A 72,089-nucleotide genomic window follows, 5' to 3' on the forward strand; every position below is an offset into this window, starting at 1 on the left:
TCAGGCCAAGCGCAAGCTTAAGTGCGTAGCTGGTTCTGGGTCTCGGAAGAATGGTTATCTAGTCACCACTGACACTGGTGGGAGCTTTGCTGAGGATGTCACTGGGACCAGGATCTCAGGGATGCTGTTGAGAAGGGGTAGAAGCAAAGCACGAATGAGCTCTACTCCAGCATTATGCTTATACTACTAAGACTGCGCTCACAGAGTAAGCTAGGAGCTGCAAACACAATCTTTCACCCTAGCAATATTTTATACCTTAACACATTAACTGTCAAGGTTAAAGAGATATGAAATACATATTAAAAGCCTAAGCAAATGCACTCAATGAGAGGGCAGATCCATGTTTCAAGAAGACTTTGGTTTTATAAACCAATTTAACCCAGGTCTATTAAGAGCTTTTCCTGGTGAAAGAGTGAGAGTATTTTCTCTGCTATAATCATATCAGCCTGTATTCTGGGTTAATGGAGATGAATATTACTGCCAGATTTTGTTCTTTCCCTGCATCTAATCTAATGCCAGATGGTTCTGAATGGGTATTAAATCCCCCATGTGCATGACCTCCCCAAGGTTTTTATCATTAGAACCTTAAAATAATTCAAGGAGAGCTTTCCCAAAGCCTGATCATAAACCTCCTAATGAGGGACTGAAGTCACAAAAAAAATCCTCTTGTTAATTCCTGTTTGGTGTTTTTCCCCCTTTATGACAAATAAGCAAGAATTCACAGTAACAGAGATGCTTTTAAACTGTTTCAGTGGAAAACACATAAAAAATGAGCATTCACGTTAACAGTTCAGGTTCCCAGTAGGGTCTGGAGACGTAGAAACTGTTCAGCCATCTTCAGCTTAATACAGGGCCCAGTAACGTCACCATCCCTCAAGGCAAGCAGAAGTTACTCTGTCAGTAAGCAACTGTTTTATTCACAGTGTAACATAACACCTAGTGTCAGAATAAACATGATCCAGTGTCAGAGGAGTGGATGAAATGGGACCTTATCTACACAAAAGTACAAGGACTTACTTGCATTAACATCATCTTTACACTAACTGGAGTTCAGCAACAGCTAAATTCCCAAAGGTTGTCCTAAGAATTTTCTGCCCCTCCTTTGCACAGAGTGAAGGGTACATTTTAATGATTTTATGTTTGGTTTTCTACTCGCTGTTTACTGCACTGCACCATGTCTTACTTGCTTCCTGTTACTTGAGCATATAGGGCAGAATTGTTCATAGAGTCATGGGTTTTCTGTACTTCTCATTATTGGGTCATCCAAAAGCAACGTAAGTATTCTTGCAGCTAGATCACATGTTGTGAGAATAGGGAGGGGTGAGAAATAATCAGAATAAAGTAAAAGAGTTTTACTAATTTTGGGGTAACAAAACTGCCCAGAAAACTTGTCTCTCAGAGGCCTTTATACTGTGTATGCAAAACACAACTCTCATTAATGTCTATTGCAACAGGGAATATGCGATATTTGCAAAAAAAAGCAATCCTTGGCAAAATCCACATAAGTAGATATCTCAAAAGAGTTTAGTTCAGGTAACTGAGGAAATTGAATCCAGTTCATCAGGAAAATATTCAAATACATGAGGCCTTAATTGTGGGACAATCCTGCCCTGACCTGAAGTCCTAGACTCACCTCCCATCATATAGGAAAAAGAATATGACAGATAACATATTTATTCCAAGATCTGGAACTAGAGCACAGCCACCCAGAGTGGCAGGAGACCTATAGAAATAAATAAGCAAACCAAAAAAAAGTCAAACCCTGCCTCAGTACCCAGCAGTACCTTATCACATCACCAAGGCTTGTATCATTGTGCAACACATAATTTCCCAAACCAGAGACACGCACTCGCACTTAGCATCATATCTGCAGGCATACAGACAGTGTGTGTACAGACACCTGCCCCATATCGTATCAGAGAAGCAGATGGTCTCAGAAAGGTTAGGGAGAGACAGGGACCCTTTGTCAGAACTCAGAGCAGGACCAGGAGCACTGAGCTCCAACCAGGCACTGGAGAAAACAACATCCAGATAGGCAACAAGTCAGTTCATTAAACTTGTGAATATAAGTCTGCCCCTTCTTATTTGAAAGCCCAGATGTCCCACCCTCATCCCAAACTCACCTCTTATCTAACCTTGTCTTCGTCACCCTAACTCCAACCCTGACTCATATCCACCGTTCATGTCCTTGTAGACCTCCACACCATGTCTCCAACAATCTCTCCATCTCACTGCTTGCTTTATTTATCTCCACAAGTTCCTTATCAGTGTCATTAGCAGCTTGTTAGCTCCCAGCATCTCCCTGACTCCCCTACTGCAACCTGAGCCCCCTTTACCTTGCTCTGCTCCCTGTCTACCCATTCCTCATTCTCCTTCTGTCCACTGTCTTCATTTTGTAGCTCCACTAAGGACAACTTCATGCCAGCCATACCCACCTCAAGCTAGCATCTGATCTGGAGGAGGTATCTGGACAAGTAAATTGTTTATGTGGTGGAATACTGGTAAAGACAGAGGAAAAACCCTTTCTGAAATACAAAAATGTCAGAACAGGGAATGGAGCACAAGCAAACTCAGCAACAGATTGTGGTACTTGCCCCCATCACCACTTTGTGTCATTTCCCTTCCAAGCACCCTGGCCATGCCCCAGCGGCAGCACTGTGGGCTGCTCAGGACCAGCAGGGAAAAGGCAAAAACGGGTACAGAAGAAACTAATGGCACTGTGCTGAGTTCTTCATCCTGCAACGAGTGAAATCCTGCCTTGACTGTAATGTTTTACAGCCTCATGCAAGTTATTTGTCATCCCAGGCCAAAAAAAAAAAAAAAAAAAGGGGGTTGATGGTTTCTGTCCATTCCTTAGATGCCACATTTAAAATGAACAAAGGAGCAATGCTGCCACCAGCCCTTACCAGAGAGGGACCTGACTGGGCAGGGAGGACAGGCTGCTCTTTCTGGGTAAACCCGACATTCGGCTGAGGCTCGGGCTGGGGTATGGGCTGTGGGGCCCCAGGATGCTCCGTCTCTGGGGATAAGGAGTATTTCTGGTATGTCGGCCTGGCACCTCCACCGCCCCCAGCGCAAGGAGGGGGGCAGCGGGGGTGAGAAGGCTTTGCTCCGCAGCACTTTCGAGACAAAGCGATTTTACTAAAAAAGGAACTTGGAGCACTTCGGTCTGCTGAGGGCTGCAGAGGCCGTGCCGGCTCTGTCTGCATCCCCGTCGCAGTCCCTGGTGCTCGGGAGGAGGAGGAGGCAGCGGGAGGAAAATAGCAACAGGCGCCCTGCTTTGCAATAGCGGCTCGGCAGCCCCCGGCGGGCTCGGGGCCAGCCACAAGTGACCCCGGGGATGTTGGGCGGCCCACAGCAGGGTCGGGAGAAGCAAATGTGGGGCTAAACCTGGGGTTTGGTGGCTGGACTTGATGAGGAGCAGCAGCCGACTGTGGGAAATCACTTCCTCTGCTTTGTTCCCCTTCCCCCTCCCGCTGCCGACTGCCACTGTACGTTCTTTGGGGTATGAACCCTCTGATGTTATGCATCTGCAACCCAACCACACGCGGGACCCCACGCTCGCCACTACGGGGGTACTACCACGGGTAACAGCACTTACAAAAATGACATTCTGGCTACATGGAAAATATTAGCAAATTGTAACATTTCCCTCTATAGCTGTGCTGCAGACAGCGTTTCCAGATCGCCATAAAACATGCTTTCTTTTTCTTTCTGTCCCTCAGAGCAACTTGACAAGTTTTGTGCTTTTTTTCTTCATATGCAGGTTTATTTTATGTCACCGAGCACTGGCAAGGACAGAGAGACTTTTAAATTGCAGTAATCTGAATTCTAGAAATAACAAGCTACAAAGGTCCATGATTAAATGCGGGGCGCGCGGTATCTGCAAAAACAAGTACTCTGTGTTCTTTAAAAGATCGTTTGGATAATAGTGACATAACCTGAGTACCCGGTCGTGGTCCAATTTAATCAGCAAATATGCCTCTGGAGCAGAACCATCTAACTTAGGAAAAGAAACAGAAATACAGTCACCACCAGTAGGAGAAATTAATGCATTCCACTTAGACAAAGATTAATTGTTATGAATCACTCCAAAAATACATTTGCCCCAAGTGGGAGTACACACTATTCATCAAGTTGCTTTCAAATAATCATTAAACATCTTAAGACAGAAGACAATTTCGTTGACCCAGAATAAACACTACTAAAAGTTACAAAATGAGGACCACCTTTTTTTAAAGACTGGAGCATTCTGACCAAGAGTGGTTGCCTGAAATTGGGACAGGCAGAACGTCTGCTAGAAGAACCGTGTTTAGGTGCAGAGGACTCTGCTAGTTCCAGTAGAATTTTGCATGTTAGAGTTTTCACATCATTGTTGATTTTTCCATATAATTTTTATCCTAAATTCACTTAATTAAATTTATATTTGCTACTAATTTTGTCCTGTTATGCACCTCAGATGTAGTGTCAATGGCATCTCAAAGGGTCATAAAGCAGATTTAAAGCCAAAAGTCACCACAGTTGCATGTTTTGAGGAAAAATGAACATTTCAGGAAGAGCATGAGTAGCTGTCATAGTAAGGTCTCCCTCTGCACAGGGGTTCTCCTATTAAAAATGCTTCAGAAAGATGAAGATTCTTTTTGTTTTGGTGGGACAAGTATGTGTTGAAACAGACTGTTTTTTTTTTTAACAGCAGGTTTCACTCCCCTGCATCACCAGTCACTCACATTTGATTTTCCGTTTGCCTCTGGGTAGTCCCTGGTAGACAGGTCCTGATGGCAATGCTCTGGTATAGCATTGGTTTGGGTAAGACAATGTGCAAGAACAAGAACTTAGTCAAAATAATATTACTTTGTCATTTACAAGGACAAAAGAAAAAGTGCAAAATTAAAGGCCAGCAGGAAGCAACTCTGTTACCAACTGTAGAATATTATTTTTTTTATTAAATTAATGTATACAGTTTCTCCTGTGAAACATTCCCCAAATCATCACTCCATATTCATAGATCTGCACTCCTGGTGGGATAGGAATGAGAAAATGTTTCCATTTGCTTTGCAGGGCCAGAGTGAGGTGCAAAGCAGGCAAATATCATCCATTATTTAATCAGCAGAACCACAGATGTTGTTGAGGTTGACTTCACTGCTACCTTTATCTGAGAGACTAAGAGATGGCCTTCTAGTTACAATATTTTTATCAGTCTTCCTTTTCTCCAGTATTAAAGACTCTTATAACTTAAGGCTCGGTCCTCATCCAGTCCAAGCAGTGCTGATAGGCAGTGCATCCACTGATACTTTTTCCATTACAAAATAATGTTGTACCCAAACATACTTTGTTTGACACCAATAAATCAGTGCAGCTCTTTTAATCATACCCGAGACTGAACTAGGCCAATTCTTTTTTTAAAAGCTTATAAAATTTGGTGACTTTTCAAAGAAAACTTTTTTTTTTTTTTTTTTTTTTTTAAAGTGGCACAGTCCAGCACTCCCTGTTCCTGGCAGCAGCTCAGAAGTACTCTGAGAAATGTATCTCTTGTGGCAGTTCTGACCCAAATGAAATCAAGAAATCTTGGAAATCTCATGGGAGATGGATTTTTGTGAATTTTCCAATTTAAACAGGTGGAGATAAACCAAGATAAGTGTCTGAGACAGATCTGCAACATGTGGAAGGTTCATCTATAACTAGAAATGTCTGCCTTTATTTTTATGGCCTTACCTTTTTCTTGAGATATGCCTGCAGGCACTTGATTAACAGTGAAGGGAGTTATGTAAATGAATGAATGGGGAAAATAGATGTAGTAGAAAGAAGCCTTCATTCTTAACTCTGACAAATGCTAGCTCTCCAAAGGAAAGATTATTTTAATTGGCCAGCTAGTGCCTCAGGATGGGTTTGAAATGACAAGGAGAGTATCTTCAAAAGCCCAGCAATTCTGATGCTTTTCTCAGGCAGCAACAATGATGAAAAAAAAATATCGTAATCCTTATTTCTGTTACTCAGATATTTCAAATGTGTTGCTTCAAATCAGCTCTTAAGTTCTTCTACCATATTCATATAGCAGAAGGAGAAACAGACAACATCTTTATCTTCGGAACAGCTTTCTCAAGTCACACCACAGTTTACTTTATGACTCCAATATACTCTGTATTTCTTTTACTCCATTTCTTCATTACCACCTCAACATTAGCAAGTGTTGCTAAGTAACAGTCTACAGGCCCCTATAATTTTGCTACATGACTGCACTATAACCATGCGTTAATACTTCACAAAGGCAGTAACTATCAGCAATAACCACTCTATTACTTCAAGGGAAGCCACGGTACTTCCTCATTATGGTTGTATATGCTTCCAAATTGCACCAGTCACCAGGATAATTCACCATTGCTGGAGGCTGAGATGAATAAATTCCCTGTTGGATTTGCAGAAATATTGATGCTTCTCTCACGTAATGGATGTGTGCAATGAGTTTATCTGTGACTCCTTTCCCTTGCATATTAACCAGCAAGCACATCGGCTCGTGCTGCTGCTGGCTGAATACGTTTGCTGTGGCCATGGTCGCTGTATGGGCGGTACTGGGTGGGAACCTGCTGAGTCAGCAGCGTGGCACTGAGCCAGCCATCAGTTGTCTGGGTCGTAGGCAGCGACGAGACAGCAGGATAACTGGGACATGGTGGAGGTCTCTGGGCAGCCATAAGGGCTCCTGTAAACAGCTTCTCCATGTATGATGCCAAGGTGTCACCACACAGAGTGGCTGGGAAGATGATCTTGGGAGGTTTGGCCCCTCCGAGCTTTGGTGGTGGGTCAACCATTTGAGTGTAGATGGAAAAGAGGTTGGTAAGGCTGAGGAGTCCTGGAGAAGGTCACCTACAGAAACTTCATATCCTAGAAGGTTTAACAGCAATAAGAAGCCACTTACTTGAAGACAGGTGGCACAAAAAGACTTACACCAATAAATATTTTAGCTTAACTTCTGCCGAGAATGATTCACTGGTCTTAATCAGCAAGGACAGAATGAAAATCCACGCCTCAATCAAGAGGTGATGATGATGCTGGAGTAGAATGAAGCAAGATGCTTATGAGCCTGTTTCCAACACACACAGAGTTCAGAGGGAGTTTTCTGCCTGTGTAAAATTTGAGAAGTCAGACATATAATTACTGTGAAAAAAAAAAAAAGAAGAATAATTTTTCATCCTTTTCATTCTGTGGTAAAAGAAATTAAAGGAAAAGCAAATACCTTTAATAATTTCAAAATGTTGCACTTTGTCATCAATCTCAATTTGCCATAACAAGCCTTGCAGGAAGTTCAAAAGCTGCAATGGAACAAAAACAGGCTTCAGGGACACTGGACATTTCAGAAATGTGGTTCAAATTGTGCCAGATAATGTCTGCCTCAGCCTTAATTATATTTCACTATTAAGACTATTCCAAAGTAAAGACTGTATGCGTGCCTGAGCATAGGTATATTTATAAATATACATGCATATGTAGAGAGAACACATGTGTGCATGCTGCTGCATGCATGTTCATACACACACACAAATGTATCTGATAACAAAGGGAAGGGAGTCCTTCAACAGCTATATAAAGCTTTAATTTTATACCTAGTGTTTTCCCTGTTTTGCTGGATTGAAGGCCTAGTATTTACATGCTTCATTATATAAGGTTTTCTCTCCCAAGGAACAGACTGTTTTGCCACGTTCAATAAGGTAATGAAACATAGAATAAATCCTTCTAGTGGAATAATTACATGATAATATACCCGTGTTTTATTTTATCCTCACCATGTACTTCAGTTTCTTTAAATGTATCTTTGTAGCAAGCAAACTAGCCATAAATTAGTAATGATGATATTACAGCTGAATTTAATTTCAAAGTCTCTCAACAAGTTGTTAAGGGTTTCTTGCCTAGGTCACTCCTCAGGAAATTTGAAAACTCTGGTATGATTTATGAATATTGCTGTATTACTACAGCATAAAAGGCTATGGGGAATACAAGCACATAAACCTCTGTTTAATTCCATTCCAATAAAAATTTCATTTCTTATAGCAAAATAAACATGTAAATCAATGTTTAATGATTCTGTTGTTTTATTACGTAACTTATAATTTGCCTTTAAACATCCAAGCCAAATAAAATCTGGGACCCTGATAATTTTTGTTGAGACATAATTAGTTAGCAATTAGACCTATTCTGCAGAGGTTGTTTCCCTGAATAACATTAATAATGAAATGTAAGAGAGGAAAGTCCAGGAACAAAAGGCCTGGCTTCTCCTTCCCTCCATGTACAAATACATTAGCCTTATTATTTGCCAATTTTTCAATGTAAACATTTTTTTTTCTGAAATTTACTCAACTGTCTAAGGGATAATTAGTTCTCTAAAATTACTATACTGTCAGTGTTCAATTTCAGAGACTCTGTTACCCTTGAGACTTGTACAAGTTGCATGGACATACAACTTCTTTTGTTCCTCATTATGTAGTCTATCCCTATATTTGGGAAATAGTCTTAATACCTTTCAGCTAATGGAATGGCAAATGGCCAATAGTGAGGAGAAGAGGTTAAAAGAGTTAAAACTTTGGCCATTTTTGCTGATCAAAATTCTAAACTTGTATTAATTACTGTTGAAGATCCAGCTCTCCTTTAAGAAACTGAAGTCCATGGGACTTGCACAAGTAGGAACATGGTGACATTTTACAGGATCTGGCCATTGCTGTCTGTAAGTACTGTGTCCTTCTGGCTTTTGCAATACCATGCAATGAAAATGTCCCTGGCACTGCTAAACAAGTAACCTCCTAAGCTAGTATAATTTCTAATTTATCATAGATGCATGTACATTAGTTTCTCAGAAATAGCGCACACACTTCTTGATCACTGGGAGGCAGTAATCCCCAAGTTTAACTAGGTTTTCTTTCACACATATTGTTTGACCTTAGGTGAGTCACTTAATCTTTCTTTCTCTTTCTGTTTTGCTGTCTATAAAAGTAGGATAATATTGGCTCACATCACCTGCTGAATAAGGCATTATTAATACAAATAGCTGATGTGAGATTAGTATTTCTAAAGTACTCTGTTGCTGAAAAATGCTGTCATTCCAAAGTGTATGTTACTATAATTATGGTATACAATAGAAATCAGGCAGCTAGGCCTATATTTTTGTGCCAGCCTTTATATCTGCTACTTGACTTCACATGTACATGCCCAATTGAAAAAGAATCTGAAAATTAAAGTGTCCTTGAAACTAGACTAGAAACTTTCAACCAATGGGGAATGTCCACCAAAGACTGTCTGGGGCTACCACTATTCTTCTAGCTGGCTCTCCCCAGTTTTGTTGCTTCATGTGCCAAAATCTGGCTAGTAAATGATGAAGGGACAGCTTTGAGAAAAGGATTGTGGTACATGAGGGTGCAGCGGGGTTTGAAGAGACCCTTCAGAGTTTTTACTCATGATGTCTGGCAAAGCCACACACCTGATGATGGCAGAGCAAGAGGTGACAACCATCCTGCCATCTCCACACACCCGTCATCCCGTGCCTGATAAGGGAACCCAACGTTCTGTGCTGCGGCCTACTTACCAATTAATTAAAATACACAACTACTCCATTTGTCTGGAAATTTACAGAAAAAGGGTGACTATCCCATCTTTTTTCCATCCTCAGAGAAAATAATAATCTGATTTTCAGAGGTGAACACTGCATACCTTATGTCAAAGCCTTGTACAGATCTTAATGCAGTATCTTCTGCCACAGAGCAGGAGGAGCAGGGAGATTTTCAGTACTCCTAAGAGAGCAGCAAGATATTTTTTCTTTTAAAGTATGAGGTCATCACAAAGGGCTGAAATTTTAGAAAGAACGAGATTATACTTCCACTAAATATCTGCTCCCTTGAATCTCCTCCCTCTCTCTTCTGTGTCTCTTTAGCTCTTTCTTCCACCTGGAAAATGCCCTGAACATTTTGGGCACTATCAGGAGCAAGAAACAGCCTGTGTGCCATTCAGTCACAGATGGTCCAAGGCATCTCTGAAAAATAAGTCACTTTGTTCTCACTTTTGGGCACAAAATGGAATAGTGGGTTAAGCAGGCATTTTTTCTATCTTCCCAACTCCACATTTCCTCAGGGAATTCCTCCAGATTTCTCAGCATCCACCCAAGCAATGTCATGGTGCAGCTGTACTGTGTTATACCAACAAACACATGTCTCCACTGCCCTACAAGTTTGTACACCTCTGAGTAGAGGACAGCATTACACAGCTGCTTTGACTAAAGTGTGGGTCAGTTTAACACATGTTATTTCATTATGTAGATGAAAAAACATGGGTTGTTATCTTTCTATAAAATGAACAAGAAAAGTAAAACCAAAATAACAGCCTGGAGATAAATAGCCCTAAAGTTCCAGAAAATGTCAACTCCAAGAAATGTGGTGGGTGTAAAAACCGCAAATTAATCTTTACATTTATATACAGCATCTACGTTTGTTCTGAACAATGCTCAATGGTGAGAGTCAGGAACCCTGTGAACACTGCCTCCCACTGTGGACATGCCTCCCATTCCCAGGGCCAGGCAGGAGACACCCCTTCCCATGGATGTCGCTTCCCACGGACATCCCCACAAAGCCACTGTCTGTTCTGCACGGTCCCAGCAAGAGTTCTACTTCCTCTTTGGAAAGCCCTTTCCAGCAGGATGGAAGTGGTCCTGGCTCCAACAGCTGGGGCTACATCTTTAAGAGATGTGTGAACAGGTACCAGACCAGGTAATTGGGTATGGTGCTACATTTTGCACTGCAGAAATCTGCAGGGAGCTGTGGAAGCCACTGTCTTGCTCCAGATCTAGTCAAGGACTGAGGTTGGCTCATTACCATCAGCCCAGAGTACACAGGATTCACCCAACACAGGGGGTGAGACAGTAATTAATCCTTGTTTCCCATATGTCAGGAGAGGAGGAAAAATGTCAGTTGTGTTGCTAATAATTGCATAATACCATTCATTAAATACCCACTGAAATATGACTTAATTTCCAGATTAAATAAGAAATCAAATGAAACATTTTTCAGAAAACCCTTCTTCAAAATTTGACTCCATGGATTTTTTTTTAATATATATTTTTATTTTTTTCTGAGCAAAAAGACTTTTTTTGGCAAGTTTAAGGAACAAAATACGAAATCTAATGAGCGTGAACACCCTCAGCTCTGCAAAATCTCTGAGGCAGCTGAAGATACTACAGAGGTTATAATACACAAAGTGCTTTAGGGAGGAGAAAGGGCTTTTGATCAGACTGTGTTTTAATATATACAGTCAAAGCAGTGGAAACTATTTTAAAAGAAAGGCTTCATAAATATTTGGTTTTATGCAACTGGTGTAAGACCTCACTGAATCAGTGAGTGGAAATGAAAATTATTATATAAACCTACGTTTTCTATGTCCTATGCTGTTTTTGAAGTGAATCTAGGTGCTATTATATCTTGCAAATATGACAACGAAGTATTAGGACTTAAAATCTTCAATCCTTTCAGAAGACATTATAAAACTCACTTACCCCATGATATTTGTGAAACTAAACAACTGCCCACCTTCACAACTTTCTCAGAGAGGCTGCACTGCAAGCGAGCTTAAATCTCTCTACTAAGACTCAAGCAGTTAGAAAGAACTACTGAATTACTGGCAACATGAGCTAATGTTGAACTAATATGAACTTCATGCAAATTTTTGTGCTTGCCAAAATTGCCAGTTGGGGTGAACTTGTAGTAACAGGCTTGTCGGAGACCTGCCAGGGGAGTCTCTCTGGAAGGATAGAGCTGCAGCTGGAGTTGCCTTTTCTTGAGTTTTCTCTGAAGTTAGGACACACTTGTGCAGCTCAGCTATAAACTTTCAGCTGGAGAGAAGATATAGGGGAACCCAACAGCCCTGAAACAGCTGAATGTTAGGATAATCCCAGAGCAAAGTCAAACCTTCAGTGAAACTGCAACACTAAAAAGTTTACTGAAGCCCAGACTGGGTCTAAGCCTGTCTCGTCTGTGCGGAGGAAGCTGTGAACTCAGGAGAGATGAAAGCATGCAGTTGGCTCATTTTAATGATCGCCTGGGTTGCCCATAGCCAGAAAAGCATCTCCACCCCTGAATAAGAAGACCCACCACCTCCATGGAGCCACACACATGGAGTTCAGCTATCACCAGACAGCAGCTCAGTCCATCCCTCCTTCACTGCCTACTTGACCACTGACACAACAATGAGGCAAGTTTTACAGGGAGAAATGACACCTTAAAACCCTTTAAAGACCAAATTAAAACCCAACTGGAAAAGCTTTATCAGTTACACAACTGAATCCAACATAGCACATTGCAGCCCTCACAAACTTTGTCTCAGCAAAGACAATATTTGGGCTTGTCTTGTTTTCAGCTCTCCCAAGTAAAGAAGCTGTTGTTCCCTTAAGAAAGATCTTCACAGTCCACTGTCAGGAAGATTTCCTTGATATTTTGCCAAGAGTTGGATAACAAATGGCCAATGAAACAAATAACAAGATCAGGCCAGAAAGAAGAGAGGAAATATTTAAAAGGAGGAAAGGGACAAATGAGTCTTCAGAGAGTATGAGCTACAGAGAATGCGCTGACTTTGTGTCTGGTACATTTTGCTTCATTTCCAGTAATTCATGCCCTGTACAATTTCTAGAAACAGATAGATCAAATATTTATAAGAAACACACCAGTGGAGCCAGTGCAGCCAATGAAAAAGTGGATTCAAGCTGAGTGGGAAGAAAAAGACAAGATTTCTAAGTTTTGATAGTCAAAATAGATTGTCACTGGGCTAACATAAAATTTTCCCCTTCTAACATGGTTTGAAAAAAACAAATAGGACCATTTCTTCTGTCCCTCATCTCCATCCAGAGGTTTCCCTCCACTGGAGGGTACACAGACCTCAGCCAACACCTTTGGATCAAGGTCCATATTTCCTTTAAGAGATGAACAACGTCTAGAACATGGACAGAGCTAGCCAAACCTCCAAAGACAAAGTCACCCAGAAGATGCTCTAGAGGCAGGAAGCCTTTCAGCATGCCCACCACAAGGTCTCCCAGTGCAGTGGTGCCATTGTGGCTGTCAGGCACTCCAAGAGAGACAGCGAGTGTATTGTTGGCAGAGACCAGACAGTCCAGACTTTACACTGGAGAGAAATTTGGAGTTCAGAAATAAAAAATCTAGTAGGAGACAGGGGAAAAAAGATGAAGAGGGAACAAAAAGAAAACAATAAAAATGAGAGAATGATCAAAAAACCTATGTTGTGTAAAATTTGCATATAATTAATAATAAAATAATACTCATTTACAGAAATATTATGAACATGGAGTAGCTACTTATTAGCAGCATCTTCCTAGGACCATTTCCCACATCTGTGTTTTCCATTAAGACTGAGTAACAGCCTCTGGAGCACACACTGTTCTGTGTGCATCTACTCAGTGACTGTGAAAACAAAACTGTCTGTTATACAAATATTGGGAAATAATTTTCTAGATAAGTTGTGCATGTATTCACAAGTAAAATATGCAGCCATACCAGTCTGTGAACACAACACACCTAATTTGTATGTGCAAAATAAGAACTCGAGGCAGATCAGTACTTTAGAGGAGACCAACCTCGGAACTGGCAACACCGATCCATTGGAACTGTCACTGTCAAATGACAGTGCAACAGCAACCACCCAAGAAAAGCCATGTCTTAATTTCTGCTTGAGCTGGTCTCACCAGCCTTCCTCAAATCCCTCATCCATGAATTCAGAATATAACTCAGACAAGAATGCTCCTATTCTGACCATCTGATGCACCATTCAGGGAAGCTCAAGTTTTATTAAGCCCTATAAACGATCACATTTCTACTCCCTTCTGACAAAAGTCACCTAGAAAGTTAAAAACTCTATCAGTAGCAGAGAGTTGTTTCCCTAATAAAGTTTTAATGTGATTGACATTTTTGTTGCAATTTTGGTACAAAGGGAAAGACTCAATCTCACACATGCAAATAGAAACTTCAGGTTATAAAAGCTGACAATGAAGAATGGCAAAATTTCTAGTTGTTGCAAACAGGCATTTTATCTTATTAAACCAGTTCACTGTTAACTCAGCAATTCTGTTTATGTACAGTGATTTTTTTTTCTTGGGCTAACAATATCCATATCAATGTGATGGGTGTGGTTCAGATCAAGAACATATGCTGCTAGCTGGAAAATTGCATTTGACCTCTGATTTTTCTTATCTCTTTTCAGGGTTTGTTTTCTCTTAAGTTTAAAGACACTTTCATTAAAAAAATTATTTCCTTTCTTTGTGAGGCTGAATCAAAAGCCACTAAAAACAGTGAGAGTCTTTCCATTAATTTAGTGGGGCTTCACATTAGACTTTCAATTAGAAACAGTAAGTGTAGAAGTATAAAGAAACTAAAGATAAAGGAAAGGGGAGCAGGAGGTGGAAATGTTTCATGAACATTTACAAACCTCTAAGGTTTCATTTGGCTTTATGTTAAGTTTAGGTCAAAGGTTTGGGTCAGCTTTTGTTCTCCTCCATCCCCATTTGCTCTGATCTTTTTTTCCAGAGGGGAAATCTTGACAGATGCGCTGTGAAAAGGGAAAAACTGGCCTGAAAAGCTGGACTCAAGACCTGGTAGAAGCAGAATGATGAGGCAACCGCTTTACAGTTTGTTTTCCCATCACAGAGATTGCAATTCACTCAGATATAGTAGTTTAATGTTTGAGTGAAACTTGCAGATATTTTAGGGAAACATAATTAGAGGTCCACATTATGATTAACACTCCTGCTTGGCATCTCCTGCAACTCACCTCAATGGTGACAAACAGCAAAGTTGAGTTTTAGGACAGTGCCATGCCCTGAGGCAGAAGCATTGACTGGGTTTGCCACTTGTAAATCTACTCACTTGGGGACAGTATTTTGTTGAGCAGTGGCAAAATGCAAAGTCTCCCCCAGGGAGATGGATCACTTGTCATCCAAAGGTTGCAGGGCTCTGGGATGGCAAAACTGCTGTGGCCACCAGCCTTTGCTTTGCATTGACAGGAGAGGGGTGAGGAAGAGAGAAGAGAATTTTGGCACTCAAGACACAGAGATACAAATAAGACAACTCCATAAGGAGAGATAGTATCTTTGGGTTAATTTATTATTGGGTTTTTTTTTAATTTCTATATGATTAGCAGAAAAATCAGAGCAGCTTCCTGGCATGTCTTCTAGCTATCTCAAAAGGTAAGTACAGGTTGAAAACAGTTACTGAATTTAACTGAATTATGTTGATCAACTGGACATTTTAAGAGGAGGCTGGGAATAAAAAGGGTAGCTGGTGCCTGGAGAGGAAAAAAAGATGCTAGTGAGCAGAGGTGATAAAATCACTAGCCCTGGGGGACAGTGGGAGAAACGGGCAACTCTCAGCATGGGAGCACTAAACATGCAAATCCTTCTGCTTCATTCCCAGCTCGCTTCTCCTGCCTTACATCCCATCTATTCCCACCTTGGTCACACCAGAACGAGTATTTGCAAGGCCAGACTCTAACCCAGACCACTGAGAGCTGGATGAACACCAAAACACTGCTTGGACAGGCTTCCTGGATGGCATGTTACACATGCTTTGGCTCAGGTTCATCCTGTTAAATTTGGGCACTTAACCACAGACTAAGTCCCTAATTTCCTGAAAATCCCTCTCCAGTGAGCAGAGGGAGATGGGCACCCCCAGGAGCAATCCCTGCTGCTGGAAACATCATTTTTCTCTCTTGTCACTGCCTGTAGAGGAACCCCAGGACAGGTCACCCTGCTGATCCTGGTGTTGCGTAGGACATGTCTGGTCTCAACTTCCATTCAGAGGCTTTCCCATATCCGTACGGGTGTAGGGGCCATGGTGTGGCCACAGAAGAATAGACACAAAAATAGGTTTCTGACCTAATTCTCACCAGTAGGCAGCAGTGAGAGAGGCTGCTGGAGCTGAGGGGGAGTAGATCAGGTCATAACCATGCAAACCACACGGATGTGTTGGTGAGCCGAGAATGACATTGTTTCTCCAAGCTGGCTTTTCCAGCTTTCCTGTTTAAGCCTTTTCTCTCTCTTCTTCTTGATCCTTGACACACAGACCTGGATGACTTTTCCCTGCCTTCCATTTCTGTTGATGTCATATTTTCTTCTGTGTTTATGTGAAACAACATTATTTGCCATGGTTTTGAAATCAGCTCAGAACATAGTTGCTGTCTCACAATGTCTATTTTGGAAACAACATTTAGGAAACATTTTCAGCCATGAATATTTGAAGATTTTTACATTGAAGGCACTTTCAAGTATAAGATTTTTTGTGTCTCAAAGGAATTGCACTGTAATACTGTGATCCTTTTTATTAATTGTTTTCCCTTCTGATTTAAATTCAGACATATTGTGGATTTATATTTTTACTTTTCATCTATAGCAAGTACTTTCCATGCTAGCAGGCTATCAGTGATTCCTTCAATGAACAATGGAAAATACCTACTCCTTGAAGGATTTTACTCTAGATAATTTTTAAATTTTTTATTTCTAGACTATATTTTTAATTATCAATATTCTCTGGTGTTTCATCTTCCACATAAACTTCTAATGCTTTTAGGACATGTTCTTTTTAGACACCCAAATTATTTCCTTATAAAGGCTAAGCTGGCTTCATGCGACAGGAAGCCCTAAATACCTGAGAGCTTTTAGTCTTGTTTTCTCCTGTGGGATGGTTTACACCAGCTTGGCTGAAGCCCTGTTCCAAGCAGAGGGACCGGATGATGTACACCGCACACATCCAAGCAGTCCCATTGTAATCAGTTAATAAGATGAGATAATTTAAAAGAAAATATTTCCTTTGTCCCATACAAATAACATTTTCATTACTCATTTCAACTGGCTAAACAGCAAAACCAAAGCTTTCTAATAATAAAAAGTGTATGGCCTTAAAGCAAACACTGCCAAAACTAAAGATGCTGGAAATTTTCTTTCTGGGACATGGTGCAAGAGAAATGATGGGGATTTTTATCTTTGGATCACAGATACTTAGGGCCAACTGGGGAACTTTCTTTGAAAAAATTAAAAGTTCCCTCAGAAAAATAATATGTTAACCGTGCTGACTGACTCCCAAAAAAGGAAAACGACTGCAATTTTACACAAGACATCCCATTTGGTCCCTGTTCATGCCTGGGAAGGTGTGTTTTCCTCAGAGTGAGACCATTGCTGCCACATCCTCCCATCTCAGTTTAGCTAAACCCCAAGAGTTTTCTCTCTGTTATGTTGTCAGGATGCTCCTTACGACCCTTCTGTAAACCAACAGGACAGGTCTCAGAAAACTTGGTGAGATAGTTTAAGCTCCATTTGCACAGAGCAATCTCTTTCTGTTACAGGAAATCAAGGAAAGAGGACTCAGCCTTCCCTTTGGTTCACAATCAGAGTTCTCAGGTATCCTATAGATGAGGCTATTTAGGGTAAACTCAAAAGAACCCAGTACACTCTCAAAACAGTTTATGAGCTTGCTTAGCTTTAAAAAGCATGAATGTTGCTACTACTGTCAATGTCATTTGGGCTCAGATTTCTGAAAAAAAAAATTTCTTTTTATTTTTCTTGGGTGTTTTGTTTTTTTTTTTTTTGTTTTTTTTTTGTTTGTTTGTTTTTTTTTTTGTTTGTTTTTTTTTTTTTTTCAATTAAATAAGCACATACCTGTACATATACTCACATTTCTTCAGAGGTTTGGGGAAATTAGATGTAAATGACTGTTGGTGAAACTCAAATGCTGTGTGTTGGTGCCGGTATTCAGAGACAGCTTTCCGGGATTAGATGTCCCCAGCTAACCTCAGCTGTTAAGAATTATTTTGGAGCTTGGCCCTGGCAGGTGAGGGGGAACCATGAGGAGGAGAACAAAAGGGTTTCTCTCTCTTCTGCCCCTGCCTCCTCCCTTTGCAGCGTTGGGCAAATGTGGTTTTAATTCAGAAATACAAATGTCATCTTCAAAGTCAACTCTGGGGAGGAAGGGAGGGAAAAGAGAGTTAAAAAAATTAATCAATTGGATTGCAATTTATCAAGACTTTTTTACTGTGAAATTGAACTGGAAAGTCTTAACATCTGAGCGATGAGCAGTAGGGGAGCTTCAGAGAGGCTGGGAGTGCTGGAGTTAGAATGTAATGAGCTTTCAATGCAAAGGACTTCCCTGTTGTCCCAAACAGCTTCTAATATTTTGTTTTCTTCAAGGCCAGATCTGATGTAAATAAACTCGTGATCCCACGTAGCCAGGAATCTAGGGAAAACAGCTCCACTTTACACTCTATTCTTGGAGCTCCTAAAGCAAGCAAAAGGTGTCACTGAAAACTGTTTGGGACCGTTAAGTAGTAAAGAACCATTTTTTTCCCTATGTTATCAGCCACCTTGTGCTTTTGCAAGTCTCCAGGCTGGGAGTTATTTTTGTTTCCTCCGAGTTATGGCAGCCACAATGCAACCGCTGTGTACGTGCTACAGCTCTGACAGCAGATGTGAATAATGGAAAAGGGCTACGAACACAAGTCGTCACCTGGAGTGCTTGCTGTACTTTCTTAATGTATGTGACATTGACATAATACGCCCTGGGGCATTTTGGATCAGATGGCGTTTGTCTGTTCCACGTGTTGGTTTTATGAACAGCAATCAAGTTGTGAAACACATGTAGGCAGCGTGTGTGGTGGGTGTCTTTCCACCCTGTTCATGGGTGGGAAACACACGGCTGTACTCCCAACAGAAACCCTGTTTTGCCATCAGAGGAGAGGGCTCCTGATCCATAGCAGGGTTTGTGGTGAGCTGTCTGGATGATGCTGCAGGGTGATGGTGTTACACTGTCATTTTATCTGACTGTATAACATATACAGCACCTAGAAACAGCTTTTAAGATACAGAGAAGCCCTACCAGATACATCCCACAGGAGCTGACCTGTGAGCTCGATATGGTCCTCACCAATATAAAAAATTAAAGCCTTACTTTCCAAGCATACAGGCTGGATAGGAGTGTCGCAGCTCATCAGAGGGTGAGCCCAAGCCCCTCTTCCTTAGGCTGTGAGGCAGCAACCAATCAATCAGATACACAGTCCATAGAGCTGTGTCAGTGAATTACCAGCACCGAGAAGTACATCTCCCCCTCCCACAGCCCCCATCCTTCAGAAGAAAAAGTCCATTTCTGTAGGGACAGGAAGCAGAATTAATTCCACTGTGATTTCCTCCTCTAACTCCTTCTCCCTGACACCCCATTCCAGCTTTCATCCTCCTATCTGGGCTATTTAGTCTAGAGCAGTGAAGATGAAGAGGAGACGTGATAACAGTCTTCAATTATGTAAAAGGATTATACAAAGAGGAAGGCAATAAATTGTTATCCACATCCACAGGCAGAGCACAAAAAATAATGGGTTTAAATGCAGCAAGGGAGAACTAAGTTCAGCACTAGAATAACTTCCCTGCTGCAAGGGTCATTAGGCACTGGAGGAGATGGCCCAGGGAGCCTGAGGGATCTCCGCTGCTGGCGGGGTTAAAGAAACACATTAGGCAAACATGTGTCAGGAGCGGTTTGTGTGGGGGTGGATGAGATGACCTCCTCAGGTCCCTTCTAGCCCTATTTTCTTCTATACCATAGTGATAACCATCCCAGCCTTGCTCCTTGGCAGACAGCCACAGCAGAACTCTACTCCGCTTGTGGTTTTTGGTATAGGATGACAATTGTCTGGCAGCAGCACACTTGTCTCAAGGAACTGATGAAGCCAGAAGATAGGATGATCTCTCCAGTCATCACACAGCAAGCACAGCAGGACCCAGAAGATTACTCTGCCCGCTCCTAGATCACTTCATCGTCTCTTAAACAGTCAGCAAGAACAACTCAAGCATCCTAAGAGCTCCCCATCTCTGCAGAGGACACGGGCTCACACTCACAAACACACACTATGACTCTAAAGCAGGGGCACCTCAGCAGCCTCCCCCAAAACATAGGAGTATCCCCACAAGCAATACACTTGAAGAGAGTTACTTTGCCCAGTGCAACAATACTAGACACCTTGGACTGAGCTTGCATCTGCAACTGGTACAGCCTGGTCTTGCACAGCCCTTACAAGAAGCAGCATCCCCTGAGGTGCTCTACTCTGAAATGCACTTCTCTCGAAATTTCACTGAAAGTGTGACTGATCATATGTTTACATAAGGATATTCTTAAGTGCTTTGCTGGACTGGGGCCTTACCCAGCTACATTTCAGGCTCTTGGATATCAGTAGGGATTGATTAACCTCTCTGCATGACCTGGGCATTGAAAGCATACATGTGTCCAAATGAGGATATTTTACTGAATATAATTTTACTCTGTGTTTTAGATATCCTAGGAAGAAAAAATGGTCAATAACAACAAAACCAGAAAATGGTCACCCTTTCTAACCATCAAAAAGGTGTGAGTGAACCATAACAGATGTAATTTGTATCATTACTGCTGATGAAGTTGGTAACCTTTAGCAAGGAGACATGGATCAATAGCTACTTGAGAAGATGCAGCTGCAGATATCTAAATGGGCATGAACTAGGAAGTGAGGTGTAAAAAGTAATGGCAGATTATTTAAAACAGATGAAAGCTGTGAGGTAGGCTTGTGACCTTGAAAGAAACAGATAAGTAAAAAAGTAGAGAAGGGCACCAGTGATTTATATACTTGCCCTGCACAAATATTACAATGCTTATTGAAGGGTGTAGTAAATTATGAACAAAGTAGAGCTGTATTAGATTAATGACAGGGGAATTTATATAGGAAAGTTGACGTCTTTGGAACATAGACAAGATAAATTAGTTTTATATTAACTCTTTTGTTTCCAGGCTTGAACATTTATTTTTCTGCCATGGAGTAATTTGACTTATGCTTGGTAATTACACATCGGTTTCCAGATCTTTGTAACACCCGTAGAACTCAAGGTATGGAAAGCAATGGGACACCAGGAGGGGGTACCCATGGAGATGGAGAAGCGAAGTGCTAAACGTTGGCTGTTCACCAAGGACTTCTTTCTGCCACTGTAGAAACAGGTGGGAGTTCTGGGATTGACCAAGAGGCTCCCAAACTTTATGGTGATTACTGTAGTAATGTCTAGACCTCTCAGTCTTGGATCATATCATGCTAGTGTCTGTAAAAAAGACAAAAGAAGACAACCATCTCCCACAAGTTTTGAATCTAGCAAAGCAGGGAAGAGCTTAGTAGGACAACAAAGGACCACAACATGAAATGGTTTGCACATGGTTATACAAAAAGGTGGGCCAGGACCTCCAAATCCATCTTCCACCTGAATGTCTAATCTAGACTAAAGGGAAGGATGTTTCTGTCTGCAAAAGCAAACATTTTGAACTGCCTTAAGGGATTCTGTTAAGGAAAACAAAAGGAGAAGAAATAAAGTCTACCTTAAGCAGTTTTCAATATATGTAGTTATGTTTGCAAAATGCATGTATTAATCCCAGCCTGTTTATATCAGTGAGAAAGACAGATCAGCCATCACAGTATTCATAATTACATACGGAAATATACTTATAATCGTATAAAGTCCCAGCAGTGACTCCAACAACTTCTTGGACCACTGCCATCCATAAAAGAGCTAAATCTACAGGGAAAATGTTCTGGGGCACAGTTTGCACCAGTTAATCAGGTCATGGTCAGCTGCATTACTGGGACACACCAGTTTGCTGATCATTAAGGTCTGTGATTGACTTTTGCTGCAGAATGAGTGAGTGGCAACGCTCTCCTCCAGCCCTGAGGTTGCACCTAGTGAAATCAGTGGCTGAATTCTTACCTCCATCACCAGCGTAAGGCCCGAGGAATTGGCACCATACGGCGCAATGCTCATTATTCACCACTTGCCATGTACAGATGACCTGAAAATCTGACCCACAGCCCAGTGAACCCCCTTTGGATTTCTCTGTGCTCCGGATCAAGCCCCAAGAGAACAATTAAAATGAATGAGCTCAAATAAAAATGATTTTTTGCGAGTGTATTTCTGATCACTTTTGCATGCTGTTCTTTGCTCCCTGTAACAGCCCTTGCCCAGGTGTAATGTGGCCAAAGAAAGTTTTAGCTTAGAGAGGATTGCAGTTTAATATCCGTACTCAAAAGAGCTGCTTACAGTGGAAAAATAAGTTGGCTAAGAAATCAAGTATATTCAACAGAATCACCACCCACAGAGAATAAATTTTTCAGGTAGGATAGTGTAGGTACAGCTATTATGGAAACATGAATCTTCAGCTCCTTTACATTATTATGGTTTTCCTGCCTTGTAAGATTTGTTGGAAAAAGTGGAATATGCTAATGATCCTCTCTAATTTGTCTCCCTTGAAGTTTTGTGTGAGCAGAGTAACACATTCTGTTTGAACTCCTTAATTCCTATATAATTATTTTTAGTTACATTCTCTTTAACCCTGTATGGGCAGCTAATGAATTAAAAAAAATATATAGTCTCCTTGAATTACCTACTGTAATTTCTCACCAGTGTTAACTTGAATTTAGTTGGCAGCTACACTCTTAAAAATCATCATTAAAACCCTTCCTAATCCGTGTGTGATCTGGACAAAGAGTTTTCCCCTGTGCCCTTCTGCCTCCATGTCACTCAAGATCTCATCCTATGCCATCCAAGGCTCTAGTATCTAAAGACTGGAGTATTTCAGCTCTTCCATCTGCAAGAAACAAAGGACAAGTACGTATTTATTGGTCCACAACCGTTGCTGTCCTGTGATGAGCTAACTACACATATGCAGGGAAAGCAGTCCCATGAGACTTGGGGTGGACAACTTGAATTAGACTGGAAAGGCAAAAGCTGCGATGGGGCCTGCCGCTTCTGCACAGCCGTGACACTGTCTGCAAACACACTCTTTTGCCATGAGAAAGTGCGAAAAAGGAGGCCTGAGAAAAAGGAGGACAACTCCCTTCATCCCACACTCTGTCCTTCCCCTGCTCCACCTCCATGAGAAATGGAAACTGATGGCTGCCCAGCTTCACCCTCACACCTGCAAAACCTTCCAATGGCCTCATTTCCTCTCTCCTCCGCATCCTCCCACAGAAATGGGTCTATCTGTTAAACAGACATAACAATACTGACTTTTTTTGGTGAAATATTTTAAGATGGCCTGTGTCTGTGTATGAAAATGGGGGATTAGTTTTCCTTAAAAATCTGCATTTTCTGAAGATTATAGGAAAACATTTTTAAAGGAAATCCATAATTTTGTTTTGGAAATTTTTGCCCTTACAGTCTTTTCTTCCTTGCAGAAAAGTTTCATCCAGATTTCTTCATGGGACTTTCAATATGTACATTCATGTTCTGACTTAAATAAGAAAAAGAATCAAAACCCATAAATGTTAATAGAAACAAAATTTTTTGTCCTGATTGTGAAAAAAACTATCATGATAATACAACAGTGAAACATAAAGCTAAAAAAATGCGAATATGGAAAAAACTTTGCCATTTGAATCCATCACTGTGAAATAAAGTAGTCAATACCACCTTAACAAAAAAACATTAAAAATATCTCAGCAACACCTGCCTGTGAAATGCTTGATTTTTATGAAATTGTTCCCTACAGAAAATTGTCCCATAGAACTTTTTAACTCTACTTAATCAGCAGAAGAAAAAAAAAAAAAGAAAGAAAGAAAAAAAAAAAGATGATTCTCATTTCCTTTTCTAAATGAAAAATGTCCATTTCATGAGGGAAAGGTCAGCTGTTAGGCAGAGTGCTGATGCACTTAAAAGAACTTAAAATCTGCACGTGGACTTTCTCACATCCCAAATATTCCTCTCCTTCAGCCTGATGGAGAATTTCTGTTTAAAAATATGGTTTTGTTCTTTGTCCCACTATTACTCTGAATGTTATATCTTTCTTAGAATTTACTCTTTCTGAAACATTTTCTGGATTATATACAATAAATACTGTTTTATGTCATAATCACAGCTAAACAGTTATAGAAGTGTTAAATAGCTACTGTGACATGTCTAATAAATAGCCATCTAACCACATTATAAATAACCTCAAATTCAGTCCAATAAATATTGCAATAAATTTGGTTTTGTCAGTACATCTGTATAAATATCAGTAATAAGATAGACAAGAAGGGCTAACCATACTAAAGATCTTTGATTTTGGAAAAAGTCCATGTGCAATACTTCATTCCCCTTAGGGGAAAAAATAAAATTATTCAGCAGATAATATAGCTTGGGGAAAGGGAGAATTCTTGAAGAAACTTTGATTTATTTAGACTAGAAAAAATGAGACATGCAAAGCAGGGCATGTTTAACTGAATGTCTGTGCAAGTTGCGCAATCTTTGCACGAATTAAAAAGCAGTAACTTTCCATCTATTAATTAGCTCCTATTGCCAATACCATTGCCAGCAGCTGGAAACACTTACTGAACAAGACAGACAGATAGGTACCTTTTTCTTCTGGACTGCAATCCTGCATTGTCTGCCAAAACTTCTGAAAAATATTCCAAATATTTGGCTGACTATTTAGTAGCCTTATCAATACCCGTCGCATCAGTGTTCCCTCACCTACCACTCACTTTTTGCCATCCTTTGGATGACAGAATCCAAGAATATCTCAGCTGGAAGGGGCTGGCGTGGCCCTGGCAGGAAGGAAAGATCTGTCCCCACCTCCCACGCCTGATGCTGAGCCCGTGCGTGCACCACGCGGCCGACGGCCAAGCCTCAACCAGTGCCACAGGCACCCCGTGCCACAGCAGCGGGAGACAGGTTGTTCATCCGTGCTCTGCTACGCAGAAAAACATTTTGCACTTCCACTGCTCAAGTTTGGACACCTTTAGGGATCCTCCCTGGCTTTGCTTTCCCATTAAGCAAAATACCATTCACTCGTTGAGAGTGGCAATGACAATACCTGACAAAGTTCTGTGTTTATTTCAGTCTGTTTAGTTTAGCTTTTTTTTAGTATTATTTCTGTTTATAAACTTAGCCAAAAAAAAAAAAAAACCCAAAAAAATCTGCTCAGAGGAAGCTTTCCATACCACTGTTCATTCCCTATTTATATCCTCCTGGAGCTCTGGGATCAGAAGATATTTCTACCAGTTTCCCCCCATGTCAGTCCGCTCATAGAAAAAAAGACAAGTTATACAATAGCTCTACTGTTACACAAAGGATGTGCATAAGCATCTGCATAATCTAATATTTTCCAGAATAATGGGTCATGTATTCCACACTGGTCTCTAACTGCTCAGTTCTAGTAAGGACTGTGGAGGCACACAGTTAAATTATGAGAAAAAGGGAACATTTCTTCCACATTCAACTTCAGTTATCAGCAATGCATATTTGATGGTATTAAAGGTTGCCCATAGGAACTGAAATTCTGGGCAAAGCACTGTAGATGTGAAAACACTGATTTTCCAGGAGTCTACGGACCACGTCAGGATGAGAATCATAGGTGCTTACATTGAAAACACAGTTCCTTTGTCTCCTGTTTCTTGGGACAACACCACACGGTGAGCCTGGAGTCCTCATCAGCTACATCAGTTGACAAGAACTTTCCAGGATTTGATGTACCTGCAAGAGAAGAGACCAAAGATGTTTGCTCTAATAGGTGTTAATCTTGCTCTTTCCATTCAATCCATGGTAGTCCAGCCTTAGGCTACTCCACTTGTTCCCCATACATCCGTCCACAGGGGTCTGCAACATTTTCTTGCATTTGACAGCATCTCCCATCTCTGTAGATATCTGGGCGTGGAAGGAACGGTCTTGGACCTCCTCAGATTTTATATAGTGCCATCAAAATCCACTCCATCTTCACCAGCTATAGCCAATTTTCTGTCCAAGGAGAAGCACGGTACATGCATAAGTGCTGATCGCATATGATTGTTTTCTCCAGGTGGCATCTAGCTTTGAATTTTGTAAATAAATACAACACAGTCCATATTGACACGCTGTCTTGTTCTGTCAATGCAGTATCCCAAAGAGGGACAGCTTTGGGGAAAAATCTGAGCTGCCTCTTGACTGAGCAGTGAAAGGATCTCTACAAAGTGTGGGATGGGCAGATTTGAAGCAGAAAAGTGTGTGGGTACAGAAGATCCCTTTTCCATTGATTGCTTTAAAGCACAGTCTTGTTAAATGTGGAGTGTAGATATAGGGAAGCATAAGCCTCAATTAATAAGTTATATCCTGCACATATCTAATTATAAACCCATTTGACTCTAGCCTAAACATCCTAATCTTAGTCCCAAATTATACAAATCTGCCTGGAGCAATGTAAAACAGCAACAACTCATGCAGCAACTTGCTAGCCTCAAACTGTCCATGTTGTTCTTTCAGTTATCACAGTTTATTTTTTGGACACTGAAACTCCAGAGGCTACTTGCTGCAGAGCAGCAAAGCACAATAGAGAATACAGTGATTTGTGGCAAATCACTTTGAGGACGAGGGGAACTTTTTCAATGATTTCACTGTCTGTCTGTCTCCACATGATGCGCTGCAAAGGTTAATTCGTTTTGAAATCCCCATTTTTAATTTGTGTTACTGATCAACCTAGCAATTATAAATGTTAATCTGTACTTCGATAGCTTTAAATTTAGAGATTGAGATTGTTGCACTAAATAAAAATTTCATCTCTTGCTGTGATTTATTAGGACTCGAATGATACAGATAATCCACTGGGTCAGAGCACTGATATAAGCATGATTTCAAGGCACATCCTTAATTAGTTTTAAAGCAGGACAGACCAATTTATACTGCTTTGATTTACATTGGTTTTGCTAATTGTGGTTTAAATAAGAACCAGGAAATCATAATTTAAGTAACTCAATTTGCATTGCAGTTGTGCCTTCTAACAGATATTCATAAGGAAGTTATTCTCAGAGACTGACAAGTAATAGAAATGTTTAATAGTAAAGAAAGGTACCTTTGAGGTTGCATTTCATATTTGTTTTTATTAACTAAGAGAATACATTAAAACTATACTTACGTCACTATATACCTCAACATTTATTTTGTTTTTTGATTTTTACATTTGATATGTGAGAAAACAGGACATAGCATTTTTAGTCACCTGATTAACTTTTTAATGTGTGCTTTGTGTCATGCTGCTTCTGAACAAAAATATCCAGAACAACATGATTGTTTAAATAGAACTACATTGTGTCTTTTATATTTTAGGAAATATTATCAAAATATTCATTACATTTCAAGGTAGTTGGTGTACCTAACAGTGAAAATATCAGCAATTAACCAGCTGAGTTATTTTTTCCTTACTTCCATGTTCTCCAAGATCAAAATTAGTCAATCTCACACTCCCCCACACACCTTTTACTCATAAAATGGGAGAGGATAAACAAATTTTCCTCTTCTTTCAACTCCCAGTTGTTTTCCCAACTTGGAATATTCTAGTCATTAAGTAATGTAAAGTAGATAAAATAAAAAGAATAAAATGTTCTTTTTGCACCTGCAAAAAAGGCTACAGCTGTCAAAATCTAGTTTATTACTTAAGAAGCTACAATTCCAGGTGTCTAGCTAGTAATTTCTCCTGTTTAGTGATTCTTCAGAATTTTGGCAATGAATATATACTTCACTGTTATTTTTATGTAAGGTTTTATTAATAAGAAAATATAATTTTGTTTTAGACATGCATAACAAATTTAGGCCATTGTCATTCCAGAATACATGTCTAAGTTTAATATTAAAAAGAGAAAAATATTCATTTTAAAATTAAAGGATGTATGGACATGTGTTGTAAAAATACACATGGGGTTCCAGTCACTAAGGAATAACTGACAAAAGGACAAGAACCTGAATGGATTAATTCACATCTATTTTATAAATAAACACAACAAAAACACTCTAGGTTTTTTTTTGTCCAGAGGATTTTCCTCGCACTCTCAGCTCAGAACTGAGCCTGTGTCTGTCTGAAACATCATCTCCATCACAGAAACACTTTGCTGGTGTGTGTGATACTTCCTACCACAACCTGAATTTTGCAGGAGAGGCTGTGCACAGGACACCGTTGTCTTACGGTTAGAAAGGAAACTTGGAAAAGCTCAATGTATATGATATATGATAAAGTATGATTTGTACCAGTTATACCTGATAGAAATCTTTCCCAGCCAGGCAATGAAACCTCTTCTCCACACACCATCATTCTCAGACAACATGACAGAAAAGGCACAGCTCTAAAATCACAGTGTTCTTTATTAATCCAAATACTTATTCTAAATTCTATCTAAACCTCTACTTGATTAGAAATTACTTAGCTAAGTTAATATGACTGCTGAGTAAGTAAGAGAGCTTTCCCACGCTATTACTTGGCACATGTCTAGAGCAGAGTTTCTTACCACAGTGACTTGGTTTTGGTTGTTCCCATCCCCGTCAGCAGCAGCAGGAGCAGGGCATCAATGCCGATTGCCCAGGGAGGCTGGCAGGAGGGCAGGACTGGGGTGTACACACACACCCCCCTGCGCAGTGTCACCACCACAGCTCAGAATGGACTTTGGAGCTGAATACTAATTTTTCCCCATGCTATTCTCAATATTTGGGACTAGGAAATCCTGTTCTGTGGGCCAAAAATCTGTGGTGTAACAGAGATCAGGCAAAGGAACTCCACATTCCAGTCTTCACTCAGGGTTCACACTAGTTGTCCTTCATGTTTTAGTCATCCCTCAAAATTTGTAGCATTGCACTCATTTTCAAACAGTTTTCTGTAATGAGGCATCTGCTTTAATTTCTGCATCAGTGTGCTGAAAACGATGTCAAAGATGCCACCTAGTACTTAGTTACCAGTGCTAACTGGTAAAAATTCTATGTTGGTCCTTAGCTCCTGGAAATTGATTAATTCCCCAGTAGGGTAAGAATTTGAAACTAAATTAAACAAGCAAGCAAGTTAGCTTTTCACCAGCTTGCTGAGCTTGCAGTACATCAAAAAGGTCCAGAAGCACTGGGACCAGTCAGGCACACACCTAGGAGGAAGCAGGACAAAACATTCAGCTAACATTTCCATAAGACCCTGAAGAAGTATTTCCCAATCAAATAAAAATTTGAATGAAATAAATTCAAATGAAAACTTGATAAGCAAACAAAAAAAAAATACAAAAAGGTAAAGGTTTATGTGGAATTAATTTTTCGCTTATCCTAGACTTCAGAACAGACATTAGTCTAGAGAGGTGCCAGAAACAGTAAGTGAAGAGCTGTCACTGTGCTGCAGCTCATACCCTTGTGGGTTCCCATTAGCAACATCTCCTTTTCTGCTGAAAACCATTATAGTTTACAAATCCTTTATACAAGCGTCAGCCTACCTAGAAATAAGAACTTATACGTGCAGAATAGACAAAAGGTATCAGTAAATATCTCAGTCCTGTGTTTGGAGAGATGCAGTATACATTCAAGACCAATTAAATACTTTAAAACCTTAGCGAGTACCTACAAGAGTTATGTCTACTAAAGCCATCGGGTCTGCAAAACTTGCATAGGAGAATCATAGAAGAATTTTGCAAGGGGAGGCTCTTGACACACTGATGTAATTTTTAATGTTTTGGAAAACATAGGAAATCCCAGCAACTGTTGAATCAAGTTTGAATGACTTTCTGAAAGATGCAAATTAGTCAAATATAAACCATTAAATAAATACATGGAAAACATAATACCTTGGAAGAAATAAACAAGCAATACATGCCACATCAGACTAAACAAGCTAGCTGTTCTTTCTTGGCCTTGCATTATCTTTGAAACCACTGGAAAATAATCATAAAGAATGGTTTGAAAAAATAAATAAAATGGAAGAAATAGTTATTTCTCCCTACCACTTGTGTTTGAACCAGTGCAGATCTGCCTAGAGTCTAACATATCTTCTTTAATTCCTTCATGTTGACAGTGAAAAATGCTATACAAAAGCCCAATATATCTAGTCATCAGGAAATTACCTCTCTGTATGAGAATTCCTCAGTTACACAAGGCTAAGAAAGTCAGGCTGCCCCTCCCAGACAGCACCCAATGAGCCAGACGAGGGGTGCCTGAGGAACCACCACCGCCCCCCCTGATCCTGGCCATGAGGTGGATCCCCTATTTTGGAACGTGCTTGCCACACAACAAAATAGTCAATGCTTAAATGACACTGAATACTGTATGTTTAATCCCAAACTGATCCAAAATTCAGGTCAGCTCTCCTGACAGCTGTGTTGTTAAGAAATGAGCTAGATGGTGGAGCTAACTGAGATGCCTGTGCTAGCTAGATACTTCACCTCCTGTGTGGGGAGGGTAAAGAAAGCAAAGTAAAACTAGCTGACATCAGGAAAATTGAGAAGCTGTAATTCATACAGAATTGGCCCAGAAATAATCAGATTCTTAACTCTTGTATTTGTTCCTGGACCAGATCCATTCCAACAAGATAAACTCCTCAGTACAATATGCAGCTCTTCACATTGATGTAATGAAGTGATGGGTCACGCTGATGTTGTTGTAGCCAGGATTTATTAGGAGATATTATCGCCTGAAATCAGGAATTGAAGGGGGCAGAGATATTTTGGTTTGACTCTGCAGATAAGTCTTTAAAGCATGTTTAAATGGGTGGGATGAAATCAATCAAATTAAGGTGCTGTGCATGGGTGTATCTCCATTGACCTCAGAGGGATTCCAGTGTACATTGGTACAGGATCTGACTGGTTAGGAATTAATGTATAAACCAGGTATGTTTATTAGCAAAAGCAGGCACACCTCCTACAGGTAATTCAGCATATTTTCTCTCCTTTCCTGAAAATAAAATGCTCAGTGCAGATACAAAAGCTGCCTTCCCTGTTGATCACTTCTTGTCTCTGGCATGTTGCTTGCATTCTTCATTCAGCAGCAGCTGTGCATAGTTGGTCAAACATTCCAAGTTGTTTGTCAAAGTTTTCCTAAGGCTTTTCATCTCCCTGCTTTCCTGTGAGGTGCCCAAACATAACTCATCTCTGTTGGCTTTTGGAGCAGATTAATTCAGAGCGCAGCTTCAGAACTAGCAGGTAATCAGTCAGCTGGAGTTTAAACTGGAACATTTTTCCCTAACAAGGGCAACAAAAAGGTGAAGAAGGTATTTCTGAATTAGCACATTTTAATTTAGGTGGTAGATTTCCTAGAGGCATGCCTCTAATGCCAACTCATGGTCAATCCTTTAACTAAATGTGATCTAAAATGCCACAAGATGTGGAGGAAAGCTAATCAAAGCAGATGGTATGATTTACCACTTCCTAAATGCACAGAGGGATATCAAATCGTAGCCTCAAGCTCTTGGGCCCTGAAGCACACTGCACCACCCTGTATCCATGATGATAGAAGGAGAAAGCCTCCTAGTAACATCATTCCCACCTGTTCACAACCTGTTGGAGGTGTTACTGTAAGGGATCACCCCCAAGGAGGAACCAAAGGCCACCAGCAGCCAGGGCCAGGGATGCAGGGGACCTTTGCAGCACTCCTCATCTATCTGGCATCATAATGCAGGAAAAAGGGTTTTGCTGATCTCACTACACATGGTTTCTACCCTGCAGTGAAGAGGGAAATGGATTATATCTGAAACATTTTGGAGCCCTGATCCATAACCAGCTAACTGATAATCGAGTCTTCTGTAAAGATGAACTCCGTGGAATTTTTTTAACACAAATCTCTCTCAATCTATTTTATTTTGAGTTATCTCCTAGGAAACAGTCCATTCATGTCAGCAATAAAGGAGTAGGATGCCATGCATAGATAGGAATGCTTGTTAACCTCCACCCTCAAAATGCTCATCCCTACAAAACAGAAGGAGGGAGGGCAACAAGGGACTTGATCTCAGCTGACAATCAGTGGGAGCCTGGCTCCTATCTGTGCTTCAAGAGTTCTCATACCAAATTTATGCCCAAATTGTGTCATGTGATATAGGCCAAGTAGATGCACAGGTAGTTGAGCGATGTCAGGGATTAATTTGACATGTCATAGCTCCAGACCCCAAAATGATTTATAGGTGTGAAAAACTTTCTTACCTTAATCAGCAGGAATATTCCTGTGCATTAAATCAGATGGGCAAGAACAGAATCAGTCTCCAGAGGAAAAAAACCTGAAAACAAAAACCCAGGGTGTAAGGACAGTTATTTATCATGACCTCTTTGTTTTGAAGAAAAGAAAAAAAAAAAAAAAAAAGACAAAGATTTGAATTATAGCTATTTGATGGGTAACACTGCAGTAGACAAGTCAGTCCTTGTAATCCACTGGCACCAGCAGCAGAGGACTAAATCAAATGTGGTATTATTAATCTTGTTTATCTATTAATACAATCCATTGCAATGGTTATTCAATATTTATTTTGTCTACCTGAATTACTGCATACTTCATTCTCTTTTGAAAACTAGGAGAGTTGAAACAGTGCAGCATTGCTTTTTAACTGACAGAGCTTTAATCTTTTTCTCATAGTGGTTTTACCTGACCTATTGTTTGAAATAGTAAATAAATTAGGTTTTTGCAAGATAAGGAGTTCCTGTATTAGAATTCTATTGGTGATAGTATCATGATACACCTGACACTCCTTATAAATCACAGAATTATAGAATGGTTCAGGTTGGAAGGGACATTAAAGATCATCTAATCTCAACCCCCCTGCCCCGGGCAGGGCCCCCTTCCCCCAGCCCAGGTTGCTCCAAGCCCCTTCCAACCTGGCCTTGAACCCTTTCAGGGAGGGGCCAGTGTCTCACGGCCCTCACAGGGAAGAATTTCTTCCTTATATCTAATCTAAATCTACCTTTTTTCATCTTAAAGTCATTATTCCTTGTCCTATCACTACATGCCCTTGTAAAAAGTCCCTCTCTCTGGCTTTCCTGTAGCCCCCTTTATGTACTGGAAGGCAGCTGTAACATCTCCCGAGAGCCTTCTCTTCTCCAGGAAGAACACCCCCAACTCTCTCAGCCTGTCTTCATAGCAGAGCTACTCCAACTCCCTGATCATCTTCGTGGCCTCCTCTGGCCCCGCTTGAGCAGGTCCATGTCCTTCTTACACTAGGAGCCCCTGAGCTGGACCCAGCACTGCAGGGGGGGTCTCACCAGAGCAAGCAGAGGGAGAGAATCCCCTCTCTTGACCTTCTGCCCACACTTCTCTTGTTGCAGCCCAGGACATGGTTTTCTGGACTCTGAGCACACATTGCCAGGTCATGACGAGATTCTTATCAAATACTCCCAAGTCCTTCTCTGCAGGGCTGCTCTCAATCCATTCTCTGCCTGTGCCCAAGCACAAATACAGGCTAGGTGGAGAATGCAGCCTTTGCTTTCGGACTAGTGCCCACTGTTCTGCCTTGAGGGTCAGGTAGGATGAGTGCTCTTGACCTGACACAATACTGTGTGAAGACATTTTTTTCACTGCCTTTGAAGAAATAACATCCACTACACTGAACAACATTTTAAAGTGATCATTCTATATCCAAAGTAGTAAAATTCTACCTTCTAGGAAGTAAAATAATCACTTGCAAAGGTCAGAAAAGACTTTCTACCCTACTTACAGAAATAAAAATAGTCTGTGTCTCTTCTCTCTTCTCAGCTAGTCATATCCATCACTGCACTCTCAATTTGGTACAAAATACCCCAGAGAAAAATAGATCAGATTTATCTAAATCATTAAAAAATGCCTGTTGCTGCACTGCAGCTTTTTGTCATTCGACTCACACTGAGATTCACAACCCACCATCTTGTTCTACTTGGCAATGAAGAACCAGTTGAAAGTCAGATTGGAGGACAAAATGTGCAAACAAAGACCTTGAGAGAAAATCACTTGCCACCTTTTAAGTTCCCACCACCTCCAGGGTGTGGGTGAAAGAAGGTTTGCAACTACTATGACTAAAAAACCTTTTTCCTTGACCTTGCTCCTGAAGGAACCTTGCCATATATTCATTAAGTCTGGTTCCAGGTTCAGAAAGGCAAGAGAGATGTCAAGTCAACATCAGGAAGATCCAGGAAGTCATCAGCATGATCCACAATGCAGGTTTCAGAATCAGCTGGCATTTTGCATTGTTTTTATTTCATATGGGAGAATTCAAATGAAGAACTTAGAACGACCTTAAAAACTGAAAACAGAAACAAGAGAAAGCTCTTAATGCCGCTATGCCATAATCCATGCTACCCCAAAACATCCTCCAAGGCAAGAAACTGAAAAACCCCATCAAGGAAACAGCTCCATAAAACGGAAAAATAAAGTATAAACAGAAAAATAAAACCAGACGCCAATGTGTACCCAAAGGGACTATTAAAAGCAAAATGTTTGTCAGTATAGGATGCTCCACTGCACACATCTGGTGCTCTCAGCAATACAGAGCATTTCTTTAATTGCTACACCTGAGACTGAGAGCAAGAAATAAATCTAGGGGCTGATCTCAATGCATTTTGAGACAGGTGGAGATGAGTAGCAGCATGGGGATTTCATTGTCAATAATCAAGCAGTTATACATTACCACGTTAAACAGATACGTTCAGGATACAGCTATGTGTCTATAATTTGATGACTGTTTTTTAATTCCTTCTGGTGCCAGACTTCACAGAGATAACTGTGATAAGCCTCCTATTTGGTATATATCATCCAATACTTTTTGCAAGATCCAAGATGTCAGTACAACAATATCTAGTGGCAAAGGCAAGGGACTAGAAGTCAGAGCAGCTGGGCTGACTCTAGACTGCGGCTTCTTCTCACAAGGGTCATTGCGTGTTGCTGAACTTCTCTGTTCCTGTTTTATTTACTCATACTGTAAGTGCTGGCCACATGTTTAGACAGCACCGTGCATAATGGATCCTCATTCTCTCCTGAGCCCTTAGAAATGTGCAAGTTAGTATTGTCCACTCAAATTCATGACTTAGACCTTTCCATAAAACAAACACAGTGAAGCCAATGCATCTCTTGGGAGAAAAGGATTCCAACTTAGGCACATCGCCACCGATGCAGCTTCTAACAAGAAACTGTTTGATATTTCTAAACCGGAAAATAAACTACTGGTCCTCTTGCTCAGCATCTCTGTTGCCTTCACCTCTCAATGGGATGGTGAGAGGTTCCTCAACATTTTTTAAAGTGGTGTGAGTCCATACAAAGAGTATTTTAAATATTGATGTTAAAATGTTCGCATCTTTATTAGATGTTTTGCTCTGAATCCAAGCTGAATATTCCGAAATGAATTTTAATAATTTCTTTCAGAATAACACCAAGGTTCACCTTTTCATGACTCAGTTAGCTATAACTTGTCCTTTTGTGAACAATAGCATGTCATCTCCCATTGCCAGCTGCTATTATTACCTACACATTTTTCAGCTGTTTTTCATGTAAACCTGGTGACCTGGTACTCCATTTACCCAAAATTTTGAGTTCTCATTCCTGTCATTACCCAAATTAAGAATGACATCTCTTGAACCACAACGACTGCCTGAGAGTATTCTCATCCTTTGCAAAATGGAGATTTAGTCATACATTGTCTTGTAGCACATTTAAGATCTGGAAAAGATATTAGGTTCCCAAGTCTCATTCTTCAGGTTGGTGCTCAAAGATAATCACATCTTTAGGACTTACAATACTAAGCACATGATACAGAGGTGTCGTTAAAAGTCACTACGCTTAAGCAAATCTGAAACAGTTCAAATAGTGTCTTTCCCACCCAACTTGCCGTGCTTTGACACAATTTATTAGAAAGAAGAAATACTTGAACTAAAAAGCAGACTGGGCAATTTTTCTTTTTTTTAAGTGACAGAAAATTTTCCAGGTGTCCTGGCCCGTTGTTTTGATTAATAGCAGTGCAGCCAAAGGAGAGGACTGTGTGAAGCGTTCAGCAACCAAAGAAGTCAGTACTGACTGTCATGATCAAACTACAATTTTTTGGCAACCGTGGTCAACAGATTCCTGATTTCATCTTTTATAGAGCACAAGCAGAACAGGACATCAACAATTTCTTTCCTGAAGACCAGTGGTTTATTTTGTCTACACCTCCTGGATGTCTATCCCTTTGGAACAATGCTCTGCAGACCTTACTATGTTTGTACAGATAATGTCAGAAAACGTTACCTTAAAATTGTCAAATCAGGACCAAGCCCAAGATTCGCTGATCATTCTTTTTAATGCTCAGGGGAGCTGAACATATTTTGAATGTCTAATTGGGTTTGCAAGAAATGTAATACTTTCTTAACAAAGCTTGAATTTGCACCCTGAAAAACAAAAAAAAAAATCAAAACCAAAACATTAAGCATTTTAAATGTGCTCTTATGCTGATACAGAAAAAAAAAAAAAAAAAAAAAATCAAGGCAATATCAGAATTGGAAAAAAAACCCCCACAACTCAAAACACCCCAAATCCCAGCTATGCTGGTCCTAAAATAATTTCTTGTGATGTAGTTGTCGCATAGCAATATATTTTTCATGCTATATTATAGATATATAAATAGAATACTGAGCATGTATATACTATTCAAAGTAAAAATTAATAAGGAATGCATATACGTTGATGCTAAGAAACAATTTCTAAATGAAACATTTCCTCTTTTCCTCATTTTTCAGAAACTTTTCAGTCAGTGGACTTCCAGACTACATTTCTCTTTCTTTCTAAGGAAAGATTCCTCTATACAAAGTTTTCTGACTAGGCCAATGACATGATAACTATTTCTTTCCTGTTTAGAAATAACCTGAATAACATGAAGTTGAATTTCAGGCTGAAAATACCTCTTCATTGTGCAACTACCTTTTTCACAGAATTACGTTAAACTTATTCAAGGCTTTTATTTCAATTTCAGTTAAAATAGATTTCCTGAAGCCAAAAAACCTTTGAGTTTTCTTTTGGCCTTCTCCTTGTTACTTCTTCCTATGTAATGACGCCATGATTCACTTTTTGATATTCTCCAGCTTCAGATTTATTTATTGTAATTGCCTAATTTCTTATGAGAAAGGCAGATAAGGAAATATTTCAAGAGGCTTGTAAATAACTGACAAGTACCACAAGACTGCAGTTATTTTTAATTTGTATCTAAATTGTTTTGCTGTGCTAGCTGAAATAACGCATTTATATAGTTTTTCAGTGCAGTTTGTATAATTCATCACTCAATAACCAGCACAAACTGTGCATCCTATTTTAAAACTTCAAGGTATTTTTCTGGTTACTGTTACTGTAATGTATTGTATTCTGGACAACCTGCAGTGGAGTAATAACTTGCATGACTTCGAGTAAAAGTCTCCCCTTTTTATTTGACTCTAGCCAGTTTTACCAACAAGAATGAAGTGGTTCCAGTCCTATATGGTTGCACGGTTGTTTGGCTTCCCAGTGCAAGATGAGCCAGAGTTCAGTTTTCTCTGGATTTCTACCACATAAGAGTTTCACTTAAAACATGCTTTTTTAGATATTTTTGTTGCACTCTTGCAAAATAGTTGAGGAAAACAAAACAAAACAACCCTGCCCTAAAAGCATGAACGTGCAATATTTTTCCATCCTGACATCTAGGTCTTAAAGGGAATATGAGTTAGCTAATATACACAGCTCCCAGCACCATGCTGCTAACTTGATGAATGTTACAGGTGGTGGTGCTTATGATAATAAGGAAGTTAATGAGAAAAGCCAGCCTTGTTCATGTTTTGTAAGAAACAGAATAAACCCCTACATTTGTCAACTGGGAAAAGACAAACATTAGAAAGAAAAGAAAGTGTACAGTCCAAAAAAAGGGTATTCAAAAAAGGAGACCAAAACTATCATAGCTGGAAATATCAATGAGTAGTGTCATACATTGGCCTTGTGTAATGATGCTTTGTTTACATGGTTTGTATTGATATTGTTAGTTACTTCCTGAACAAAGATTGAAGCAAGGATTTACAAGGATATTTAAAAATAGGATGAGGAGGTTGAGAGAGAAAAGATCAGAAGTACAGAATAAGTTCTGTTGAGTTTAGATGGGTATCTACAAACCTCTGGCTTGTTCATCAACTAAAGCTTCAGACCTTGTGAAAAGAATTAAATAGCAAAAAACTCACCAAGATTTTAGTCATAGCAGCTGAGTAAATCTGGATGAAATACCACAGAATTGGTAAGACTTGGGATTTTAGAATCATTTCAGTCTCTCTTTACTTCTGCAGAACTTTGCTTTACAAACAGTGACAACCACGCAAAAAAGAAGGACATACAGGTAAGATCATTCTCTCCAAATACCTACACACACAGCTTTGCGGAGGTGAAATGAATTGGTGTTCACCTTTTTCAATAGAACCCAATGGGAAATACGGCTCTAGGAGAGTCCCCTTTCCTTCCCCACAGAAAGCGATATAATGTACATTTCCTTTAACTGGAACTATGTTTAAAATCCACCCTAACACCACAAAGACAGGTTGTTGGTTTTTTTTTTTTTTTTTCTTGATACATGTCACCGTGTGTTATTTATTCTCTCTGACTAAAACTAACTCCTGTTAAGCACTCAACATACCTCTCAGAGAACCACTGGTTTGGCAAAAGTTCAGTGAGAGATAAAGTACCACCTCCCAGAAGCTGTTCTAACCTGGAAAGAAAGAGGATCGGTGAGCAGGTTGAAACATATGGATCAATTGGTGCTAAAGTGAAGTAGTATATGCAGAGAAGAGTGGAATGAAAGGAGGGGTTTGTAAGCACAGATAGACCTTGAATTGTTCTAAGAAAAGATCTTGCACACATTCCTTTGGTTTCTACTTAATCATTAATTACTGCTGGTGTTTTGCAAATAGAGGCATGCTTACACTGTCTAATGCAGAGGTGTGCCGGAGATCTCCAAGTCAGACACATGAAGAAACTAGCATATCTGCACAGTGCAATGCTGTGCCAGAGAGACAAACCAGTTTGGGTCCCAGAAACAGCATCACCTTGTAGGAAATTCTCACCTGAGTACAGCACCGGACACACACCCACAACACTCAGCCAGAACTTAGATCAGTTATCTTCACATGGACCAACAAGGTATGGGATGGAGACATCGTAATGGCTGAGTGGATAGAGCACAAGCACAACACATTTCTTCAAAATATAGAAATGAAACATATATTACATTAGGCCACCCTGATGTTTCCAGAGCTGGTTTACAAAGGAAGACTCTTGGAAATCAGATTTGCAGTGTCTGGGGTGTAACTATTTTGTGCTGGTTCACAGTCTGGAAGAATCTTAAATCCTACTCATGAGAGGAGTAACCTCATAGAGGAAGTGCCATTGGTCCATAGATGGGCCTTAGATTCACATTTTTCTTATACAAAATGTACAGTAGAAGAAATGTCAGAGTGTGTGGTCACAAAAGGACAGTGAGACAGGCTTACAGTATATAACACCGTAGATGTCAGCAAAAGTCCAGATGAAACTAACTGCAGTCATGCTGCCTCCCAGCCCAAGAGCCCCACTGCTCACCAGGACCGCATGAGTAACAGTCACCAGATACAGGTGCCAACAACACAGGCTCAACAGAGCCAGGACTTGTTTTTTTCTGTTCAGTAACAATTTCCACTTCTCTCTTTGAGAACATGGTAGGAGGAGGCTCAGATAACATCAAGAGTTCCTGCCACACTGCCCAGTATTTTGGTCCATGTGCATCTCATGAATAGCTTTGGCTTTAGAGCCTGGTGCTGAGCAAATATACCAGGACATGATCCCCAAAGGAGGGTCCCTGGGGCTGCTCATACTGTACCTCAGCCTTCAGGGATCTGTAAAGGACACAGAGTCCCTGAGAAAAAGGAACAAAGCTCATAGCCTTTTCCACTTAAAAATAAATCAGTTAAATGAGAGGAAACAGGGCAGGTGTCTCATTTCCTGAGCACCACGAAGCTGATTGCAGGGCAAGTCCAAGCCCTGATTCACCGACCAGGTCAAGGCCATTGTCCCAGCCCACTCGCACACAGGAAGGAGAGCCTGGTCCCAGCCACCCCGACAGCCACCGCCCCGGCACACCCCTGCACCCTGGCAAGGAGCAGGGCACCCAAAACCTCAGCGGGACTTACAGCTGCAAGTACAAAGTGATTTATCTTTTCCCTGCTTTGCTTTCCCCTCCTGAAGGTTGACCACCTGCATGCTGCACTAGCAGAGCACTGTGCTGCTGCTTTAAATGGACCCTAAATACTCACAGGAAACGAAATATAAATAATTGTAACATGTGCACTTAGTACACATCTGAGAAATCATTGATATTGCCTTCTTCCTTGGTTCTGGTTAAAAGAGTAAGCATCAAAATGGGGAGACAAATCACTTCCTGGCTACTCAATTTAAGGATGTGCTCATCTAGAAAGCCATGTCAGGGGATACTGAGAAGGAAAGCAGTGATTTACAAGTAAGCCCCTCCTCCCAATTTAAGAGTCATTTTATGACCTCCTGGGTGTTTCTTTAAAAGAGTCTTCCTCTTCCATCAGTCTTGTTCCCTGCTCTCTGTGGCAATGGCCAATAAATTCAGACGATGACATAGGCTGATTAGACTGAATCTCCTCCCAGCCCGGCTTGTCTCTCTGCTTGAAACTTCAATGAAGCTACTGCCCCACTTCTGGCACCCCAGTATGAGGCCAAGGAACAGCTTGTGTTGTCATAAATCCAGGCTTTCCCAGCAAGATCAAGAAGGAGGAAGGCTGTGGGAGGCCTCCGTGGAGGCAGGCGAAGCTGTAACAAACGTGTGAAAATTAACTGGATTCATGTTTACATTTGATATGTCTACACATATGGGCACGGGAAGCCATGCACTCACTCGGGTCCCACCAGATGCGAGCTGCTTGCAGATGGGAAGTCCCCTTTTATTTGCGTTACTGAGTCTGAGTTAAGCTGCCCCAGCATATAAAATACGGCTGCACAGCTCCCAGCCTGCACTGCCTCACACCCAGATGGAGATGATAAAAACAAACATTTGCACCTGCTCATGTGGACATATACTCAGAGATTTTGCTGACCGTGTCAAGAAAATAAGCCTCTAACACACAGATACGACAAAAAATAGGATGGGCAAAACTCTCCCCACATGCTTATATAGCTCAGTAGGAATGGGATGTGTTCATCCTGTTGGTTCAGGATGTCACTCACCTCTTTCTAGTAGCTGGTCCAAACAAGGGATGAGCATTTTTTGCTCCTGCCTAATAACATTATCTCTTCTGCCTGCTGAAAGTGGCTTATCCCTTCTATGCTGAGCACCGTGCCCCAAAGCACCAGGGAAAGGCTCACTGTAGATGCACCATTGCTCCTTCTTCAGAGGAGAGGCATCAGCAGCAGTTTAACTCCTTTTTTTTTTAACCAGAAAACACAATTTCAGAATGAGTCCTCCACTGAAAAAATCACATTTGTCAAATCAGTAGTTAGCTCATAATCTGAGGTTAGGGATTGAAATTCCCCTTAGCTTCCTGGTAAGCAGTCTGATTATGCCAATACACCTGCAGAATAGGACTCTTTTCCACTGTGTCTGGCTGAAGATTGAGACTAGATTTATTTAAGTGACTACTTTAAACTTGGAGCTTATGAGTGAAAACTGGGCATACTAAAATACAGAAATGTGTTTTTTCCCCTTAAAATTTTTCATAATATTTCCCAGGAAAATATCTAAACTGATGACAGCATAATGCACTTTCTTTTTAAGTTATGGCCTCACCATTCACTATTTTCTGTAAATGCAGAAGGGGAGGGAAAGGTTCAGATTTGTTGAAAATATTTTATTCAAAATTAAATATATCATCATGCAGCCATATGCAGAAACAGTTCCAAGCTTTCATCAGTGTATCTATTCTTTACTGGAGGATTAATAATCTCTCATATAGGAGTTACCGTCGTCTTAGCATCATTTTATTAGGAAAAGAAACATTAAACTCTGCACTGGGTGCTAATTCTTTGATGGTCTGGGCAGTATGCAGGGCTTTTTGTCTGTTTTTAAATAGTGGCTATTCACTCTACATTCAGGAAAAAAAAAATCCTTACCTGGAAATCACCTTCTGTGCAATTACCTGATAAGACATCAAATGAAGCAAGGCTTCATTACTTCTCTGGCGAAGATTTTCATGTGAAAATAGCTCTCCACGCGGGGGGTTGCCAACTTTGTTATTAATGGCTATTCCCTCATATTCTTTTCTTTTGACTATTGCACAATTACTAATCCAGTGGAGCAGGTCTTGCCCAGGGCAGAAGAGCTGGTGGATTCGAGGGGGTGGCCGTGGTAGTGGCGGTGTGGTCAGGTTGTCCATTACCCACCAGGTCTACCCAAGAACAATAACAGCAGAACTCACAGAGTGCAATCGAGTGCATTTTTCCCCAGGGTGATTAAAGAAATATTCAGTTTGATGCAACTGAGGCACAAAAGCTCTCTGTATCCTTCTTCTGCCAAGCATGGAAGAATGCCTTGCTTTAAATGATTTACAAAAACTCCTGTATGCCAAAGACGTATCATTTACAGGGAATCCAGGCAGCTTCATGCAATCACTGCTTACACATAATTGTACCAAAAGTAATAGGGGGTAGGATCTAAATGGAGTAAGTCAGCTTATCAGTGATCAAGGTTTATTTTACTTCTCCCAAAGGAAACCTATGGAGGTTTGCTAGGAATTCTTTTTTTTTTTCTCTACTAATGGGACAAATCTGAAAAAAATAATAAAAAAAAAATCTTAATTTTGATTGTAACTGCACCCAGTTTAAAATCCACAGATAATATAAAGTTGATATAAAACCACTTCTAATTAAAGAAGACAAGGTGGGAGTGGCAATGAGTGAAATATTCAAGCAAGCTGTAGGTTTGTTTTCCTTTCCTTGTTTCTCTCAGGCTTCTGATCCCCAAAATCTCTAGCAATGGTATAAACGACATCTCTGTTTCTTCAAAACATTGTTAAGTGTCCAACGGGAGAAAATAACTTTGTACATCACTTAACAGCAGTTGTGCCCTAACATATTCAAAATCAATTATGTTTCACATCATGTAGTCTCAACTTTTAACAGTTATTTGTGGTGCTAATTTGAGTTGCGCTGGATAATTAAAGTATCTGTATATCCATCATTTTTAAAAAAAATTACTTTTGCTAGGATTTGCACTGAGGTACTAATGGCATTACAATTACAATCATTTTAATAAAGGCTAGATTGTGTCTAGCTCTAATACTCCAAATCTTTAATGTATTTATCCCACAATACCCACAGAAGATAATTAAGTTCCTTTATCCCTATTTTCTATCAGTGCGGAACTGAAGCTCAGAAGTAACATCGTTTAGATGGTCGGAGACATAAGCATCCTGCTTACCAACACTTCTAACACACACTGGGAGAAAAACCAATACAATCATGTGGATGGTGAGAGAGAAAAAAGCTAAGACTCTTTCTGGAGAAGGCCTGAGCTTCTGACACCAACATACCCATGAACTGGGCTCTGCCTTAATGAACTGCAATGTTTCTAGGGCCAGCCAGGCTTTATTAGGGAGGATCCACAGACACAAGCCCCAAGTAAGCGACAGAATATGGTGATGGGGAAAAATAAAAAGACTGCTGGAGATTTGCCCGCAGCAGGGGAAGGAACTTGCCTGAGGAGGGTTATTGTTGCAGAATAGTTTGATGAAATAATAAACAAAATACTGCACTGCTAATAATTCCTGTAAACACATGATGCCTTGCAATGTAGAGGAGTACGCGTACTCCCTGCCCAGAAAGGACTTCCTGCATAGTTTCAATCTGAAGAAACATGCACTCATTTGTCAATGACAAAAAGCTAGAAGGCAATTTCTTAGCCTTAGTGCTTTTTCTTGAGCAGAAATAGTCGCATCAATGTTTAAGTTGTGTAAGGAGATTCAAATGGTTTTAACACTCAAGCTTCTTTTCTAAATTGAATTAAAACTGCTCTGAACCAATACTGCAAAGCACAAAGGTCAAGGCTTTATTTATATAATACAAGGATATAATGCAATAACCGGCTGTTTGAGACACGTAAGTAAAAGATCAGGGACAAAGCTGCAGACAGGATGTCAGCACTGCACAGGGAATTAGCCATGCAACTCCCTCTCATTAATTACAGATACGCACATCCGAATCACCATACATCATTATGAAAATGTACCAAGTGATAACTGTGATTCATACTTTACCATTAACAATGCAGAAAAAGGTGAAAGAGGCTAGTGCTCTTCTGGCACCATTAGGTAACCATGGTCGTGTGCTCTTCCTATGTTCAATCTGAAATGAAACAGCAGCCATGGAACAACATAGAAGGAGTAAATTTTCATAACCTCCTAAAAGTGTCTTTTTTTATAGTGTTACTACTATATAAGGAATAAATATTCCCATGCCAATTGTCAGGCACCAATATAATACTTTTCTACAAAACCCTAACAAAAAGTAAATATTGTTACACCTTGCAAGTTCTCCAAAAGCACATTCTGTATCATTGTATCTGTCAGAGACAAAAAGAGATATATAAGCTCAGAAAGACCTTAGAAATTGAACTTTTCAAATCCTGTCTTTGTGCAAAGTAGGTTACTTGCTTAACATGGGGCATATCCTGCAACTCTACTTGCAGTCAAGTGCATCTACAACTTCCTGGAGCCTACCATATATGTTTTGGATACAAAAACACACCTTAGCTCTGTGCCAAACATTCTCTTTCTATGTTTTTGTCCCAAAAAATAAACACACAGTTTCAGCAACAATAATGCAGAGAAGGGAAATACATTTCACTCTCCTTATATACTAGCAATAGATATATAAAGGGTAAATTACCAATCAGAAACAACTGCACTCTTAAATAGTCTGATGCAATTGTTATTGACTTCAGTAGAGGAGTTGTGCACACAAAGGGCTGAACTTGACCATTGAAAAGCCAAGTGACCGGATTCAGTCAGAGAACAATTAAATATTTCGAAGAGTTGACACCTCTTGCAACAAGGCTCCTTGTGTGTATGACATCTGCATAATACTGGTTCTCATAGTAAAAGTTAGATGTTCATGAGGTAACAAAAGAATTACTAAAAGCATGGGAAAAGAATACACACCACATTTGAAATTATACACATTTGATTGAAATGTCTGACAACATAGAAATTTAAGTGGTTTGGGTGGGTCTGCTGTAGGTGCTGTTTTGTGTTTGTTTGTTTGTTTGTTTGTTTGTTTGTTTGTTTTTGTTGTTTTGTGTTTTTTTGTTTGTTTGGGTTTTTTTGTGATTTGTTTGGTTGTTTTGTTTTTGTTGTTGTTGTGGTTTTTTGTTTTTTTGTTTTTTAATGGGAGCATCACATCGTATTCAAATGTTGACTTTCCAGTTTGTGCAAGACCTCCACAAAGACAAAAATTCATCTTATTGTAACAGAACATACCTAAGGCTTTACTACTGCATTATTCTAAGATCCTGTTGACATTTGGCTTTGTCCATTTACATCTGTAACTAATGCAAAATTGGAGACCTTATCAAGGGCTTTAAAATAAAGTTTACCAGCATTAACTGCCAGGTAGCCTTTTTCAAATGTCTTCCATACACTTTCTGCACTAAATTTGGAAAATACAGCTCTTCATGTAAGTCTCTAGCTAATGGAAAAGATCCGTCAAAGCTCTTCTGGTAACCAGGTGTACCCTATTTTCACAGGAGCAGTGCTCCACTGGCAGAGAACGATGACTGATGTTCTTTACCTCAAGTGAACTATACCCTGTAGGCTAGGAGAAAACGGAGCCAAGAATCTGCTCTTCAGCTAAGCTGTTTTACAGGTAAAAGTCAACATTTATGACTCATGTTCACCCATGGAGTCTTGAAGGTGGCTGTGCTTGGAATAGGAACTCTGGTTGCCTCTTGTCATCACCGGTCTCCAGAAAGATACAGATCAAATATACACTATTGGTAGGCTTTGCCCAACTCTCAGAGCAAGAGGCTCCCTCTCTTACACAGGACAGCACAGGAATCCTCTCCTGATAGCTGATGTTGTTACAGTCCCTGTAGTTACCTCTTGCTACTACCAATGCTTCACAGATAGTGATGATGAAAGTGGGGGAAAGATTTTGTTTCCCTTTCCTTGCCCTCATAACCAAAAATCAGACAACATTAAGGACATCATTCACTCATGTTTCTATAGCATAGTATTTGATATATAAATTTCAATATATAAATATGGATAAAATACTTTAATCCCAAGGCTCACTTTTTTTTTTTTTTTTTTAAAAATTACAAAACTGACATCTTCAGAAATGGAAGATGTTGCTTCACCTTTTACACTTTATCAGTTTTTGCTAAGCTGACAACACATCTCCAAATTACCAAATGAACTATGAAGTTTTCAGTCACTGATACTATTTTGTTATAGTCACTCAAATACAACTTTGAGATGTAAAGGCCTTAAATTATGACACAGAAAATGATTAACACAAGAGTTGTGAAATTTCTGAGTTAAAGATAGTGACTTTTTTACATTACAATTCAGATCCTCAGGAGGAAAGCATGCTCATCTTCCTGAGTTTTTGGCAGCTGAAGATGTAAAGCATGGAGTAAAAGCTGACTAGCACCCAATTAGAGCTCTCTAATTTCTATGATCTCCTGCCTCAGCTTGCTAAGGACAGTCTCTCAAAGATTAAAGTCTACCCTTAAGTTACTATCTTGCCCACTCTGCTCACGTGGACTACAGCTCTGCAGTATGAAATACTTTTTATTTGAGTCTCTGCTGAGCATTAAACAACTTTTTGTAGAGGTAAAACTCATGAGTCCAAACCATTCTTTGATGAGCTTTTCCAGACCCCCAGAGCTTCAGGCTGCCTGCCATGCATTAACCCACACTCAAGAGAAGTGTCCCACAGCCTAGATCAATGTAAAGGGCAAAAACTTTCCAAATGAAGATGACACAGTATTCTAAGTTTGGTTCCTCTAAACAAAGTAAGGAGGCAGAGCACAGGTTTCCGATCATGCTTTGAAAGGTGTTTCAGCCAGTTTTCCATCTGGTTATCTAAATGCAAGCAATCACACAGATTTTAAACAAGCAGCCTTTAATGAGCTTGGTAACACTGCTACACACATAAACGATCCCTCAAGAGTTAAAAAAGTGTAATGGCTGGTTTGGGATGGGCTTGCTGTGAGCCTGTTCTTAAATACAAATAGAGAGAGGTGAGAAAAAAAGTGAATGCATGGAAACACACACCCTCAGAGGGAAGGGTGTATAAAAGAAAAAAGTAAAATGAAAGGTTTTTTATCATTACCCAACAACAAAATAGTCAAACTTTTCACATATGACAAAGATTTAAACACAACATGGTCAGAGGAAATTATTATTCCAGCTCTATAGAGAGAAACCCAGTCCCAAACACAACTGCCTAAGAAGTGGGAAACCCCCAGTGACTGGACATTCCCTAACTCAATGACTATTTTGTGCATTTTGATGTTTCATGATGTAGGACTTCTTGCCTGCATGATGGCAAGCACAAAGGTTCTTGTGTTTGCTTTGGGCCTCCGGCTGCTATTGTCATACACAATAACAAATATCACTCACATACTTTCGGCAGTACACAGCGGATCTAGAAAATGAACTGCAATAATCTGGACTGAGAGTCCAGTGTGTCCTAACCAACAATTCCCCAATCCTCCTTGCACAGTCATTACAAAGGAGGAAGAAACAGAAGTGGGAGCAGAAGGCAATGACAGAAGGAAGAAAAGAACAGACAAAACATCAGAGACCCGTCTCTGCAGGAAACCTTCTGCTGCCCCCAGGCACCAAACTGCTGGAATAGAAGAAAGGTCATAAAAACCAACCAGCCAACAACACAAATCAAATTGCATGAGAAGCTCATTCCTGGAGAATATGGATGGATGCAGCACAGCAGAGTAGAAAAAAAAGCAACAGCAACGTCTTGCTTAAATGAACACATCAGCTGAGCTTTATTTTTTTTTTATTTTTTTACAATAAAAGAAAATCTAATTAAATGCAATGTACAAAATAATTCAAGGGAGGAGAAAAAGCTACTACATTCTAGGGGTGCTTTATTACCGTCTGCTTTTGAATCGCAAACCAGTGAGCTGAAGGGTATTTAGAGCAAGATGATTATAAGATGCATTTTTTCTATCCAATGCCTTAGGAGAACAGGGAAGACTCCATCTGAAATCTATCCATACTACATCTTAGTTGCTGCAAGCAGGTACACAGTTGCTTGGAGGCCATTAGAAATGGGATTAACATCTCCATGCTGAGACATACAGAGTTTATAGCAAGGTACCCCAAAGCTGCATTTGCACTCTGCAACTTTTAAATGACAAAGACATGCACGCAAAAGCTTATCTTGCAAGTATGGTGTGCAGCCATACTCTCTGAGTAACTATTTATGAAATGAACAGTCTGCTCTTAAGGAGGGCAAAATCCTGTCCTTTCTGAAATCAGATGCATAAATCCTATTGGCTTTTGGACATCTCCAATTTCAGTGAGTAACACATAATCCCACAGCACAAAAATCGTAACTGTGTAGATATGCTGAAGCAGAGAGCTGTTCTAAATACTGCTATTCTCTGTAGGACATGGTAATCTTTCTAGAACTGGAGACTTTTGAAGCTGTGGTAATTTAGACTTTTTTGGCTTGTGCTCCCAGATCCTCTGAGACCTATTTAGCCATGATTTTGGTTAGAGTAATTGTAGGTACTAGAAAGCTGTTCCTTCTCCTGGGGATGGGAGATCACCCCAGCTCTCTTCCACACAACATGATTTTACTCCTCCCCTCCCAACTTCCCACCTTTCCTCATCCCCTGCTTGCTGGTATATGCATCCATCCCCCAGCCAGTCCACCAAACTTCAGATTTCTTCTAACTTGAACAAACACAACTGGTACTACAGAATCCACAAAGCTTTTGTTCAGGTACAATATAAAATAAAAAAGAGATTACATCTTCACCCTGTAGTCACATCAGAGGTTACAATTTCATCTGGCTTAGACCTGCCCAAGGACCAGATTTGTCCTTGGACCATTCAGTTTTATACCACACTCCCTGTAATTCAAAGATACCTATCAGGATTGAGAAGCACATGGGTGCCAGCGGGCCATTCAAAGCCTTCCAGAGGTCTCCGACCTTCTCCTGGGAAGACAGGCTCTGCACACGCGTGGCTTGCAGCCACAGCGAGGATGCAGAGCTATCGTTGTGCAGAAGCGAGCCAGGTTCACCGTGACAGAGAGCAGCCACCACTGACAGGCAGCTCAGTGGCCTAATGAGGCCGCCGGCTCATTCCCAGCTGCAGCAGACGGATGTATAACCTCGTGCAAAACCGTCACCGCAATTGGAAGTAATTGGAGGTCTTTTCACCAGGCTCAGCAGGGAAAGCAAGGAACGAAAGAGCACGGGTGAATGACTGTCGGGACTCGGCCACAGTCCCCTCGGGGTGGGGGAGTGCTGGTGGCAGGGTGTGGAGGATTGCAATGCCACTGCCTGCTCCAGGGTACCCCTCCAAGTCAGGGTGCGAGCCCCACCATTGCCAATCAGCTGTAACCACTGAGAGCCATTAAAATAAACCCCAGCAAAAGCGCTGCTGACATCTCAGATTATATAAAGGGCCAGCTTCAGACAACAGCGTTGCCTCTGTGTTGCTACAGACTCCCTTCCACCCTTCTTACTCCATTTCTCATCAGTGGCGGTGGCTCAGGTCTCATAATAGAAAATGCCGTGCTTGTCCTGGTCTCCTCACCACTCACAGAGCAGGAATTTGGAGCAGCATTATTGTTTGGGGTACTTCAGGACTCAATGTTCTCCTGAAGTGTTTTGTTTTTTTTTTTTTTTTTTTTTTTTGTTTTTTTTTTTTTGTTTGTTTTTTTTTTTTTTTCTTTTAAAAGCATTATTATTTAACAGTTTGATTAAAAATAATACTGGAGTATGAAGGGGCACTTGTGACATAGCAACCTGATCCACTAATTTAAATTCCCAAGTGCTCCAACACAGAGCCCCTGAAATGGAGGACATTTGATAACTGTATTTCCTAAGGATGTGTGGAAAGGTATGCTTCTTGGACCAAATCTTTGTTTTTTTGATAAAGCTGGGACTCTCCAGAATATCCTCTTATCCCCAAGCTGCTGCATGGTTAAGGTACGAACCTGCATCAGCTCCCCAGATCCATAGATTAAGACTGCTCTGAGTTATTGCAGACACCAGACTGGAAATCCCAGGACAAGACACATCACCCAGGGCATGGGTGAGTCTCTTGAACATCTTTACTGCTTCCTCTGCAAACAATGAAGGGCAGAGAGGGCTGAGCCGAATCAGGACGCTCACGCTAGGAAGGGGACAACTGAAACATTTGGACAAGGCTACTGTCTGCACAGAACTGATGAAACCACCATTCCAGGCATTTGCTCAAGCTCAAGACATCCAGCGGTCTCCAAGATCAGAGCATTTGCTCTGAACACACAGCATGTTATTCTGCTGCAGGTATCTAGCACTCCACAACATTAAATAAACCAAAAAAACTCTTCCTGACTTTCCTGTAGCTGAAGAGTTCCTAACAACCACCACACTGCAAAACATTGGTACGTTCATGTTGGTTTATGTATTTCACCTGCTGAATATAGCAGCTATTTAATTGGGGGACAGTATGACCTCATCATTGAGATTTTGGCTCAGAAATCATCAAAATGAGAGGGGAAGCCACAGTCTCCCATACTAACCTTTCTTCCTCCAATAACTGCTAATGCAATTGGTGCTCTGAGACATTTAACTTCTCTGTGTCAGTTTGCTCCCTCACTCAGAATTTGCACTTAACCATAAGAAGTTACTGTACTTTGGGGTTGCTCCAGGGTGGAGGGAGCAGTTGGACAGCCTTGGCAATGGCAATAAGGCAGCAGGCCTGGGGAGAGAAAGGGTGCCAAAATATGATAGGTAGGCAACAGAGAAAGAGGAGTGTGCCTCTCAGAAGCAGGGTCTGAGAAGTGAGCACAGGTGGGCTCCACCATGTCCCAGGACTATTAAAAGAACAGAAGCCATCAGTAGAGAGAAAACAGCATTGAAATAGGCCTTTGGAAAAAATGGTGTCAAGGAAGTTTCTCTAAACACTGGAAGAAGAGACAAAGCAACCACTTTACAAGTGTACGTATGGTCAAGGCAACTGAATCCTGAAGACAAAAAGACTAGCATAGAAAACCAGAGACTGTGGTCTGGAGAAAGGACATACAACAGAAAAATCTGATTAATCTTGAGTGCAGAATGACTGAAATTCAGTCCATGGGGATTTTGGAATAAAATTATCATCATTCTGTTTTGGAGAAATGATTAGAAATTACAGCATTCTTTTATAGGCAGGAAAAAAGAAAGAAAAACAATCAAAGCAATATTAAGATCTTCCCAAATGAGGTAAGAGTTGAGATTTCCATTTCTTGGTCCCTCAAGCTGCTGGGCACTCATCTTTCTTTTCCAGTAACTCAAGAGGGAGCCAGGTGTCCCCAGGCCCATTCCCAGGCTGTCAGGAGGGCACAGTAGAGGTTGCCAGGCTGCTGGCTTCTCTGCAAGGAAACCATGGAGCTGGGTACCCTCAACCCAGGCAGCTGCTGGGACACATCTATGCCAAACCTGCAGTCACCAGAGCCAGGAGCAACTTGAATGGCTGGGAGGCGCTGAGCCAGCAGACCCTAGAAACCCAAGCTCCCCGAGAGCTTGCCAAGCAGTTTGGCAACAACCAGGCAACACGTCAGCATTTCAGCACAAGTCAGTAGTAATGTCTTCTCTGCTTTGGTATCAGCTAGTCAGTCTTCTCCTGAAGATAATCCTCACCGTTCCCTCCAGGCAGTTGTGTGAGTGGTCACTGAGGTGGTCCCACACTTTGCTTTCTACCAGCCCTTGCAGCTGGGTGCAGCAGTTGTCTAGATGTGACCCCAGTGCAGCCAGCGCATGTCCTCGTGTCATAACTAGTCATACCTGACACTTATTCCCCCTCCTCCTCCAAAGCTAGATTTAACACAGATTGAAGCAATTGTAATCCATTCTTCCTGCCCTACGTTCTTTACCTGAGACTGTTCTTCCTCCATCTTTAGACAACACATAATTTTGTTAGGGACATTTTATAATAAATAGCTGTCCAGTTCTTGTATGACCATTTACTGCTGTAGGATGCAGTTGCTTCAGGCCCACCCAACATCCTCAGGAAAAATACTTGGGTAAAACTAAACTTTCTGGAGGGATTTATAGGATCTAAGATCCCAAGAGAGTCTTTGAATATGTTTTATTGATTTGTTTTGGCTGTACGTGAGCAAAGAATTGAGGATTTATCCTTCAACTTTAACTAAGGATGGTACTGTATTACAGAAAGAAGGACTTTTGGCCCAGTCAGAGTTGGGCTCTCAGCCCTAAAAACAACAACAAAAGAGTCAAATATGACCTTTATGTGAAAGAGTCATATGAAGAATGAGCTATGATAAAAACCCAACCTTGCATCTCCTCTTACAAGACATGTACACTCCCACTCACTCTCAGGAGCTCTCCTACCTTGTACCTGGAAACTCAAAATAGAAAAGGCAATGGGAGAGCTTTCACAGATTTTTCATGGGATACCCTGTCTGCATCTCTGTCTCTTTTTTTTTTTTTTTCTTCCCAAATCACAATACATTTTCTTTTCCCCAGATTTCTCTAATGTTTTCCCTGCAGTGTATCCATTTTAGCCAGCCTCCACTCTTCCCTCTAGTGCCCGACACTGCTGTCTCTGTCAGGGAAGGCACAGGGAGTTCAGGTTATCCGCTCTCCATTTCTCTTTGGACCTGACACTGCTTCTGACCCCTGCTCAGCCTTTTCTTTGAAGTGCTTTTTCTGCTCTCTGCTTTCCCACCAGATCATGTTAACCCTCCTTTCCCCACTCCATCAGTTGGCTTCAATAAGTGAGAGGAGTTCATTGGAACCTCCTCTTTTGTCTTATCAGCACGCTTTCACTTCTCATAAAATCCTACCCACCCTCCACACAAAACAGTTTGGAAAAGACAACTGCTGCAAAGGCCTGGAAACACTGCGAAACACCACATGAGGAACACCACTAGCTGCGTGAGGCAAGCCAGTCAAATAGTTTTTGCGTTTGACCCACACAACTTCGCAGCAGCATCTAAAAGCAAGGAGCCACGTGTCTCCCACTGCCCAAGATGACTGCATTTAAGTGTCCTTTTCACCATGTGCTGTGAAAAACTTTACCCTTGCAGGGCTCTGCACCTTTGCTCCTGCTCTATTACCATTTTGATAGAAAAAAACCCACAAATTTGGCTTACATATAGATGACTGATTTGATTCAGTATCCTTGGTGCTACAGCTCCCTGGCTGATGTATGTTCAGGTCAAAGCAAGAAATGGCATCAGCACAAAGAGGATGGTTTGTCTCTCACTTATTAAAGACTCCTGAAAGCTTTCCAGATCTATAAATATTCACATTATTCCCACAGAGGGGCAGAAAGGGAATGATTTGTATCTTTCTAGCTTGTTCTGTTAACACATTTCCATTTTTCAGTGTTTCCCAGTTGGATAAATACCATGACAAACAGAGGAAACCCCTGCGAGAGAAAATACATTTTAAAGTAAATTGCAGTGATGTGTAGTTTATAAATATTTGCAATGGTACGGGGAAAATATCTCTATTCATCACATTAATGTATGCTGAATACAAAGATGACCAGTCTCCACTGATGCCTTTTTTTTTTAAAAAGATATGAATAGAATTTCCACTATAGGAAAAAACCCTGAAGATTTGGGTATATTATATAAACATACAGACAAAAATACTTTTAAGTAGAAAATGTTATTTTAATTACAATAGTAAAACTTGATTTATTTTCTATAGCTCTTCTGCCAGAAAGTTGAACATCTCACAAAATCTGTCATATTGCCTGAGGATCAAAACGAGAGAAAATTCAAGGCTTGGTAAACATATAACCTCTTAACCATTCCATTAGTGAGAAATTATGATGACATTTAAATAAGAATGCACAAACATTATTTCGCTCAAAAATTACATTGCAAAGATAAACTGTAAGATCTTGGGAATACCCTGGTTAATGCAGCAGGCTGAAGGACTCATACAGATCTCTCCTCCAGTCTCCTAAGCATTTTTCATTATTCCTTACTAGATTATTAATTATTTTTTAAAGGATTATCATAGTTACAAATTCCAACTCAGGCTTCTTCACTCACCACTTGAGAATACTGCAGCAAACGAGTGCATTTCCACACATATACGTGATCTACATATGCATGAGGTTTCACAGGACATGAGAGCAGCATGTGGGCACTGAGCCACAGAATTCAAACACACCTCCATGGACAAGGCTGGGTTTAAGTGATCCCCTCCCTAACATCTCCAGGCAGGTTAACTCCTCTGTGCCATACTGATGCAGCTGTAGAAGCAATAACCACCTCTTCCAACTCCCATCTTGTTAACTACCTTAGGCATTTCAAGCATTTAAGGCAATCACTACCTCTTAGCCTAAAACATCTTTCACCTAACACAACCAGTGTTTCTTGCAGTTGTTCGTTTTCTAGCTTTCATCCTGATCGTGCAATTAGAGGATATCTGACATGAGTCATTAAAAAACCATCCCATGAAGCTGTCCAAAATGCAAATCAGTCAAGAAAAGGCACTGATAACTGCACATGTGCAGTGTACAGCCTCTCACTTCACAGCTACCAACCTGCTTCTGTGCAGTAATGAATTCTCAGCTTTAAAAATTAAAATAATAATAATACACACACCCTTTCAGCTGCCTTGCTGGCAAACAGCTCAAGCAAGTGGAAGACAGGCTGGGGATAACCTACTTTGATCTCCACATAGTACCTGTGGAAATTAAGGTGTCCAAGGCCACCAGTGTGGCTTTCCATACACTCCCAGCACTGCTCCTCTGATCAAGGGCTGCAAGAGCCCCGGGTGGCCCTCAGCAGAGCCTCCCCCTTCCAGGTACCTCAAGGATTTTTAGCAAGGTGAATGCTCATGGTTATGGAGCTGGCTAATGGCCATCACTCATTTTACACTGGCCATTAAGCAGCCTGCAGGCAACCAGCATGGGTCCAAAGCTGCTGCATATATTTACCTTGCCTGGGGGAAAACAAGGCAGGGCATGGAAATGCTGGCAGAGCCCATGTCTTGACTCTGTACTCAAATACCATCTTGCATCCTCCCATCATGGGTTCTTATTTTCATTACATTATATTCTCAGGGTCTCAGCCTTGTTGTGCTGGACAGTGTATCAGATAAATTGGCATCTCCTCTCTGCAGCCCACAGGGCAGCAGCAGCCACGTCCTTACCAGATGAAGGCAGAAAACCTGCGGCCCCTCCATGACCAAATGTGCTGTACTCTAAGCCCTTCCACCACAGCACGAGAGAAATCGCTTTCAAGAACAACGACTATGTACATTTTGTACTATGTTAAAGAGGGAAAATAGCAGCAAGGACAAGAAAAGCTTGGGTTGTGAAGGATGTTCCAGCAGAGGTGATTAATGGTGTTGAAAGAAACCCCAACTGTTGTTTCAAATTTCTTTCCAATTAGCCACAAAATTACTCCTTTTTTTTTTTTTTTTTTTTCTTTCTTCTTTCTTCCTTTTACCTGTATTTAATTTGGAATCAGGGTTCATGATTTGTGTTATGACAGCAAAAAATAAAGGATCTGTGTACTGTATGCATAGGGGTTTAAAGCATTGCCTTTGATGGCTCATTAGCTGCATGTGGCTACATGCAACACTGCTCGACTGAGATATATTGCCCAGGATTTAATTCCAGAATAATTTCAAAGGCATTAAATCGAATGCTTGCCCTTTTCACCATGGTATTTAAATGGTACTTTGTATGCCAAGCTTAAAAAAAGAGCACAGGAAACACAGATGCAGTACTGCTGAAGCGTGTAGTGAACTTTGTTAAAATGTTAAACATTTATTAGAATTATTTTTTTTTTTTAACAAGATAGTGTTAAACCAGTTGTTACTTCAATTAACTTCCTTTGCTACTAGGAAGGAAAGTGATTTTTTTTTTTTTTTTTGAACTAACAAACAGCTCTCAGAACTGGTGAACAGTATCTCATTTGTTCAGTAAGACTTAAAGATGAGAATGGTCTCAGGCTGGAAAAAAAAAAATAGATGTGCACATTTCTGTGCTGACTGAGCAAAATAAACAAGACAAAGCTTCTCCCACAGTAGCAAGGAGATCAAACCCCAGAGCTGAGCTGAAGGTCACGAGTCCCACAGCTCTCCAGGCACAGCCCCAGTGCAGTTACTCCTGCTGGAAGGCTGCTCCGGTACCCGCTGGAGAAACAGTTGGGAGGTCTCAGCTTACAGCCTGGCAGGGAAATCCAGGGACAGAAGCCTGCCTCCGATGCATGAAAGCAACCCTCTGAAACAGACTGCACTCATTTCATTTACTGCTGATGTACAGACACTGTTAAGACAGAGAGCCCTGTATTTTCTCATTTTCCTACCATTTTCAGTTTCAGGGATGCCTGCTGGTACAACATAAGAAAGATCACTTTATCCATTTCACAGTCAAACTTTCATTCTTGAAGTGAAGCAAAGCCCAACGCACAATTTTGCTTAAACTTGCAGCATGGACAGCTCTCCACCTGCCTCCCCTTGCCTGCAGTGGGTCACACTCTGGTGCAGGCGGGTGGGCAGGGGCAGCTGCCCAATGCTGTGCCCACCTGCCTTGTTCCTTTAACAGTCCTTATCAGCTTCCCTGCATCACAAACACATCAAAATTTCACCATTTGGTACAAGACTTTATAAGCAGCATAGCTACTCACTATTTTATCTTACATGTGGTTACAATTGGCTGGAGCAGGTGGTTCTGCTAGAGCCTGAAGGACAGCAAGCATTACTAGAATTTGCATCTGGATTTGAAATTCAGGAAATATGTGCAATTGCCTAGAACTGTGTTTCCATGCAGCAAAACTCAGGAGTCTGTAGCAGTAATACACCATGTTTCAGCTTCAGCTGGAAGCCATGTTTTACTGCCTCTAACATGGTACTTCTGAGAAGCCACTATCACAAAAAAGACTCAAGAGGCAGAAGGACTTATTTGCATTTTTGTGCCCATTTCAGAGCTCATCATCTTAAGTCCTCTAACAAAAAAAGCACTAACAAAGGCACCAAATTCCATCACGTGCCTGAAAACACACATGTGCACACACAGATCCTTTCCATTTCTGCCCTGCTTACCAAAGGAAGTGCAAAGGAGCAAATCTATCCCAATGCATGGGCTACATCTGGCTTTGGCTGTCTGCAGGGCCGAGCAGTGGGAGTCAGAGGAAAGGTTGCCCAAAGTGCTATTTCTGGCTGACTTCCAGCATATATATAATTTAACTGGGAATATTACATTACCTGTAACCACTGTATAGCAGTAGTTATATCAACTATTTAATAATTAATGAGAACTTTGTAGAATTAAATCATTTTATTATGTACAAGGGTCTGAAAAGAGACCTTACATTGTACTGCAAGGTCCTACCTTGTCACAAATGTGCAGAACTGAGGTTGGTCCCTAGAGGATGGAGTTTGGTTTGGTTTCCCATGGAGATTCCTGTTAAGTATAACGCATGCCCAACTTTTGGTGTAGCCCAAATACCATATCAAAGGTATTTCCCTCCTTTCACCACAACCATGGCATGTTTTGACTGCAACACCACATTCAGGTACATCCTGTGGAATGTAATAGCCCCACAAAGTTTTTCCAAGGTCTGCTATCTTATGCACTTAAGTAAGGCTTCAGCTTCAAATACGCAGGGTGTAAAGTCCTGCTTTTACGTGATTTCATGGCATGTTGAAGAACGAAGTACTAGTGTTTGAGGCAAGTGATTTACTGACATAGGGTTATCCAGAGGTTTAATTTGTCATGCATCTCACCCACATGTTTTGTTTCCCTGTTTTCATTCTTTCTTTGGAGGCAGCATGCTGCACACCACTGACAATGGAAGGGCCTCCCTTTTTCTCAATTTCAATCCAGGTAGATATCAATGATTCCTCAGGATCTGCAAAGCTTCTTTAAGACCCTGTCAGAAATATGAAAGCATACTGCTCAGTTATAAACAACCTCTGCATTCAGATTACCCCAGACCGATTTATTCATCAATCTCATTCCTTCCCTGATGATAAAATATTTGGTGTCAGAGTGTTTTAATCCAATGATCTGCCATTCATCTGCTTGGATGGAGGCAGCCCCCAATGAACAGGCTTAAAGTGATGTCTGATCCATCGATGCCCTTACTTTTGGAAGCTAGGTTATTCCAATGCCTAAAGACCAAGTACTGTCCTGTACCTCACACCAAATACCACAGCTGTGAGTGGAAGAAGAGACACCCAATAGATTTGGAGCTGAAGTGAGACCTTCAAAGGGTTTTGTTTTCACAACAAACTGATCTTTAAAGCACTTTGTTCAGCCCTGGATCCTTCTAGGGCTGTGCAAATATTTGACTGCCAGGAGATGGATTTTATCATAGCAACATCCAGGAGGACAGTCAGTCCTAACATTTCCATGTTTACTCTGACTCACTCCTGTAGTTTGGAGACTTTCATGATGTCTCCATCCACAGTGAAAACCATTACACATCCCCTTTCTTGGTATACATACAAAGCTTACGTCTACTCTCTTACAAATACTGGTCATCAGACAGGGGTGTTTTTAAAGAGTTAAAGTTCCCCAAAACAAGTTTTTTTGCTCAAGGATGCTACCGGATCACAACCTGAAATCACCAGCAGCTCCAGTTATTGCTCCCAAGATTTATTTCTGAACATGTAAAGCCTCCTGTCTCCCACTGCAGTTACTCTGTGTTACGTGAAAGTCATTGAAAGGTTGGAAATTCACAGAACACAACTGCAGGCAGAAATGACTATTTATTTTATAAGGCTATGCTAGCAGTTGGGACAAACTATCACATTAGAAATTTGCACTTGCATGCAGTAATGTGAACCATAAAAGAGGTTAATTAGTGATGCAAACCTAAAATAGATTAATTAAAGTGCGCTATACTAGGCATCATTTCCTCCACAAGCTGCTTGATTTTAATCTGACTCATTCTATAAAAGTGTTTTTTCTTTGGGTTTATGGTTTGCCCTTTTGTGTCCTCCTCCAAAAGATACTTTCACAGAACAGCCCAAGAAGCACTGTCTATAACAGTAAGGACTGGACCCTTTATAATAATATTTATTTAAAAAGGGAGAGTAGCTGCATACATATTGGTTGCAAGATGGGCTTTCAAAACACACAGAGGGGATTAGTACTCAGCTCATCTTAACGCCTGAACTCATGTAGCTTCTTCAATTAACCTGCAGAAGTAATTTAATGATGTGTTCGATGAATCCCAAAAGTAAACGGTGGGCACTTGCAATACACTCAGACAAGATTACAGCAACAGAACACGACCAGGCAGATGCTGGTGGCCAAACCCAAGAGAAAACATCCTACTGAGCCCCTAATCCTTTGTCCATTTGCCTGCGATGATTATGATAATATCACAGTAACACCTCAAAGTCCCAGCCGAGATGAAGAGTTGACATGTTAAATAACCATAAAGACACAGAAAAAACAAGGTTGTCTGGATGCCGAAGTGTTTGCTGCTCTCTGGAGAGAGGGGATAAATTTGAAGAAACCACCCTTTTCTTTCAATCCAGGGGCTGATTGTTGGGGAGGTAAAGAACCAAACTTCTGTGGCCTTTAGCCAGGGCTTTGCTCTCAACTTCACCACAAGCTGGACCAAGGTCCAAGGTGAAAGAGGGAATCTGAACATGAGGGAGAAATAAAAGTTGTTCTCTGGAGCTGCAGTCTGCAGATGTGGGGATGTGCCACATCTCTCCTATGTGGGGCATGAATACCTTCACGTGCTGCTGTCACTCTGGGTGCTCTTTTGGCCTGTATCAATTACATTAGGATGCCCTTGGTTGCCTTGTATGCCCACAGGCCGCTATGGATAGAGAGGCAGTAAAATCGTTTCCACACTTTTTATTAGAGACTTTCTCTGCATTCATCTGCACTTTATAACCTATGGTGCTCTGCCATAGATTTGTGATAAGCATAGAAGCAGCTCTTCCTTACAGTTTTGTTTCTTTAATGTGAAATAGGGATACAACAGTCCACTTTGGTTCCAAATCCAGCCAGAACATTTTTCTTTCAAAAACAGTAATGCAATTTAAAGACATTTCCTTGGGGCAGTGGAAATATGAAATACAGCAGTTTCCAACTTTAAAGTAGACTTTGTTTTATTTTTTTACTGTGAGTGGTGTGACATATACCAGCCACCATTATAGACTAATAAAAGGGAAACTCAATTTTCTGTCACAATGAAAATGACCAATAAAATTTTAAACATGGACAACACCCATACAATTCTATAAAACCTGAGCAGATTCATAAAGCTCCCTTTAAAAGCATACAGAACCTCATAGGGAGCGTTCTATAAGGGTATAAATTATCCAGCTTTACTGTAGAAGGGATATGCTGCACATCATGACACGCTCTTCAATGTTGCCTGAACTACCCCCTCTTAAAAGGTTAGGGATTGCTCTTCAGTATCATTGGGTTGTTTGGCAATAGCAACCTGCCTAGCAACACAGAATCTTCAGAGCAGAATGCAACACAACAGAGAGTACGAATAGTTAATTAAATTAAAGCAAATATTACTCCTTATTACACAGAAGCACATAGGGCTCTGCTGAAATCATGATCCTCTCTGAAGAGAGAGAGGATCTCTGCCCTGCGGTCTCAGTAGAGAAAACACAGATGGAGATGGGGGAAAACATCGCCTAGATGCAGAGGCAATACAGCAACTGCTTGCAAATGCCATGAGTCCCCTGTATCCTTTCTGAGATTCATTTCTTGAATATGAATGGGTGCAAGTCTTAGGAGCAAATTAGCTAGAAAAGGAGACCTGGGAAAAGGATGAGCAGAGAGATGGTCAGGCAGGGGAGAGGCATGAGAGGGTTGTACCCACAGGTAGAAACAAGATAAATATGCTTGACACTTGTCTGCCTGCAGCGAGAAATAACTGCACCGCAGAAAGTCCACTAGAAACTAGCCTGACATTAAATAAAAACAGAGGTGCTGCAAAACAGGAGAGGGGGTGCTATGGATTGGCACACCTATAGGAGTATGATAGGAACCAAATTTTGAGTGGAAAAACAGAAAATCAACTTCCTGAAGAAGCTTTGAAGTGGCATGAAAACTAAAACAAATATTCAGGAAGAATCTGAGTCTTTTGCTTTGGAAGAGGAGGCAACGTGGGTGGCTGCATGGCCGTATGCACGGTGCTGCCAGTTCGTAGCAGGCAGGAGGATGCAGAGAGCCCTGGGAAGCACCCCGACAGTTAGGGTGGGCAGTGGGACACAGTTACATGTTAGATGCTCGCCCTGGAGCACACTCAGCAGTGTGAGCAGCAGCTCCTGAATCCTATTAAAAGGTCTGTCCTGACTACCTACATATCAAAGCAGATTTATTGCCAACATACTTAGGGAAGAGAGTCTAAATGCTTTCAAACACTGATAAGAGAGATTTCTGTGAGGCATGCCAAGGAAGCCAAAAAAAAAAATACCGTGTTTTGCTTCTGTCTGGAAATGTAGAAACACTGTCCAAACTAGAGAAGAAAGGCCTCTGGGGGTATTTGAATTAGAACCCAAGAACCGGATTAAGGAAAACACTTGAACATGCTTAAAAAACTTTGCTGCATTAAGGCCCAAATCAAGCAAGGTACAATTGTAAGGTAATTAGAGAAAGAGGATTAAAGGGTCAGGATTGTTTCATCATTTAGGAAAAAGGATGCGCAGAATTTACCATTTCACAGGGCACACAGAAGATAGAGGCCATCAGCCTGGGCAACGCAAGGATTTATCTTCCCAGTTTTCCTCCTCCCTGCTGTGTGGGGGTTATCGGGGTTCTCCCATGCCAGATGCTTACAGGTCCACAGCAGATTGAGACATATTTGCCTCACAGCAACAGCAGCATTTACTCCAGTGTAAATATTAGGGTACTATGCCATGGTTACATTGTAATCATCAGAAAACAAAAGTGATCTTTTTTTACTCACAGGCCACTGCATTTGGAATTAAAGGAAATAAAACTTCAACAGCAAAATAACTTTGCATAACAAAAACATGACCACAATTTAGGCTAGTCCATTCTCAAACTTCTGGTCTTTCCAATAGGTAATACAACAGTTCTCTTCTAGTGGCGACAAGAATTTGATAGAAATGAAATCGGTACATTGGCCATTTTTGGAGTTGCTATTAGATTTTTTTTTTTTTTTTTTTGAAGACTAGATGTATCAAGCAAATGTTTTTCTAAAAGCCTACAAGACTACTGGACATACACCCTGTTCCCCTTCAAGACCTGTCAGTGCAGTCTTTGCTGAGAGCAGCAGCAGTGCAGGGGCTGCCTGCTCTGCATCTGCCACATCCTCCAGGCTCAGTAGTGTGCTCAGGTCACAGCAACAAGCAGGACAACAGCAGTGGCACGGACAAAGGTTCACACAGCAGCGTGGCTAGCTTGATAGTGCTGTCTGCAGTGATGTTTTTTCTGTGTTACAAAAGAGGGCTGGCATTAACAGCGATTAAAGGACTCACACGAAGGGTCAGTCTGGTTCTCAGGGCAACAAAAGGCAAGGACAGACAGCACTGAACAGGCTTTCAGCCAAGCCTTGGTCTGACACAGGGAACACTTTCCATTTCTCTCTGCTGACACGACTGAGTCGTCATTATCTGCATAGGACCATAACTTGAACTCTGGCTCACATGCAGTTCTTGCAATAATGGAGAAAAACTGCATCATTGACAGGATACTGATTCATTTGAAGTAACAAATGGCCTGGAGAATAATGAAATCTAGGAAGATCTGAAATTCTTATCTTCCATACATCAAGCAATCAAGAATCACAACTCCTTAATTCTATTCCTACCTACTCTTTTCCTTTAATGTCATCTTTTCTTATCAAGGAAGATAAACCAGATGTGAACTCAGGGATTTATGCTTTAAGTCACTATTGAAAGATTCATGTTCACTTATTTTACATCTCTAGGCATTACATTTTCAGCAATAGGCCTGGTATTGGAAAAAACTAAAAATTAATGATGGAAAAATATTCAAGAATACATGCAAGAGGGTAGCGCTTACATCAGAAATAGATTTACAAGAGGAAGGCTTAATCAGAGCAGCAGAGTAGGACACAATTATCGTATCTATAAATCATGTCTCCAAATACACAAGGATGAAATAGGCATGTGGTTTGCTGAACCCAGGTCTCCTTGGTACTGCTGCAAGTCACAGATGTGAGGTGGCAGGAGGATACCGAATTTGTCCAACTTCAGGATTCCCCTGGAAGTAATATGTGTCATTACTGAGACAGATTATGGTTACAAGAGTCCAGATCTGTCAGTACCAAAAGGATGCCAGCATCCAGGTCACTCAACCAGTACATTGATACAGAACAGTCTCAGGATGCAGCAAATGGTCATAAGCAGTAGCAATCATTAGTGCAAGAACGTGATAAGAGAAAAATAAGAAAAAGCCCTTTTTTATAAATATTTGTACATCATTAAGGGAAAAGGAAAATAAAATACCAAAGTTTGCTGATAATTTTAAAAATGAAGATTAAATATTTATCTGTGGCTGCAACATTAGAGTACCACAAATAAAAGTCCTGTTGAGAACTCACAATACATCTTCTAAGTAGAATAAAAAATAAAAATGCAAGCCTGATGTAAAGTATTTGCAAGAAGTATCTTCAAACAAAGTAAAAAAAAAAAAGATACAAACCTCCCAAATTGAAAACAACATAGGCCCCCAGGAAACCCATCCTGAGAAGCTTTATTGGTTATAGCTCTCATGAAGCCCTTACAATTTCCCACTGTACATATGAATGCAAATAGGTCCAGAGGATGCATTAACAAAGGACATCATACCAGCCTGAGCGATGCCATTGCCTTACACAGTGTGGATGACGTGTGTGTGCCGTTCCAACTGCCTTCCTTAGGAAGGCCGTTATTGTATGAAAACAAGAATTCTCAGCATGGGCTTCACAAGTCAGCATCAAGGAGCTGCATCTTTCCTTCACTGCTCAGGACAAAGTACTCTTGGTAAAGCACAGCTGAAATGGGAGGAAGTTTCAATCAAAGCATGGGAAAGAAGAGCTTTGCTGTGCAAGAGACTGGGATACATTGAATGGAAAAGACAGGGGGAATAACGAGCAGCTAAACCAGCAGAAACAAGAGGATGAATTCAGTTCCTGCAGACAGTGTTTCACCAGGGAGATAAGGCAAGACGGCTGTGTCTTATTTTAACTTATTTGGTTTCCAACCAGAGAACTGTGTATCTAAAGCCCCAGCCAACATGAAGTAAGTTGGTGTTTCCTAGCTTACTAAAAAAAAAAAAAAAAAAAAAAAAAAAGAAAACACCAGGAGAGGACTCAGGCACTCAAACAGAACTCCTCGTGATAATGAATACAGTGTTTGGCACCGAGAGTAAGCTTCCAAAGAAGGTTATCAAAACCAATGGCTAAAGACGATTTTAAAGACACATCTGGACATTGTTATGACAAGAGCCGTTTGCATCACATAGGGATAAAGTTTTAATGAAACATTCTTAACAAGAGAAACTTGCTATGCCTAGTCAGTAAAGAAAAGGCCACAATTACTTATCTTTGTAAATAATACATCACTGAAGCCAAAAGCTCCCCCCTAGGAAACACTGGGCTAAGGAGGCACCGGCAAAGAATCAGGCAGTGACTGCCTGCTGCTGTTGCAAGAACACCCCTTTGGCATCAGAGAGAGTAAAATATTTTTTCCATTTATTAGAAAGGCAATTATTCACCCCAAGGGGTCTGTTTCTCTCAGGCAAGTTGTTAGCACCAACTGGGCAGGCAGGAAGGAGACAGAGTAAGAGGAACCTATGCATTTTCGTTCTGACACCAACTCACACACCAAGGGAAGGGGATTAAGTGGAAAGACAGAGAAATCTTATCAGAAATGTGAGATGAAGGAATCTACTCAACAACAGCAAAATATCAATGTGCAACAGCTCTTCCCAACCTCAAGCAGTGTCCAGAAGCCCCATGCCATTTGATCTGGCAGTCAGAAGCAAAACTATCCCCAGAGTGCTCATAGAAACAAGAAAACATCTGGTTTTATCTAAATGCAGGACATGCATCCTGAAGTCACAGTACACAATGTATTCAGGGTGCTCTTCCACTGTTTTTGTCTGACCTAAGTAAGAGCTGCAGCTTCCACTGGTAAAGGCTGGACCAAAACCACTGCTCAGAGGACAGATGCTGTGATCCAGGTCTGAATCTCAGAGATGCTTGATGGGAGAGGATGGCAAGGTGGGAGAAGCCCCACAGCCTACTTGGTCCCTTCAAGAGGGTGTGTAAAGGGTTGCAGCTTCTCCCAGGGATCTTGTATAGTTTATGGGGTGCCTCTGTCAAATCTTGCAGAACAAACACATGTCTCTTCCACTACCACAAGTATCCACATCTTAAGGTTTCAGGCATGGTAGAGATGGCCTCAAATCTATCAGGCAGCTTGAGCCTCCCCCCACCTTTTTTTTCCCCCCTTAAATGAGCACTTGGGAAATCATTGTTGTTGGCTGAATACCATTATAAATCATGTATTACCATTTTTCACAGAGAACCGCTATAAATCAAACCCCTCTTTCAGAGGCAAAGAGCAGAGCAGCACTCCAAACACACAAAAAGACCATAGATCCCAATATACCTATGAACTTCAGAAGAAAATATATGTTCACCAAGAACATTTTTCACTCAGGGCAGTGAGAAATCCACATGCCCTTTCCGTGGGTGTCCCAGGGAACAGGATTTGTGAGTACAGCAGCTGGACTATGCTTTAGGGGAAATTCTAGAGGGCATTTCTCATTAAAGGGACATTCCTGTAAATAAAGGAGACTACTGTGTATCATCTCCCACCCAAGGCAGAGGCTTTAACGCAAGCCCAAGAGGCAGGACTGCTCTGGCTCAGAGCGTGAGTTAAGTCCTGGGAAGGGATCTGGAAAATGCCACTGCTGACAGGGGAGTGAGGGGAGGCAGAGGAAGCTGATTTTAAATCACAGAAACAGCAGACTACATGTAGACTACATCATGTTGTGGCAGAAGAAAGCGAGGGGCACTGGTGTTCAATCTTCATCATTGTTAAATATTGGTTTGCCTCTCAAATGAGTGCCTGTCCTGAGCAGATCTTAGCTCAACTTCTACCATCAGCTGCACACAAAAAGTTTGGAGTCATTTAGAGGGCACTCCTAGTCCTACTTACTGCACATTTATTCAAGGTAACAATCTTTTCCATCCACTTTAGGGCACCATTCCGCTTCCACAGACAGAGATCTTCTAGCTGGAAGGTGACCTCAGTAGGCTCAGTTGGAGTTAGACAGTCTTAAAAGGAGACTATTATCTTATTAAAATCACCAGAAATTTATCCCTGTGGCTTTCAATAATCAGTCCAGAAGATACCTTAGGCCCTAATGCTACCCTTCTTAATCCTGTCGAGCAGCATTCTTCCTTTGCAATTGAAATTCTTCTTCCACACAGAAGCAGCAGAGCCAGAGATGAATCCCCCTCACCTTCAGACACCTAAATGCAAGGCATTTAGTGCAAAATGGCAATCTGTGCTCCTGCTCAAGTCAGGCACTGCACAGAGAGAGAAATCTTACGTATATGGGTTTATAAAAGACGATGAGTCCCACTATGCAAACACCTCTTTCTTGATATTTTTTAAGTGTTAGTAGTTTATCATTGCAGTACTGTAACACATAGTAAAACACCCAAAAAAACCATTTCCACATCTACTAAAGTTCAGCACACACTCAGTTGCTTTGTTGATCTAAAGCCCTAAAACCAAAAATGTAAATCGCTTCACCAGCACAACCCCCAAACAGTTTGTAGATATCTAATTAGATAATTTACAAGTTTTACAGCAAAGCCCTGAGTCTTTCATAAAACAAATTGGAGCAGTGTCATCAAGAAAGTTGCAAAAGTTTTTAAATAAGCAGAATATAATCACAGTATCAGGGAACAAATTTCCTGTTTCACTTATAAACCAGACTCTTTCGTGAACTCTCATAAGGTGACCATTAGAATTTGTTTGACCTCAAAAATTGAAGTTTCCCATGCAGATGTAAGTTAATAAAAGAAGTCATCAAAAGAAGGACTGAGAACAGACATCCACAAAGCATTAGCAGCAATATAAAAACCACATGTTTTTTTGCCAAGCAAAAATATGATTTATGAGTGACACAAAAGCAATGCACACAAGAAGAGAAAGCTTGAAGAATCCAGGTACTACATCTCAAGCTGACTGCTCCATGCATGTCGGGAGATCTGTTCAGAGAAAGATAATCATTTTAAAGAAAGTAAGGTACTCCAGTCTCGCAATACTTCCTCTAGCAACATCACAGACAGGGTTACTCAACTCTGCATTATTTAGTTCACACACAGGGGCCTAGAAAATACTACTCTAATGAGAGTTAACTTTCTGTCTGCAGATGAGGCAGGAAGGGAGGAAACTTCACTCTTAGATGCTCCAGTTGCCCAAAGTTTTAATAGCTTCCATTTGCAACATGACTGCTTAAGTTAAAACGGAATGAAAAAAAAAAAAGAATTTTGAGTAGTATCAGGGGTTTCAGATTAGGAATTTAAATGCACGGTTACTGTGGACATTCCCTTTCTTAAGAGAAGATTTACATAGCTGAAATTTGGCATGTCTCCAAAACATTTGCTTCTCTAAGAACACAGGATTACTAGAACAGTCTGTGGTGTGCCCCTGCAGCAGTTAAGGCATTCCTCCGGAGCAGGGAGTTAGGCTCAGCCTAACTTCTGCCTGGCAAACCTAGGTCCAAAAGAAGGTAAAAAGTCATGCCCTACAAAACTCGTTCTAGGTAAGCTGTTGTGTTTTGCTTCCTTGATCAGCTCTAGACTGTCTCAGCTACGCTGCCTTCAGTATCTGAACAAGCAACTCTTTTTTCCACTGCTTTGTATTTATATTGTCATACTTATGTCATTCCCCTAACATTAAGCATGACTTATTTATTTTCTGTAGTACCTACAGTATTACTTAGGAGTTGCTACAAGTAACAGAGAAAAAAATTATACCTAACATAGCCTATGTAGAAAACTTGGGCATGGCCTTCTGTTTATTCACTATGACTAGAAACTAACTAAAAATAAAACTGCAACAAAGCAAATTTAAAACGCCTAACACATGAGGAAATTTAGGGAATGAACTGCCATCAAATATTTTGGGGGGTTGTTTTTTTGCGGGTTTGGGTTTTTAAGTTTAAAACCACAATAAACATGGATTAGCATTAAAGTATTTCCAAAATAGCAATATGAGATAAAGTCTAACTGAAACATGTTAGGAATAAGCACTAAATTTTTGTTTAATTGCTCAACACAACAGCTTGAATAGAAATCTGCAGGCACTCCCTACCAGTGCCAGTCCATAACCTCAAATGTTAAGGTATCAAAACTCATCTGGGCTCAGTTTTTTGCCCAGTTTGGATCCCATTTGTGGGCTCCAGATGTCAGCACTGTCCCTTTTCCAAGGCATACATCCCCACCACAGGCCATCAGCCCCATTCAGCTGGAAACCCCCTTGCCTCAGGTGGGCAGCCACACTGATCTACGGGACAAATCCAGATATTTGCTTCTGCTTAATGCCATGTGTAAGTCAACATTTTTTTTTTTTTTCCTGTTTCTATTGACTCACAGTTGGTTCTGTTCCCTTTGTAGTCAGGAATCAGTTTTTAAATACAGTCTTGTTTATTAGGATTCCTGTGGATGGGTTTGCAGTAAATAGGTATTCTTGTAGATACTCAGCCATTTGGGTGATATTACATTATAGTAGTCCCAGCCTGCTCATGATCTAACCACCCTTCCACAATTAGAAGTAAGGTTTTAATGAATGAAAAGAAAGAAGAGACCATGTCGTCTCTTTTTTTAAACACACTAAGAATTAGCAGGCATTAAAAATAACTACATAACACAAAAGATTTCTAGCAGAAATAGCTAGTTCGCTTACAAAGGTAGTGTATCTGACAGCAAGCAAATCATTCTCAAAAATCACTAGATAACTGTGCTTTTCCCCCCATAAGTGTGTGATTACTAACTGTTATAGATCTTACAGCATCCACCCAGTTAAACTAAAACATAAACACGCATGACTGCTACAGAACAATAACCAGCATGGGTTGAATACAATTACAGGGCATTTCCTAAGAGCACAGTTCACCTCAGGATAGTCTGTTCAGCCAAGCTCTACATCATGCTTAAGCCTTTTGAGACAGACAAGGGAAAATTTCATCTCTAAAGAGCAGAGACTCTCAGCAGTCCTAATAGCAGGTTACATGAAGATAATCACGTACTGGAGATATCCCACACTGACTTAGTGCAGTATCACAGAAAGGACCCCCAGTACATCCAAGTTGTGAAGATTTCAGAGTTGTGTACTCTCAGATGGGTCACAAATACCTGTCCTGATTTTTTTTCAGATCAGTGGAAAAGGCTAGACTTGTTCTCAGCTACTTTTCCTACTCTGCCACAGTACTGTGTTCCATGTCCTTAGTGTATTTAGCACTAACAAGGCCATTCAGATACCCTTCTGTTCATCAGATACAACAAGTATTCAATCTGACTTCAGTGATTATTACCTTGCCTTCCAGGTATGTCATGTCATCTACATTCCCCAGGGAACAGAAGACATATTAGGTACCTAATCCACACTTGCAGAAAGAAGCATTACAAATACCTTTCACTCCTTGCAAAAATTTAGTATGTAGCAGCTAATTTAATGCACAGCATAGTAACTGCTCAGAAACAGTTCCCCAGCTCCACCTCTTCCACTGCTACGAGCACTCCAAATAAATGGAAGTCCTATTTCTAACAGAGCTGGAACAGGAGACAAGGGTCAATAAACATCAGTCAGGGATTTCATATAAGATAACAGACATAAAACAAACTTTGCTTTGGCTGATAAGACCTTGCTACAAGGTCATACAACAGAAAAAGTGTGATAGATTCTAATCACAGTAGAGGAGATAGATTTATTTCTGTGGGATCTTGTGAAGCGTGGTCGCAAACAAAACATATCAGCTTGGCCAAGATGTTAGAATGAGAATCCACAATAAGATAATTGAGATTTTGCTTCAAAACACCAATATATTGCAATAGAAATAAAAATATCTGAATTTTATATTACAAACCTCCTAATTCTGCAGACAAAAGGGAGAAAGAAGTCAATTTTCAAAAGAACACCACAACTGTTGACTGAAATCTCCATTGCAAAGAGTCATAAAACTCCAACATGTACTTGGACACAAGTGCCCAGCCATGCTCATTTCTATTTGTCAAATATAGTCTGGATTTAACTGTGGTTCTCAAGTTTCTGCCAAGGTTTATACAAAACATGAACCTCAACTGTAATGAAAGAAGGTTGAAAGAAGAGATCTGGCAACAACCTTTCAGGTTTTATTCAAGTAGGGCTTTAATTATGGAGGAAAGTGGACCTGGACATCTGTCAGCACTTTAATACAGTGTCTTCAAGTGTGACCACATTGTTTAACTCCTTCGAAACAAATTAAAATGTTTATTTTGTAATATCACTCTAAAAATTTAAACAGAATTGTTTTTTTTCTGGGTATAGATAAAGGAACATATTGATTAGAAATAAAATCTAATCCAAAACAACTCAAGATCAATCCCCTTTTGAAATTTTGACTTCTTCTAAACAGAGAAATTGAGATCTTTCTTTAACAGCTCTTCTCTCTTCATAAGTGCCTTTCTCTTTTCTGCCCCTACAGACCTTTACCAGGTCCCACTATTTAGAAACTTGCCCTTTTTAAACACTTTGAAGTTAGTATCTTACAGATATTTGGAACAAGTGTAGTAGAACATTTCTACTTGAGCTGGAGTCACTGGCTTAACATTACATATGCTAAACTGCCTTGCACAAGACAAGCTCTTAAATTACACAGACCGACTCAAGGACTCTATCGAGGTTAGGAAAAAGCCTGCCAAAGCCTTCACTCTCTGACCACAGGAGAAAACTATATGTGCATGGAAGATTAGCAGGGGAAGAAATAGAGCCTGTAGCTAACGCCATTCCCTTTCCCATACTCAAACACAAAAATCATCATCTACTGTCATCTGGAAAACAAGCAACTACAACTAAATTTCACTAAATTTGTTGCTTAGAGAAGAGATTGGGTGAGCAGCAGAATTCTTCCTCTTTGCTAGATGCTTCATATCACAGTGGTGGCATCTTGAGCCACCTCACCCATGCCTGCTCTTAGTGCCTGGACTGATATGAAAGTGGTTCCCTAATTAATCTAATCTACGTTTTCTTCTCCTGAATTATGTGCTTTCCTGAAGACATTTCCATGCACCTTTGGTGTCCATCCTCTTAAATATCTTCCTATTCTTCCAGCTTTATGACTGGCATGTCTTCAGTCCTAAATATGTTCTTCCTGTCTCCCATTGAATTGGTCAGACACCCTCTGTCTGCAGAGAGCTGTGCCTCCATTATTTCATTTTTATTTGTTTCTTTTCTATATAATTAATACCTTGTTCTTCTCTGATTCATTCTCCTCCTCCCTCAGGAGGAAAAGGAAAATTTGAAGGCAGATCCCCAGTAGAACTAATTTCGGTTGCCCTTAGCATGTTTATAATTAACTGCAGCTCTCACTCCATTGCTCTAATGAGAGGATCAAGAGCTCTTCTGCCAGTGAATGGATTAAGTGATCCTCAGATTTCCTGATGATAGACCTTATTAACAGGACTGTGCAAATGAGCAACTGAGTCCCTCTTGCTCATTTAATAATGCCCAGGACATTCAAATTCATTTCTTTTCCCCTTTAGTGCTTTTCTCCTAAGTTCTGGATAAAGCCATCTTTGCAAGTTTGGATAGTACTAAGCATTCTTGAGCCATGGAATCACACATCCTCTCCCTTCTGCTGGAAAAATGATCCTCTAGGTATGGCCCAGACCGTAGCCTGGATGCAGAAAGAACAGTAGTGCCATAGAATACTTTTGCTTCACAGAGCTGAGATCCTTCACACCCCACAGTTGTCCTGCTGCCTGGTCCCCCACATTCCTCCCACCACATAAGAGCTGTGGTAATGGAAAATGGGGAGAAAGAACCTGTTTTCACCACCTGACAGGCTCAAATGATACTGTTCCCATGGTTATTTCTCATAGCTTCAGTATAGAATATGTTGTGTTTTCTCTCATTGACACCTCAAGGGGACACTCCAGCCAATAACGTTCCCTCCAACAG

The 72,089-nt window shown here is 40.7% G+C and overlaps 2 long non-coding RNA genes across 2 annotated transcripts; both read right to left on the reverse strand.

The window, feature by feature from the left end:
• Positions 1 to 4,818: 4,818 nt before the first annotated feature.
• Positions 4,819 to 9,802, reverse strand: LOC122154029. Its single transcript, XR_006165932.1, has 3 exons — positions 9,691 to 9,802; positions 7,229 to 7,304; positions 4,819 to 7,115 (listed from the first exon to the last, which is right to left on the reverse strand). It is a non-coding gene; the product is annotated as an uncharacterized LOC122154029 (long non-coding RNA).
• A 7,892-nt stretch (positions 9,803 to 17,694) lies between these two features.
• LOC116959911 lies at positions 17,695 to 36,100 on the reverse strand. Its single transcript, XR_004406081.2, has 5 exons — positions 35,981 to 36,100; positions 33,803 to 34,007; positions 31,945 to 32,018; positions 25,412 to 25,522; positions 17,695 to 17,976 (listed from the first exon to the last, which is right to left on the reverse strand). It is a non-coding gene; the product is annotated as an uncharacterized LOC116959911 (long non-coding RNA).
• Between the last annotated feature and the right edge of the window lie 35,989 nt (positions 36,101 to 72,089).

The sequence above is a fragment of the Tyto alba genome, unplaced genomic scaffold, assembly GCF_018691265.1.
Source record: "Tyto alba isolate M040663 unplaced genomic scaffold, T.alba_DEE_v4.0 Super-Scaffold_3, whole genome shotgun sequence".
Classification (NCBI taxonomy): Eukaryota; Metazoa; Chordata; class Aves; order Strigiformes; family Tytonidae; genus Tyto; species Tyto alba.